The 72057-nt window shown below is 35.1% G+C and overlaps 4 protein-coding genes and 2 long non-coding RNA genes across 7 annotated transcripts; 3 read left to right on the top strand and 3 right to left on the bottom strand.

The window, feature by feature from the left end:
* Positions 1-19243: 19243 nt before the first annotated feature.
* LOC132054409 (mitochondrial import inner membrane translocase subunit TIM44-2) lies at positions 19244-28235 on the bottom strand. Its single transcript, XM_059446424.1, has 14 exons — positions 28111-28235; positions 27893-28011; positions 25941-26069; positions 25729-25804; positions 23134-23178; positions 22611-23042; positions 22446-22514; positions 22157-22221; positions 22002-22070; positions 21848-21920; positions 21351-21455; positions 20490-20561; positions 20285-20347; positions 19244-19747 (listed from the first exon to the last, which is right to left on the bottom strand). Exons 1-14 carry the CDS (start codon positions 28186-28188, stop codon positions 19616-19618), a joined length of 1527 nt encoding a protein of 508 aa, XP_059302407.1. The 5' UTR covers positions 28189-28235; the 3' UTR covers positions 19244-19615.
* Positions 28236-30547: 2312 nt separating this feature from the next.
* On the top strand, positions 30548-32343 carry LOC132029921 (LOB domain-containing protein 20). The gene is made up of 2 exons (XM_059419331.1): positions 30548-30991; positions 31811-32343. The coding sequence occupies exons 1-2, from the start codon at positions 30599-30601 to the stop codon at positions 32168-32170; spliced, it is 753 nt and encodes a 250-aa protein (XP_059275314.1). The 5' UTR covers positions 30548-30598; the 3' UTR covers positions 32171-32343.
* Positions 32344-42710: 10367 nt separating this feature from the next.
* LOC132029914 (uncharacterized) lies at positions 42711-47482 on the top strand. Its single transcript, XR_009407955.1, has 4 exons — positions 42711-44125; positions 44229-44276; positions 44531-44614; positions 46670-47482. It is a non-coding gene; the product is annotated as an uncharacterized LOC132029914 (long non-coding RNA).
* A 253-nt stretch (positions 47483-47735) lies between these two features.
* Positions 47736-50077, top strand: LOC132029902 (uncharacterized). 2 transcript variants are annotated; one of them, XM_059419308.1, is made up of 3 exons: positions 47736-48372; positions 48521-49284; positions 49399-50077. In XM_059419308.1, the coding sequence occupies exons 2-3, from the start codon at positions 49181-49183 to the stop codon at positions 49664-49666; spliced, it is 372 nt and encodes a 123-aa protein (XP_059275291.1). In that variant the 5' UTR covers positions 47736-48372; positions 48521-49180; the 3' UTR covers positions 49667-50077. The 2 variants fall into 2 exon arrangements, with proteins under 2 accessions (XP_059275291.1, XP_059275297.1); XM_059419314.1 differs by having other exon boundaries at positions 47736-49284.
* Positions 50078-55593: 5516 nt separating this feature from the next.
* Positions 55594-58963, bottom strand: LOC132064424 (uncharacterized). The gene is made up of 5 exons (XM_059457405.1): positions 58615-58963; positions 58371-58455; positions 57239-58322; positions 56456-56498; positions 55594-55658 (listed from the first exon to the last, which is right to left on the bottom strand). The coding sequence occupies exons 1-5, from the start codon at positions 58961-58963 to the stop codon at positions 55594-55596; spliced, it is 1626 nt and encodes a 541-aa protein (XP_059313388.1).
* Positions 58964-62635: 3672 nt separating this feature from the next.
* On the bottom strand, positions 62636-63775 carry LOC132029897 (uncharacterized). The gene is made up of 2 exons (XR_009407954.1): positions 63523-63775; positions 62636-62914 (listed from the first exon to the last, which is right to left on the bottom strand). It is a non-coding gene; the product is annotated as an uncharacterized LOC132029897 (long non-coding RNA).
* Positions 63776-72057: the final 8282 nt, after the last annotated feature.

The following is a 72057-nucleotide window of genomic DNA, read 5'->3' as shown; positions in this document are numbered from 1 at the left end:
TTTGTCAGGTAACTAAAAAAATTTTTTGTGTAGCTATATTAGTTAAATTCAAAAGTATTTAGTTATTCTTAGTAATTAAAAACAAAGGTAGTTAATATCACTAATTATGTACTAAAAGTAGCTATGACACGTAATTTTTCCTTTATTATATTAAGCGGATTATACGGGGCCCGTGCTAAGTCCGGCTCAAATTCGGGGTATAAATATAGTAATATTTTAATTAAAAATGTATAATCTATTACCTACTTTCTTACGGCATAATTAACAATTCGGTGGCACGTTAAATGTTTATTGTTAATATGTCACACCCCAACGCTTGGGGGTGTGGCGGCACCGACACCCGAAGGACGAAGCGAACCAAGCGTGATATCTGAACTACCTTAACGTGAATCATAGGCGGAAACCAGGGCAGCTGAATAACAATTGTAAGAAGTATATCACATAACAACTTTTATAGCGAGAAAAGGCCCACAACACATATATGCATAACTGGGGCCGTAAGGCCACAAGAAAGAACGACTGAGAAGGCGGCAAGGCCAAACACGATACACAGCACGCGGCCCGGTAGTGAGCAAGCCTCTGAACGCACTAATATGCGTCAGGCGGTCGGGACGGTGGCTGAACGTAGCTATATTTGTACTCGTAATGTGTATATATATACATGCGTGCATCCTATGTTGATGACTCGACCGGCAACTCGGAGAATGGAGTGCGAACATCCTATTTCGAACTACGGTATCCCTGCGAGAAAGGTACGCGATCATCCTGCAGGTGCACATGGGCATGATCCCAGCGCCTGAAAATGCGTCGATACGAAATATGTCTGAGTATGTAAGGCGGTAAGTGTAAACATAACATCACGCATAAGAGATGCGGATAATCATGGAAAGAGATCTAGAGACAACACAAACTCTGAATGAGGCGGGCGAGGGCGACCATAATCATGACATAAATGTAAATGCATGCCGTAAAATCATTCCTCGGCGTGGAGGCATATATCATATCATATAACAATAATAAATCCCTGCGTAGGGTGAGCTCATCATCATAACATCATCTCTGCCCAAATGGCGGTCGGCCGTAATGCACGGTACGTGCCTGCCGACCGCCTACAACACGGCTCGGTAAAGAAAAAAATACATCTAGATGCACAGCTACGTGCCTACATGGCCGCCTACAACACGGCTCGGTAAAGAAACATATCTAGGTGCACGTATAAGTGCCTACCGGCCGACTATAGCGCGGCTCGAATGAAAATAAATACAATATATATATATATATATATATATATATATATATATATATATATATATATATATATATATATATATATATATATAAGTGCGGAAGAGATGTCGTAAGAAGAGTCGGAGTGACACATCGTCGTTACCTCGATTTTCATTATCGTCGCCACGTTTATCATTATTTAATCATTAGGCCAAAGAAGTAAAAGTACAAGGAAACATCTTGTTATGAATTATTCACGAAGCCAAAGTTAGCCAAACTCTTATGAAATATGATCGGCACAACTTTTATCGGAAAGAGTGTGCCAACGAGAGGTTCGTCACCTTGGAGCAATAGACAAGAAGATAGGGTTTAACTCAATTAAAGGAAGTACAATAAACTCAACATTGATGTGAAGAGTACCATAACTAATTCATTCTTCATTCGATAAACAAGAGGGACACGAAATATGAAAGGTGCTTCAATACAAGCTATTCATGAGAAAAGGGTAAACTTAACCATTTTGGGGCATAATCGACACAAGTTGAACGGAAAGTCTTTTAATCGATAGCCAAAAGGAGATGTGGACCATAATTTGGTACAAGTCATAGATGAGTATGTGTCAGCTCAATTATCATGGAACGCGATCGATCCAAGTTAGCGGAACAACTTTTCAATGAAAGGTCATTTGAAATCTAGTCATGCCACAAAGAGAAAAGAAATACATACCTCGTCGATTGAGTTATATATGTTTCCCGAGTCCTTGAATGTCTTACGAATGATTTCCTACATCATACGACCAATATGGGATCAATTCCAAGTTCATAGCTTATGGAAATACTCAATGAGACATTTCGTCGAACAACTTGCGGGCGTCAGTTCGTAGGGTCATTTGAAGTTCAATTTCTTCATTAAAGACTACCATATTTCTTCTCCTTTACTCCTACTCTTCATTATCAATCCATCCACACCTTCGCAGCTCCAATAAAATACATTTAAACCACGTAAATCGACTCGACCGATCAATTTCATCCATACTAGTTCATATGGTTCATATACATGGGATTTCCTCCAAATTTCTAGGTCTAAATGTTTGTAAAGTTCAAGGAGATGCAAAGAAGGTTAAAACATACCTCAAGTGATTTAGAACCCTTCAAACTATAAATTACTTCAAGATGAAGTTTTCATCCGAGAAACAAAATAGTGAAGAAATCACGATTCCATAATCGCCATGTTGTTCTTCATGTTAAAGTTGATAGATTTGCTCTTGGTTTGGATTGAGATTGATGGAGGATTCATTGGAGAGAGTTTGAGGGTTTTGCAAGTCGTGGATGGTGAAAAAATGAAGAAAAAAATTCGTGCTAGGGGTCTTTTATATGACCTAAAGTGAGCAGCCACCGACCTTGCTCACTGTTCCCGCGGCAGTTTACGTCCCTGGACGGAAATGCAAATATCTCTCTACTCCGATGTCGTATGGATGAACGGTAAAATGATCTGGAAACTAGACTCATAGAACTTCGATTTGGTAGGTGGATCACCCCGTAAATCCAAGCAGATTGAGAGAAAATCTCCGAGACATCTGACCCAAATTTCAGTGAAATTTACAAACTTAACTTGCGACGCTCTTTGTCGACTTTCGTATTACAACTCGTTTGACTTCCAAACTTAACAAGAGACCATTATACAATTAAAATACTTCATATCATTACTTGCTTAGCATGTGGAGCACTCCTAATCTCACTCAAAAGTACAAGTTATCGTATTCTCAACTTACCGACTTTTGGCGAAACTCATGCTTCTTTGATTCATTCACCGCCAAATCTTCTCCCACTTAATAATATTATTTGTAGACTCTTGTAACCATTTATATTAATAAAATAAATCCTTTTATCCTCAACATAATTTCTTTTGAACTTGCGTCGACTAACTAATGATGCGACTTTAACGTGCGAAAAAAAATCCGAGGTGTAACATCCTTCCCCTGCGAACATTCGTCCTCGAATGTTGTGGGATATTCTAACTCTTGGGATTTCAAAAAAAAATTTCGTGAGTTTCCTGCGTAAATAGGACTATCCAAAACTTGTCAAACAACCCAACAAATGTCCAAAGCCACGGGGCCACACGACAAACAATATTAATTTGGCCTAAGCCCGTCTATTGTACAAAAATTATAATAGGTTAGCCATAACTTACCTCAACCGTTCTTTGCTGAAGTCTGCAACATACTAGCCATATCTGTCTCCACAATAAAATCAAACAAGATATATAAAAATTCAATATATATAATTGGAAATGAGGTATCTTATCACGCGAGTGTCGGCATAAATACGAGGTGCGAAACAAATGGGGGTATCCAGCCTTCACATCTTTCCTTGTCTCCTTATGTCGGTTTCTCCACATTATCCTATTGGCAACACATTTTTTTTTCCTTTCTTTCAACTTTGTAGCTTGTAAATGATGATTTTGAAGATCAGGGGTAGTAATAGGGTACTTATGATATTTTGATGTACGGAGAACCGGATAAGCTACTTTAAATTTCTTACGCACACATCAAACTTATCGACTACTTGTAGGTACCACTTTGCAATAAGTCTACCTTTCTCGACGAGTCTCGATAGGCCTTTCATTGGTGGTTATTCCAATGAAATTCCAAAGTCGAGATGCCGGTTACCCGAATAGACTTCCTTTGAGAAATTTGTCAATATCGCTAAGATGTCTAAAGGAGACGGGGATGTTTAGTCCTTCACTTTTTCATTACTTATTCTATTTTCTGTACCAAATCATGACTCCATCTTCTCGTTAAGATTACATACTCCGATGGTGGCGATTACTACGAATAAACTCAAACCACCTATGTTACTTGTAAGTTTAGTATAAGCACACATATCTCCTTGGAAGGGCCTCCAGAATTTTGCACCTTAGTCTGGTAAGATAAGGACTGGAATCCTACGAGATTGAGTCATTTTATCTCTATTTAATTTGGCAAAAATCTTTCAACCATGAGCATAGTTTGAACAAATCAGAACTAGTTCTACTCACAACTTGTCAGGCTTATTTCTTGGATTCCTTGTATAGTTAAGTGACATCTTTTATCTCTAGCCTCAGCATATAACAGGCCAATGGTTCAATCCTTGTCGATACTCTTCATATCTTGTTGTCATATCCATTTTCACTTCTAGTTCCTTTCATCTACTAATCCCTTTGGTCCGGTCCGTATTATCTCATTATTAGCAACGTTACTTATCTTTTCCTTCGGGACTTAACTTAATTGCACGGACATACTTAGCTTGTATAATGAATCTGTCTTACAATGGTTACATCGCATTCAGGCCTCCACTTCCCCAGTGCTCTGTATCTTAAATTCAACTATGTCTCTTTTCAATTTGCTTTTATTTGTCTTAGTTATTTGGTCTTTGCCTGAAATTTCGATTTGCTTTCTCAAACCTGAACTTGCTTGCAATTATCGTTACTTCCTCTACATTAGTCTTCTTTTTGATGACTGTCCCCTTTTTCATTCACGTATACTTTCCCTGACGTCTCCCTATTCTGAGGTACATTAAACTTCCTTTGATAGCTTCCCCCTTATTGGGGCATCGTCCTTTCAATATTTTCCAAAGACTTTACTTTATTACAACTTTCGTTCTATCGTCTTTTTCTTTTCGAAACTTTCCTTGTGTGTCAACTTACTTTCTTTCACCACATCCCTTGTATCGAAGAATTTCTTGCTTTACTCTTTCGTGTAGAGATAAAATCCATGTCTTTTAACATTTCGTCCTCAGTTGATTATCCTTTGTAGTCAACCTCTCATTGCGAGAACTCCCCATATTCATATATATATCTTAGATATATTTTCTCTCATACCCGTTGGTGACCATTATTCATTTTGCGATACTTTTCACTCCATTTTTGCTTTTATCGCTTCTTATCAAAGTACTCTCTTTTACTTTAACCTTTCATCGAAAATATTGTCTTGGATGAGTCACACTTTTCTTATTCCTTTGTTGTTATTCTCCTTGCGTCTATATAATTTACAAGCTATCAACGTCTTATTCGTTTTACGAGAATCTCTCGTGCTTTAATTTTTTCTCAAGGTACATTGTAAATGTTGATTTTTCTTCCATAAAGCTCACCTTTCTTCAGAGAGGCATTTTGTTTTCTAGCCTCGTCTCATCGGGCTTCCAAGTCATTCATGATTAGGATTATGTAGCTCGCCACCTTGCTATTTCGATTCTTACCGTTATCATCCTTTTTGTCCAGCTTCTTGTCATTATATTTATCGTAACTAGCCCGTTCCCTTTCTATCTTTCTATTAACCTTAATCCTTTATTTACTCCAGGAATCTTGTTCAAACACCCTATCGTCACCCATTTCCTCTATTTTATAATCCTTTTCATGTCATGGTCTCCTTCGTATTCCTATTAACTAATGATTTTTTTGTTATAACATCTCCTCCTGCCAGTCCTGTTACTTTTCCTCACCACTCCGACTGAAGGCATCATCTACAAATTTCACATGTGCATTAGCACAAGTCTCCAAATATAACTTAAGTGATCGTCATACAGGCCCCCAAATTAAAACACCGACCTTACTCCCTGTCAAGGTGCGCGCCACTGCCCGGCTCGGCGTTCTGCTGTACATCTCGCAGGACCATCACTTGGTGGCCACGAAGTGTGTTGGCCTGCGCTTCGATGCGGAACTTCCATCGAAACTTGCTTCCGATGTTCCTACAAACCGAAAACATTCCCGAAACAATTTAACTATTCCAACTTATAGATTCATGTTATGGTAATAGCATTACCTTATATTCATAGAGTCGTTGACTTTATTAAATCGCTATCTTTCACGCACTTTCATCGGTCGTTGGCCATTCTCTCTCATTCTTCCTTAATTTATTGTTACCATAATATCCTCGAAAATCCCTGGATAATTCCTTATAATTCAAATCCACCACGAGAGAAGCAATACTATTCTCGACGTAAAAGTCTATCAGCTAGCGACGAATGGTGAGCACCTTTAACATAGTTTTACGGAATTAACCCCTTCTAACTCCGCTTTTAAAATTTATTTTACTATTAACCCGCGCGTGAATAAATATACGCCACATTTCCAACCACTCAATATAACAAAACTCGCTCTACATATACACACGATAAAACTATCAGTTCAAGTATACCATTTATTTCTTTCTCCCATCTTAGATTTATGACATCATCGAATCACACATATAAAGAGAAAAGGAGATCTTACCTTGGAACATCTTCCACAATACCAAATCACAACCTAACAATCTTTCTTATGACTCTGAATAACAAAAATAAGTTCGACCTGTCAAGTTGTTATATAATACATTTATAACACGACATCATCATCTATTCCTTGACTTACATCTTGTATTAACTATATACATCTTAAAATATTACGTAATCTCATCAACGATTAGATATGAATTTTCAAATCTCGACAAGTCAAGGCGACCCAAATACTATACAAATAACTTCAACGGTCGAGTTTAAAATTCGATCGTTGCCTCGTAAGTTATTACGGGGACATGCTTTAGATACTCATACTAGCTCATCCAAAAATCATAGACAAAAGATCATACCTTGGCTTGCCTTCGTTCAACTCTTTACCTCTTTACTTCACTACAAAGTAACTTTGAAGCTCTTGGATTCACGTTAGAGGATGGAAAGCGACTAATACCTTTTCCGACGTCATTGTTCAGCTTCTCTTATGACTCAAGGTGAGAAATCTTATGACTCCGCGCTCTAACCGCACGATCTAGATTTCAAGAAGGTAAAAACCTAAATGCTCTGTAAGCCTCGATTATAAATGTGGCGCGCTACACATTCATAATCAAGACTCTACTGAACACGGCTTACGGACATCCCTAGGATGACTGCTCGATAACAAGTTTGTCACACCAACCTTGGGGGGGTGTGGCGGCACCAGCGAGAGAAGGCGAACCAACTATGATATCGAACTACGCAACGTGAATCATGGCCGACAAGGCCGATTTGAATAAGAATTGTAAGAAGTATATCATAACAGCTTGCAACGAGAAAAAGGCCCAACAACACATATATGCATAACTAGGGCGACAAGGCCACGAAAGACGACTAGTCGGAAAGCCGTGAGGCCAAACACGATACTTGTACAACGGCCCGATGGTTTGCAGCAAGCCTCAAACACTAATAGCCATCAAGCGGTTGGGACGTTGGCCCAAACGTGCTATAGCCATATTATAGTATATATATATATATATATATATATATGCGTACATCTGTTTAATGTTTGACGACCGACTAGGCTCCGAATGGAGTGCGAACATCCTTTTCTTCGAACTACGGTATCCCCTGCGAGAAAGGTACACCCAATCTGTCTCTCATGCATGGGCATGATCACGGCGCACAAAATGCGTCGATGCAAAATATGTAAGTATGTAAGGCGGTAAGCGTAAACATAACATAAGAGATGCGGATAATCATGGAAAGAGATCTAGAGATAACACAGAAACTGCGACACGAGGCCCGCGAGGGCGACCATAATCATGACATAAATGTAAATACATGCTAGCGTAAAATCATTCCTGTGTGTAGAGGCATATATCATATCATATAACAATAATAAATCCCTACGTGGGGTGAGCTCATCATCACAACATCTATCTCGGCCCGCAATGCACGACTACGTGCCTACACAACCGCCTACAACACGGGCCTAAAGAAAGAAATACATCTGGGTGCGCGACTACGTGCCTACCGGCTCGGTAAAGAAAGAAACATGTCTAGGTGCACGTATAAGTGCCTACCGACGACTATAAACGCGGATCGGTAATGAAAGATAAATACATATATATATAGATATATATAAGTGCAATAAAGATTGACCTCGAAGAGATATCATAAGAGAAGTCGGAGTGACACTATCGTCGTTACCCTCCGATTTTCATTATCGTCGCCACGTTTATCATTATTTAATCATTAGGCCAAAGAAGTAAAAGTACAAGGAAACATCTTGTTATGAATTATTCACGAAGCCAAAGTTAGCCAAACTCTTATGAAATATGATCGACACAACTTTTATCGGAAAGAGTGTGCCAACGAGAGGTTCGTCACCTTGGAGCAATAGACAAGAAGATAGGGTTTAACTCAATTAAAGGAAGTACAATCAACTCAACATTGATGTGAAGAGTACCATAACTAATTCATTCTTCATTCGATAAACAAGAGGGACACGAAATATGAAAGGTGCTTCAATACAAGCTATTCATGAGAAAAGGGTAAACTTAACCATTTTGGGGCATAATCGACACAAGTTGAACGGAAAGTCTTTTAATCGATAGCCAAAAGGAGATGTGGACCATAATTTGGTACAAGTCATAGATAAGTATGTGTCAGCTCAATTATCATGGAACGCGATCGATCCAAGTTAGCGGAACAACTTTTCAATGAAAGGTCATTTGAAATCTAGTCATGCCACAAAGAGAATAGAAATACATACCTCGTCGATGGAGTTATATATGTTTCCCGAGTCCTTGAACGTCTTACGAATGATTTCCTACATCATACGACCAATATGGGATCAATTCCAAGTTCATAGCTTATGGAAATACTCGATGAGACATTTTCGAACAAGCTTGCGCGTCGATTCGTAGGGTCATTTGAAGTTCAATTTCTTCATTCAAGACTACCATACTTCTTCTCCTTTAATCCTACTCTTCGTTATCAATCCATCCACACCTTCACAGCTCCAAGAAAATACATTTAAACCACATAAATCGACTTAACCAATCAATTTCATCCATCTTAGTTCATATGGTTCATATACACATAGGATTTCCTCCAAATTTCTAGGTCTAAATGTTTGTAAAGTTCAAGGAGATTCAAAGAAGGTTAAAACATACCTCAAGTGATGTAGAACCCTTCAAACTATAAATTACTTCAAGAAGAAGTTTTCATCCGAGAAACAAAATAGTGAAGAAATCACGATTCCATAATCGCCATGTTGTTCTTCATGTTAAAGTTGATAGATTTGCTCTTGGTTTGGATTGAGATTGATGGAGGATTCATTGGAGAGAGTTTGAGGGTTTTCCAAGTCGTGGATGGTGAAAAAAATGAAGAAAAAATTCTTGCTAGGGGTCTTTTATATGACCTAAAGTGAACCACCGACCTTGCTCCGTTTGTTCCATGTCAAGGATTCGTCCCCAAGGACCGGAAATGCAAATATATCTCTACTCCGATGTTGTATGGATGAACGGTAAAATGATCTGGAAACTAGACTCGTAGACCTTCGATTTGGTAGGTGGATCACCCGTAAATCCAAGCGGATTGAGAGAAAATCTCGAGACATCGACCCGAAATTCGGTGAAATTTACAAACTTAACTTGCGACGCTCTTTGTCGACTTTCGTATTACAACTCGTTTGACTTCCAAACTTAACAAGAGACCATTATACAATTAAAATACTTCACATCATTACTTGCTTAGCATGTGGAGCACTCCTAATCTCACCCAAAAGTACAAGTTATCGTATTCCCAACTTGCCGACTTTTGGCGAAACTCATGCTTCTTTGATTCATTCACCCTTCAAATCTTCTCCCACTTACTAATATTATTTGTAGACTCTTGTAACCATTTATATTAATAAAATCAATCCCTTTTATCCTCAACATAATTTCTTTTGAACTTGCGTCGACTAACTAATGATGCGACTTTAACGTGCAAAAAAAAAATCCGAGGTGTAACATAATAACTCTTTATATTATAAATGTTATCAGTCAACTTATTAGATAAGCTTAAACCAAAAATTATTTATGAGAAAGGAAGTTTGGCAGAAAAATTATCAAATACCAAAAGGAGACAAGCGACTCGACATTCTGTAAAATAACATAATTTAAATTATGTAAAATAGTTACAACTCGGTGAAAATCATGAATTAAAAAATATTGACATTTTTATGAATCTGTGAACATATAGTTTTTGTATTTATAGATAGAAGTAGATTTTTAATATATTAAGTTTTAATTTCACTCATAATATTTCCTGTAACAATAGTTTATGCTAGCTAAATTTGGTGATTTAATCTTAGTTTTAGACGAAATTAAGAAAAAAAAATTAGTTTCATTAAATGAATGCCAAGAATCAATTTACTTCTTCATATAGTTTATGCTTAAAAATATTAATTCTAAGTTAAAATTGTAATTTATAATAATTTTTGTATTTTTAATATCAAAATTTAATTTAAAACAAATAATGTAACGGATAATTTAATAATCGTTTTAGTTCATATATGGTTTTAAAATTAAGCTAGAAAGGTAGAAGCGTTTCACTAACTTACCTTAATAAAATAGTACCTACGTAATATGAGTTTTTTGTTATGTAAAAATTCACATATCAAAAAATTCAATATACACCAATTACATAGGCCCACATAAAAATTGATTAAGATAAAGAACGAGTCCAAAAAATGAGAATAGGCAAGGAAAAGACAAAACAAAGCCATGTCTACCAACACTATAGGGTTATAATTCTTGTGAGAACTGCAGATTGCATCCTGCCTTCTATATACTTACAATTTTTTGGTTATTTAAAAATTCACTTTCTAAATAATGGAAATTTGGTTTAAAAAAACTATTCGTACCTTCTCAATTATATAAAAATAATTATTCGAATTAAATCTAAAAGATAAAAATACCATATAATATGAACCGAAGGAAGTAAAGAGCAAGAAAAGATTCACAAAAAGTTACGACAATTCAATATACACCAATTACATATACCAACATAAAAATTGACTTACAAGAATGAGTTCAAAAAATGATTATAGTCAAGGGAAAGACAAAACAAAGTCATGTGTAGCAACACCAAGATTAAAATTATTGTGAGGACTACAAATTTTGGGATCTTCCCTTCAGGGGCGGATGTACCAAGAGCCCGGGGTGTTCACCCGAACACCCTGGACAAAAAATTACAGTGTATATTTAGGGTAAATTTTATGTGTTTATGTACATATATTAACTTTTAAACACCACAACATATATTACAGTGTATATTTAGGTTCAATTATTTTTCCGAATACCCTGAGTGAAAATCCTGAATCCGCCACTGCTTCCCTTATATATAGTAGTAATAAAAATATTCCTCCACTAAGGTTACTTAGTGGTCATTTAAAAAAAAAAATAGAAAATTATGAACAAACGCTAATTTTCAAAGAAAGTGAAAACATTTTCCGGAAAAATTGAACAATCCACCATTTCTTATAATATTTGTTAGTTTTGTTATTTAAATTTTACTGTGCTTGCACTGTCTCTCATGAAGTTAAGCTTGTTCACTATTGTAACGACCCATTTGGTCGTTTAGCACTTTTAGGCCTGATATCCCTAAAACACCCTTTTAGCGTCTAATTTTGGTGTCTATGAAACACGATAATGGGTGATTCAGCTATTTAATTGACGAGTAAATTTTAATATATATGTATTTAATGTGTGTGAATAGTTTATTCATAAAAAGAGTTATTTTCTTTTTCGTTGTGAAAATTAATAGTACAAAATTTATCCTCTTGATGTAAGAGAAAATTAGAATTTGATAAAATATAATTACTACATATCTCAATATTTATGAAATCATTATGAGATATTTTTCATTTACTAATATTTAATCAAGGATTTTATATGGGAAGATACTATGTAAGCACAATCCACTTGGATCCTTGGAATTTCAGCAGCAAGTGACTAATATATATATATATATATATGAATCTTGTAATGACACCTACAGCTAGTATAGAAATATTTCTTTTGGAAAGTAATTGCTAATGGGGTGGGGCCCACGGTCCCACAAAGGGGATTTCAACTCTAGATCTCACTTAATTAGTCTTGTCCCTTAATAAATTATAGACAGCCCATTCAGATCCCATTTTCCATTCTAGCTAATGTTGGTTTTTATAGAGGTTACAGTAGTAACGTGATTGGACAAAACACAAATTGTGATTGAGAATAGTTCTTACCTAATAGTTCTTACACAATTTACTTATGGCATATTTCATAATTTATGATGATAGTATATGAAGTGATCAATATTTAAGTGAATTGAAAAAAAAAAAAAATTATGTGAATAATTCGTTAAATATATGATTATTTTTAGTGGGAGACTAAATAAATAATTAGTGGATTATGGATAAATGTCATAGTGGACATCATCCACCCACGTACATCAAGTAGTGATTAATATTGAAGTGAATGGGGAACAAAAATTAAATTACCAATTTTTGTGGGAACAAATTGATGCAATTAGGAAATAAAGTGGACAAGTGTGAAATGTATTATTTCCACGTGTGAGCTTACAAAATAAGGTACATGTGAGGAATGGTATGTGGAAATCTGGTTGGACACATGATAGGGACAACATGCATTGTAATTATGAAATGGAGTATGTGATAAATAGTGGATAAGTGAAAGTAGTGACTTCCACGTGTGTCATGGAAGGAAAATCAGATAGTGACTAATTATATGAAGTTGGTGGTGACATCTTGGTGTAGGTTAGATATTTAATTTAAAGTAGAGAAAAGGTGGTGGACCCCATATCCCACTAAATAGCCTACACCTATTATTTTACTTTGGGGTATATTCATTTATTAAGGCCCAACATTGAGCTGCTATTTTCTCTTTATGTACTTCATTTTGGACGAGCAGAATCTAGGAAGTTAACCATTTCTCCATTTGCAATCATCTCTTGTAACATTTCACTACTCGGTTTGACGGAGCAAAAATGTGCAACAACTTGCACCTTATGGATTAATTTAAGTAGTGCTTAGTAAGAGATCAAGAACACTTTGTTTTTTTTTAGGAAAGTTGAGAAAACCATTTTTTTTACACTTCATTTTGACAAAGAAATGGAGGCAGCAACGTTCAAGTGTTGTAAGTCAACTAAAGCAGCTTGTTTTAATTTTTAAAGACAATCCTTCGGAAGCACGAAGGAAAAATGCTTTAGGCGTGAAAGTTCGTGACACATTCGGCATTGAGGTGAGGTTACGGTTTACTTTATGTCTAGACTCGGTTAGCGAAACGTATGTAAATAGTAGTGATTGACGGGGAAAGCATGATAGGCCTTCGGGCATGGTGTGGAGGTAAATTCCATCTAGGTTGGTATTAAATTTGTTATGTGGGCTTGTAGATTATTGTGATCTTGTTATGTGGGCTTGTCGCCATTATTGTGATCTTGTTATGTGGGCTCGTCGCCATTATTACGATATTGTTATGTGAGGAAATTTTTGTCATTGTATTGTGATTTCATGTATTTGATATAAATTTCTCTCTCTTGTTATCCCATTGTCTCATATGGAAGAGGAAGGTTATTGCGAGAATTGAATATTGAATTGCAATTCCTAGTATGAATCTATGGAACCTATGATTGCGGTGATTATTGAGGTTGATTCCATGCGAGGCATGCATCCCATATTCTATGTGCTATGTGATGTAATTATCACCTAGTTGTATCTTTATCACATACTAGCTCCCTACCTTATGAAAGGGAAGGGTAATATTGATGATTGAGCTGATGGGCAATAATATGACTTGTACTTGTTTATTGCATATTGGTGATATAGTTGAAGGCCCGATATCATGCATGACATGCTTTCATATTACTCTTATGTTTTTATAATGGTGAGGAGAGTGATTGAGAGACTCAGGGTTTTTTGCGGAGATTGAGAGTGACGAGAGAGACTCGGGGTTTTACTTGTGAGGGTTGAGAGGTTGAGAGTGATTGATAGCCTCAGGGGTTTTGCGCCGGAGAGCACGAGTGGTACATGGACTTCGCGGGTGCCCCGTGGGTCATGACTATGAGGCATTGCCATAGCATGTGTGTACGGGAGTGGAGTGTGAGAGGTGACTACTGCATTGCATAACATTTACATAGCACGACATTGCATTGCATAGCACTCCATTTGAATGGTCATTCATATCATTGCATGGCACATTCTGCGATTGATTCTTGATTTGTGAATTCTTGAGTTGTTGTTTGTGAGTATTTATTTTAAAAATTTGGATGGAATCGAGGTTTATAGAATTCTCCCTAGGCTTATAATCGAGATATTGAGATCCTTGTGACTATCGTTAATGCAAGACTTTCTCGTGTGCTAGATGTGTGAGACGTGTTTGATTACTTATCTTGCTTACTTGTTAGTTGCTTCTTGTTTATATGCGTGAACTAACCATTGTCGGCCTATGATACCTACGAGCCTTGTGTTGTGCTCATACTACTCTTGCTACACTCCTTGGAGTGTAGAGAGTTATTTTCGAGTGATGTTCGGAGTCTCGCGACCGTTTCGAGCATTCGTCAAAGACGTTTGGGTGAGCTATTGCAACCAGAGTCTCTCCTTAGATTTCGTTGTTCTCTATCCTTAAGCAGTCGTATCCGGTTGGTCGGTATCTATTCAAATTGTAAACTTCTTGAAGCTCTTGTATGAGTCTAGACCAGATTTTGGAAATTTCTTATAATAAAAGTATTTATTCCGCATGTTGTATCAAATTAAGGTAGTTATCTGAAGGGTTCGCCCACCAGGGAGGGTTAGTGTGGGTGCCCGCATGATCCATGATTTGGGTCGTGACAACTATTGAGAAAAGATTTGACATTACTAATATTATTTCTAAAATAGTGTTTAGCACGATTAACGTCCAATTTATATTTTGTAATAAATGACTATTTTTTTCCTTATTTTTTAACAATCTAAGTTTCACGTGCTCTTCATTTGGTTCGGCTCTAACTCCTAATCGTGTTTAACTAATTGATCAAATTTTTAAAATTTATTTATTTTGATAAGTGCCTTGGTTAGAAGTGCTTTCCGAAAGACTTAATCAAATTTAGAAAACAATTTTATCAATATTAAAACAGTACTTTATGCTTAGCCTATATTTAGAAAGCGCTTTTGACATCAGCAACCACAACACACTCAATGTAATTGCACATGTGAGGCATGAGAAGGGTAGAGTGTGCGTGCAGATCTTGTCCCTGCTTTGGGAGGTAGAAAGGTTTCTGATAGAAAATCGGTCAAGGCAAGCAAATGAAAGCAGTTGGGAAAAACAAACAACTGAAATAAAGAAGCCCTACCAAAATACCGTAAAAGGCACGACAAAGCATTATGAAAAGGAAACAATAACAACAACAAAGTAATACGATACTCGAAGTACAAGAAACAACAAGTATTAATAGAAATCGAAGGACATAAAACTATAAGAGTATACGACTACTTGTGTGAAATGACAAGCAAGACAACCCTTTACTACCTAGCTAACCTTCTATCTTAATCTACATCCTCCATAACCTCATATCCAAGGTCACGTCCTCGGTAAGTTGTCATGTCTGATTAATATATCTCCGCCCTGTCTCTACTTTTCCTAAAACCGTCCATAGCCAACCTCACACCTCCGCAGTGATTCCTTAGTGCCTCTCCTCTCCATATGCCCGAACCGTGAAGCCACTCCCACCTTGTCCCGAATACCATTATTTCTAAATTTATCTCTCCTACTATGCAAGCATCAATCGTAACATCCTTATTTCCGCAACTTTTATCTTCTGAACATGAGAGTTTTTGACTGATCAACACTCAAGCCATACAACATAGAATTTTTTTTTAATCTTTAAAACAACAGTTTATGCTCAAAACAATATTTTTTTCTCTAATCTTTAGTAGAGAATAAGAACTTTAAGGCCCTGTCACTTTTTTTTTGGAATTTTAGAGTTGGAGTTGTGTTTGGCCATAATTTTTGAAATTGTAGTTTTTGGTGAAATGTAGTTGTAAAAAGTGAAAAAAATTTGAAAAATAAGTTTTTTGAGTTTTTGCTATTCCGGAATACAACTTCAAGTTGTATTCGGAATTCTCATGGCCAAACGCTGATTCCGGAAAAAAGTGAAAAAAAATTCCGGAATAAAGTGAATAATTTTTATGGCCAAACGGGGCCTAAATTTCCCAAAGCTTAGCGAAGTAGGCCATCAATCAGTCAGTTTTCTCTGAGTCATTACGCAACCTTACCGTCACTGACGCGAGAATATTAAGGCCCCGTTTGGACATAGTTTGAAACCATGTTTGAACATTCAATTTGGATATTTTAAGTTGTATTTTCTCTTATAGACATAAAAACCCCACAAATTGTGAAAACTATCAAAACATTCTCAATTCTTATACAATCTTACCAAATGAGTAAGTCATAGTTCATAATAAAATTAGTACACTACTAGAAGACCTTTCTAAAAAATACAACATCATTTAATCAAACTTTAGTTCAATAAAAACGAAAATTTAACATGAATAGTAATGTAACTACTCTTTAATATAATCCTCCCACATAAATTAAAGGTTGGTAGACACAAATAAAGGCTGGTGAAAGTTAACGAGATTGGTAAATGACTGATGGGGGTAATTGTTAAAAATATCTACCAACTTATGGGTCTTTTTTAACAAAATATAAACTTATGGATTAAATTTTATATTTAAAAAAGTTAAAACTATGGTTTCAAACCTCAAATCATGTCTTTTTGGATGATTTGGGGTTTGAAACCATGAGTGAAAACACATGTCCAAACGCTGATTTGGGGTCATGGTTTCAAACCGTGGTTTCAAACCGCATGTCCAAATGCCTACTAAGACATGCGGTTTGAAACCACGGTTTGAAACAGTAAGCGTTTGGACATGCGGTTTGAAACCACAGTTTGAAATCATGAGATGAAACCAGCATTTGGACATGCATTTCATCTCATGGTTTCAAAAAAAATTAATATAAAACCTAGACCCATAAATTTATATTTTATAGAAAAAGACTCATAAGTTGGTAAATATTTTTAACAATTACTCCCACCAACCATTTACCAACCTTGTTAACTACCACCAACCTTTATTTATGTCTATAATGTGGGAGGATTATATTAATGAGTAGTTACATTAAATTTTCGTTTCTATTGAACTAAAATTTGATCAATTGATGTTGTATTTTTTAAAAAGGCCTTCTAGTAGCGTATTAATTTTGTTATGAACTATGACTTGCTCATTTGGTAAGATTGTATAAGAATTGAAATGTTTTGATAGTTTTCACAACTTGTGGGGGTTTTATGTATATAAGAGAAAATACAACTTAAGATATCCAAATTATATGTCTAAACATAGTTTCAAATCATGATTTAAAATCATAATTTGAAACCGTAATTTCAAACCATGTCCAAACGGCTCCTAAGTATTCTCCTGGTTCATTCTCTTGTGTAGCAGAAAGGACGATTCATTTAGATAATAATTTACCCAAACTCAATATTATATTAAATTAATAATACGACACTCAAATTTCACATATTCTTTTATTAATTAATTACTCCTATAATTTGTTAATAAATTCATCCTTTTTATTTGCACTTGATTACAATAAAATACATTAATTTGATAGTATAAAGATTGTAGGGAAAAGGTGCAAATATATCCTCAACTTTGTGATTTAGAGCAAATATATCCCTCATTATAAAAGTGGTGTATATATCATAATGTCATTACAAAATGGTGCAAATATACTCCTAGCCGTTATAAAATGGTACAAGTATACTATTTTCACTGACGAAATTTTTAAAAAAAATCATTTAGGTTATTTTTAATTAAAAAAAAGCCTAGCTATTTTTTTTTGTAGATATATTTTTGTAAAGCCACTTGATTAATTTTTTCTGGTGTGTCGGGTCTAGTTCATTTAAAAAAATACCTCCGTAACTTTTTAAAAAATAAGTCTACCCATTTTTTTAAACGAATCAAACCCGACCCACAAAAAAAAAATACTATGTGGCTTTAAAAAAGTATGTATACTAAAAAAAAATGGGTAGATTTTTTTAAAAAGTCACGTGTCATTTTTTTTATTAAAAATAACCTAAATGATTTTTTTTTAAAGGATACATTTACCATTTTATAATGATACATTTTTTTTTATTAAAAATAACCTAAATGATTTTTTTTTTATAATGACAGGGATATATTTGTACCATTTTATAACGACAAGGATGTATACAGGGTATTAGCAGCCGAATCCAGCTGTTGTTCCCCTCTCAAGGGCAGGTTCTTACGCATTACTCGCCCGTCTGCCACTGGAAACACTGTTTTCGGTTTTTTCCGTCCGACTTGCATGTGTTAAGCATGCCGCCAGCGTTTATCCTGAGCCAGGATCGAACTCTCCATGAGATTCATAGTTGCATTACTTATAGCTTCCTTGTTCGTAGACAAAGCGAATTCAGAATTGTCTTTCATTCCAAGGCATAACTTGTATCCATGCGCTTTATATTCGCCCGGAGTTTGCTTCCAAAAATATAGCCATCCCTGCTCCCTCACGTCATATTTACTCAAAATGTAAAGTTGAGGAGTATATTTGCATTATACGGCGGTGAAATTGCAAGATTTCCACCACATGAAGAAGCAAAATGACTGAGAGCTATCAGCTACGTATATGCATAGAAGCTAGAAAGGTAACAATAAAAGCTGAAACTGACACGGTTCTGCTTTTGAGGCAAAATTCATTTACCAAAAGGTACTTCAGAATAGTTTAATTTGCGTAAAGAACCAGAAAAACTAAGGATACCTTTAATATACTTTCTAAAGGAAATTTTAGCGCAATTTGACCCCTCAGCACTAATCTCAACTTCCTGGATATATTAACAAAGTTTAAGGTGCCGTTTGGCCATAAAAATTATTCACTTTTTTTCAAAAAAAAAATTCACTTTTGGGCGTTTAGCCATAAATATTCCGAATACAACTTGAAGTTGTATTCCGAAATACCAAAACTCAAAAAATTTATTTTTCAAAATTTTTTCACTTTTTTACAACTACATTTCACTAAAAACTATAATTTCAAAAACTATAGCCAAACCCAACTCCAACTCCAACTCCAACTCCAACTTCAAAAATTCCAAAAAAAGTAAATTTGTTTTTGGTATTTATGGCCAAACGCCTACTAAGTTCCAAGCACTGCATTTAAAAAATATTTTACACAATCAGACCAAGGTAATTACTGGTAAATCTCTATGATGCATATTAATTGTAAACCAAGTAAAGCTGGTATTGTAATAAACGTTTACAGTCTGTCCATATAACTTAAATCGTAACAAATGTGGTTCTGCATAACTAACATGAATAATCTATTTATGCAGGGTTCATGGTTGGAACTTCGTGCCATGTGCAGGGGTTGCTCAAGTACATTCACAAGAATGGTGAAAAAAACTCCTAACTACTCATTAATTTTGAATACATCAAGCCTCGGTTCCAACTGGGGAAAAGGCAAAAAAAATTATTGCAAAAATTTTCTGCACAAATAAGTGCGAGAACATGAACAAGGCACGGGCAGCAACATTATCCACCCGATGGTGAAGCAAAAAGTTGATTATATAAGGGCTGCAACACCAAGTTGCTGCATCTCTCTAAGCTTCCATATAGGGTAGATCGCTCCTTCTCCGAGTTCTTCTGCTTCTACTAGTTGCATAGCCCAAGCATAGTATACAGTGTGTATTGTATCCTAAATACAGTGACAAAATTTAACCATATCAGGGTTAAAATTCAAACTCTGCTCGTCTTAGCTTTGATGAGCTACTGCAGGCAGATTGGGATCATTCTATAGCAGATTCCATTGTATCGAAACAAGGAGCTCACAATAAATTGCTGTATATCCAAAGGTGGAATAATACAGCTTTAATTTACCATAGAAAAACAAAGATGTCTCAACAAAGAAGCTTTTCTAAGGAAGGAGTTTTCAGAGTCTCCTTCAGAAATTCTTAACATCCTTAGTTTACGTGAAGTAACTCACTTTTACGTATGAAGATTACACTAGCAACATAGAAAGATGACAATTTGACCACAGGGATTCAAGAAGGCAATTTGATATGAAGAAGTTTGTACATGATGCAATTCGAAATAAAATACCAAATTTACCAGCAGGGTAAATTAATTGAATAGCCAATGCAGGACATTAACCTGATGTATTTCCTTATAAAATAAAAAATAAAAAAAGCAGGACATTAAATAACATCGATCTAAAACAGAGGATAAAACTTACCTTTCCCCCTTCTTTAATTGAACCAAGTTTATCACGTATGCAGTAGACCTGTTGCGTCTGGAACTGTGAAAATTACCAAAGAATGATTACTATCAGAGTTTCTTCATCATTTATATACAATATGTTTTAAGTCTTTGTTAGGCAGAGAGCCCTCTCAAGAGGCGCATTGGTCGAAACATCAAAAAGAATGAGGAAAGATGCTTACCGCCAAAATGATTATGGGACTGTCTCCCATCATTTTTGTCTCCCGTACTTCAATTTCCGAAATATGTAAAATCTGCAGAACAAGAGAGAATAGTTAACCATATAGATTATTTAGACATTTATTCGTACATATAGAAGTGCACAGAAATAAAAAAGTTGGATCTCTCTGACATCATCCTTTTTCCTAGTAGCATGGGGAGAAACCACAGTAGAGGAAAAAGGAAGTTTGATGCTAGAGAAACCAATTAGTACAGAACTCAAGCTATAATCAACCCCTTTAATGTAGTATACCATGGAATGCAAAAGGAGATATCAGAGTTTCAAGCCAAATTTTCGGTTTGAACGTCTTTCCTACAGTGAAAAGTGGGAAATCTGGGATGATTTTAAATCAAGGCCACGACTATGGCAGACATACAGCATCCAATGCTTAGATCAAGGCCAATGAGAGACAGTACATAGCAGTATGCAGCGTAAACAAAATTTGTAACTAATGACGCCCTACAACCCTCAAAGGAACAAAAACAGAGCATTTGAAAGGACAAAAAATATACCACTCCACAAGGTTTTAGATTTGTTGAACAGGTTTCATGGCGGAAGTCAGACAGTTCTAGTCAGGCCAACAGTTCTAAATCTCTATCACCACAACAGCATCTAAACATAAAGTTTCAAGGATTAATGACTTGACTTGACAAGCACAAAACTCAACTTTTGACCTTGTCTGACATGCTAATAGAAATCATTGACAATAGATTGTAACACTGAAAGTTTGAACAGAGCAGCACTCTTCATTTATTGTTTTTCCCCCTTCAGTGTAAATAATAATCAAAATGGAAGCCAATACCATAACTTGCATTTTTCTTACCTTGTTATCAAAAATGATACCCTGGCTATCAAAAGCTTGATGCTCTGCTTTACACCGCTCAATTACCTCTTTGCTGCAATATTTCTTCAATACCTCCATATCTCCCTAACGACCCAAAAAGCAAGACATCATTGAAAGAAGATTAAAAAATAACATATTTAAGTATATCAATATGAGAAGATACATTAAGCAGTGAAAGAAAAAATTGAGCTTGGTTCAGGGCAGGAAGAGGTTGGGGTGGTAAGGTAAAGGTGGACCTACTGATTTACTTCTGAAGTATTTATCCATCCCTTCGGGTTATATGATAAGGACAATACATTCTCCTCTCTGTCAAACTTTGAAGGGGTTGAAAACTAAACATAGAGAGGTTGTACCACCCACTCCTAATTGTGAAACAAATGATACTCATACCCTTCCTTCTGCGTCTCCCATTTCCAACCCAAACGAGAAATAGTGTTAATAAGTCAATAAGCTTTAGTGAACTTGTGCATACTTACTTTGAAAAAAGCATTAAGAACTGGTCGAATCACCTCTTGAACCTCAGCCACAAATTCAGGTAAAGAGAATGACCTTCACAAAACATACTTCAAATTTCTTAAACAAGCCAAAAATGATAACGAAAAATCAAGAAAAGGAAGGCTGTAATCATACGGATCTCTGAGGCGAATCTCTTTAAATGACAATGCAGCTGAGGATTCTCCAAACACAGTTTCATTTATACTGTACATTAAGATGGAAATTGTAAGTTGATCTTAAATTGAACTCAATCTAGGAAAGAGCATTAAAATTGGAATGTATAGCCATACTCTTGGATTTTATGAACAATGGGATGATCACTCGTTTCCCATCTTTCACGGATATCTTCTGCAATCTGTCATGCCACATAAATATTCAGATAACTTCATATTAAATTCAATCCAAATTCACTGCTGCTGGTATCAGCTAAACGATTTTACGCTAAAAATCATCACCTATAAATGCTTTCCGGATCAAGCCATGTATATCTGATTGGGTTAAATATAACAGATGACAAATTTTGAAAATGAAAATTTATTACTCACAAAAGATAAAATTCTACTGAGAATCAGAAAGTACCTCCTGGCTTTTTGTTGCAACAGGTTCACTCATGCCAGTGAAGCGCTTAAAAACAGGGTGACCTTGCATCTGGAAATAATAAAAACTCAGGGCAAATTAGGATTATGAGAGGAAAAAGGCAAGTTCACTCGCATCTCCACAGGGACTAATAAGAAAGAAAATTACTTTATCCTTGAATGCCTCCCATTTCTTATTCCATTTCGATTGCTTTGACGGTAAGACAGCAACATCAGTCCTTGTGCTCCTCTCAAAGTTTGATGAAGTGGGAGCAGAACGTTCGAGGCGCTTTCTCTTACCTGGAGTACCTTTCAATTCCTCCAATATGATGCCATACCCCCTCTTGGCTAAGTCAACAGGCTTTGCTTCTTTTATTTTCTGGAAGGCTGGTGAAACTTTCCATGATAAAGATGAAGCAGCAGACTTAAACTTGCTAAAAACTGTTTCTGCATTATCACTGGAAGAAGATTGCTGCTGCTGCTCCTGTTGAGTTTTTGCTGATGCAGACTCACTACTCTCTTTGGTATTTGAACCAGAGGTATCTGAATGACTACTTGATCCTGGAGCTTCTTCCTTCCCCATCCGAAAACTTCCTCTGACCTAAATATGAATCAGGTTAACTGTCACCTCCTTAAAGAATTCACTATAATCCGGAAATGTGCTAAAAAGAGCTCGGTAAAAAGTTACCAACCTCCTCTTTAGTAGCAGATATTGTTTCCTCCACATTGGCATAAACCTACAAGACAATTATATGAACTCAAAAGGCAGTGACTAAACTTAACACTTTTTAAGGAACTTTCAGGATTCGGAGATGAAGGTGTTGTATTACTGGCTTCAAGGAAAAGCATTCAGTACAAGAGTAAAAATGTTAGCTCCATTACATGATGTTATGATAGAACGAGGAAGCTAACCAAAAAAACCCAAAAATATGTTTGGGGGAACACACAAACATGGGGCTAAGTCAAGGTTGGGGAACTAACAAAGTCTAGAAATGCATCAACATTAATTACATAGGACAGTGTGTTCCAACCAAAGAATTTCCACATGCTTGGCCCATGAAAAAGAATCAGACCCACGAGAGGGGATGTATTAAAGACGTCAGTAATTAAATAAAAGAATGCTATCTCTAACGGCTTAAGCTTTTAGATGTGATGGTTACACACTTCAACAACAGGACAAACCTTCACCACAAAGCAATGTTATCAGATGTTGGTGCATCAGAGAAAAAGAGGTACGGAGAACTAAAGCACCAAGAGAAGTCTCATGTTTGACAGCACTGCATGGTGCTTGACACAGGATAAATGTCTAGAAGACTTTTGGATAGCATCAGGAGAAATTTTCTGTGGCATGGGAACAAACAATCGAAGGGTTACCACTTGGTTAAGTAGAAAACATTTATTTGTGGCAAGAGATATGGAGGTTTGGGGATCAAGAATTTGAAGATTCAGAGTAAAGCTCTCAAAATGAAATGGTTGTGGAAGTTCACCAATGAGAATCAGCTCTTGTGGGGCAACGTTATCAGAGCCAAGTATGAACAGGAAGATAACTGGATGACTACGGAAGCCACAACACTATATGGGGTGAGTCTATGGAGATCTATTAGAGTACTGTGGAGTGAGTTGAGGGCCAATTCCAAAATCAAAGTGCTTGATGGAAGAAAAACTAGCTTTTGGAAGGACATTTGGCATGAGACAGGCAGTTTGGAATTGGCTTTCCCAGACATCTTCAGTATAGTGCTCTACCAACAAAGGAATGTAGCAGAAATGTGGACACCTCAAGGCGGGAGCATCATTTTTAGGAGACAAATCAATGACTGGGAAATAGAAAGAGTGGCTGACTTCTTCAGTACAATAGAGCAGCTTGGTGGACTACAGACAAACGATGATGTGTTATGGTGGCAAGGCAATAGCAGGTGAATATTCAAGGTCAATGCAGCTTACAAAAAGATGAATCACTCTAACCAGCAGATAGCCAACTGGCCTTGGAAACACATCTGGAAAACTAAAATTCCCCACAAAGTTGCATGTTTTGTGTGGTTACTTGCTAAAGAAGCGGCCCTCACACAAGACAATGTGATGAAGAGAGGACTTCCTTTATGTTCCAGATGCTTTTTGTGTGGAGAAACAGCAGAGGCAGTTAACCATCTCTTCCTTCATCGCAAGTTTACAACCCAACTGATTATTCTAAACCTCAAAGGCATCTCTTGGACCATGCCCGGAAAGGTAACAGATGCTCTCAAAAGTTGGGAGGAAACAGGCTTACAGGCAAAGGACAGGAGCAGATGGAGAATTGTCCCTGCCTACATCTGGTGGACAATTTGGAAGGAGAGAAATTCCAGATGTTATGAGAAAGTGGAGATTGGGCTGCACAACATTAAGGTAAACTTTATCTTGCTTTTGTGTTTTTGGTGCCCAATCAGATCTACTCAAATGATACTGTCTCTATAATTGATGTTTTAGATTCAATATAGAAATAGGACAGGTTGTAAATATGGTTTCAGTACTACCTAAGTGCTGTTTCGCTACATTTGAAATATAAAAGATACAGTTACCAGTTCCCAAAAAAAAAAAAAAGGACTTTATTGCAAATATTACCCATAAAAAGACTTTATTGCAAATATTTGTATTACTAAAAAAAGGGGGGAAACCGTGTACAAGAGGATCCAACATGTGTAAGAGATGTTACATGTGTAAAACAGAAGTGGAAATTGTGAACCATCTATTTATTCACTAGAAGGCTGCAAAAAGTTGTGGGACAGGTTTTCGACTTTTTGGTATCAGAGAGGCATACGAATCCCTAAAAGTTGTCTATAGCTGCTGACACGGGGGAAAAACTCAATTGCAAGATATAGGAACTGTACAAGCATGTATTATATGAACAAAAACACAATGGAGGAGAACAAAATCAAGGATTTTAGAAAGTGTTTACATTCCATAGATAGATTGAAAGCTAGATGTCTAGTTAATCTAACTTGTCGCTTCAATTCAAAGTTTGTAAATGATGTAATGCCTGGGCTTTATCTCCCTTCATTTTTGAGGGGAGGGTGCTTTTATACTCATTGCATCCTCTGGATCCCCCATAACAGATTTTTGATTATTTTATAAGAAAAGGCAACAGATTAATATGAATCAATGTGGCATACCATCTACATACCTAGAAGCAGGTTTGCACAGCTGCTAAAACAGTCTTCAAGAAAAATACATGCTTGGCAGCATTCATTTTGGAAAATCTCATTCAGTAACGAAATATTAGACACCTAAGAGACTGATCGAGGGTGCACTATTACCTTTTTTGCCGTAGCTTCAGCTTCCGTCCAAACACCATCGACATGCTTGTAAAGCTGCTCAGTTGTCTGCTTCGTTCTGCATTTGCCAGTTCACCATTTCAGGGTCCCCATTGGTAGTTCTGCCAGCCTTGACATACAACAGTATGTCTCAGCCCCTTAAAGAAAGGCTAAAACCACTTTAAGATTACATTTAAAGGAAATCCAAAAGGCACCTTGTTTTAAGATCTTCTTTCACTCCTTTCAACTCCTCTGCTTTCTCCTTCAGCACCTTGTCTTTCACCCCTTTCAACTCCTCTGCTTTCTCCTTCAGCACCTTAACTGACTGTTGGAATTCTTGATTACTGCAGCCATAAGCATAGTGGAATAAACCCAATGATACCCCAACAAAGCCTAAGAAGCAAATAGATGGAAAGGACAAAACAAACAGCTAAAAACTTGATAGTCATAAAATTAAGAAATAGTTGCATTCTCTGCCTTCTCACTTCAAAAGATACCAACATGTCCCCATACTAACCACCCCCAAGGAAAAAAGAAATGCTCAGAATCAGGTTGCTCATACTGGATTTCGACAGACCTTGTCAACTAATATGTAGGCTAGCCACTTCTATTGGAGGATTTTCAGGATAAAGATGCAGTATCCAACGATACTAAATCTTGAATGCAAGTTAAGTTGAGTGGAAGACATAATTCATCATAATAGGGAAAATAACATATTTGAAAAAACTACGTTGTCTAGTATTTCCACATACTTCGTGCGTGTCATTGTTTTGTATGACAATAGTGCAGACATTGGATGAAATGATCAGGAATCTTCTACAGGAAAGAAAAGATTGCCACAAGAAATATCAATTCGTGGAGCAAAGAAAAATAATATCTGTTTAGAGAGGGAGGTTTAAGGGTCAGAAGACTAATGCATTTCACATGCCCATGTACGGAAAGGGTGGTGGAGATACCCACATAAAGAGATGAATTATGAAGAAGGTGATAGTTGCTAAATATGCGACATGAATGGATGATTTTCAGATGAAGTGACTAGCCATTTACTGAGAGCACGCCTGCGAAAAGGGATTATGAAGAAAAAAAGACGACTTCACAAGATTCATTTGCTTCGTCGTTGGGATGGCAAAGTTTAGTTGGCTATGTGGCATGAAGATGCAATCTATATTCATTAGTGTTAGCTCTTGCTAACAATAGGAAGCAATTAAGGGCTTGTGGCACACATGACCTTAGAAATCACTCAAGGGAATTATGCTCTTGAGGAGCTATTCAGATGAGTGTTCGAGAAGTGGAAGTGCCCAGAAAAAGTGTTATCGTTACATTGAGGCGGAACGTGGGAAGGATAGGATGGTATAAAAAGGGTCAGTATGTGTATATTTTCATTAAAAACTTATTCCTTCGGTCTAATTAATTGAGGAGAAAAGAAGACATCATGAAAGGAGATTCTAATACTACGGCACCAAAGAGAGTTGCTCCTTTTACATGGGTGTGTCGCGTGGAATGAAATCCTTACGAAGAAATCCAATAAAGCATAAACGCAGTTCTTTAAGAGGGAGATGTATGTGCAGAGGGCGCGAGCATATGTTGATCACTTGCTGTTACACTATCGACTAGCTTCCTAGTTTTGGGCAGCGGAATTCTCTCAATGTAACATTGATTGAGCATCCCAAAGATAGTGTTAGAGGCTATGGAAAGACGGAAGTTAAAGAAGCTTGCATCTACGTGTCCACTATGTTCTTTTCTACAATATTTGGAACCAAAGGAACTGGATAATTTTTCAAAGCAATGAGAAAAAAATTTAAGCTAATGTAAATATCTCACTTTTATTTCATATATACATTGGCATAAAGAATTCCTTCGCATAGATATTTGTTTAGCCTAGGTAGCTCAAAAGTAGCCTACATACCCATATTGTACATATATCGTTGGCGTATCTTCGCAAAATAATGCAAAAGGTATCTTTTTACAGCAAGCTCGACGTTTATCACAAAAAAAAAAAAAAAATGTACAAAGGGAACTTCTAATTCTAAGATAAAAATTGCCCAGCTTGCACAAAATCCCTTTTTTTCTCCTTTACTTCCATTATCCAAGGAAAATAATTGGTAAAGCTACAGTCTTGACTAAAAAAAAAAAAAAACTATGGCATTGAAATGAAAAAGCAATATACCTGTCTACTTCGCCTTTAATCTTCTTGGAGAATTCATTGAATACACCAAAATGACGAATACCCAGATGCCTATCTGCTCCAATCAACCTCAAATTTGTTGCAACTCTACCAGAAACCACCTAACGCAAACATTTAAAAAAAAAAATCAAATTATAAATAAGAAGCAGCAAAAACCTATTAATAGAGAAGGCAAATATCAAACACAGAGACAAAAGAACCTGTTGTGGTGCTAATATACGGCGGAAAATAGGTTGTTTGGAGATAAACAAGTCCCGTGCTATCTTTCTGCTGGTCATTTGGAGTCCTTTTTACCTGCTTTTATGAAGAAAAGCTACAAATTTTCTAGTTTGTTGTTGTTGGGTCTTAACCTTCTGGTGAAGAAGGAAAAACGAAGGTCTGTAGTTAAGCTTTTTTCCCCAGTTCCTGCCCTAATACTACAACTTGTTTGGCCGCACGATAATGCCCCAATTGTTACTACTCGCCTTAATCCTTTCTAATTTAATAAAAAATGTAAAATTATTACATAAATTAGCCAACCAACTTAGCTATTAGATTTTTACTACTACCTTGCTTTCAATTTGTTTGTCTAGTTTTTTTACTTGGCACAGAATTTAAGAAAATAAAATTAAAATTGTGTAGTCTTAAACTAAAAATATGTGAAATGTAGTAAAACATTGTTTTTAATTTTGTGCTATTAAACATGTCAAGTGAAAAGTAGTAATTAGAGAGTTGCCAAAAAGGAAATGCACAAAAAGGTTAGAAAGACAAATAAATTGAAACAAAAGAAGGTTATATATATGAATTTTATTCGGAAATTTTAACAAATCTAATTTCGTGTGATGAATTATTACTCCTATTTTGAACATTGTCATTCTTCGAGAGGAATTGTTCTTTTGTAATTTTGAGAACTTTAAAAAATTAGTTGTACCTTTTTGTAGCATCGAAGTGAGCTAAAACTCCATTATAATTAGAGTAAATGGCATTCTCACATATAAAATTTTCATTATATAAAGGATTAAATATTTGATTTCAAAATATGGGACTTGTATTTGTGTGTACATGTATGATTTTATTTTAAGGGGCTAAGCGTTTGATACTGAAAATTGAAATAGAAGAGTTATCCACGATTAATGATAGTATATAGATCATAGAAAAGAAAATGGTTAATACCTTGTGTTAGTATATACGGGCTTAAGGGGCTTTCCCTGACCCGACGGAAGGATTCGGAAAGGCACAGTATCAAGGATCAAGCATCGACAACATTTTTATTCAAATATGCATAAATGATTACATTCGTATTCAGGATTTAAAGTTTATGAGTTCTGATAATTCCTTACTCGATAATATTTTGATTCAAATTAATATGCATATATGATCATATTGGGTTCACAATTTATGATATAGACATATTTGTTACATTTCTCGACACATGTGCAAAATTATTTAGACCAAAAGTATTGGTTCTATCGAACCCGCAACATACCATATGCTTTGTAGTTTGTACCCGCCCCTATAGATGACCCCCTAAAATCGTCATCATATGTTTAAGTTGATGCTTTAACAGTGAACATTTAGATGCCTCTAATTAATTAATAAATAAATGTGTGTTTAATAAGAAAATGTATCTAGTTTTCTATAAAGATAATATGTACCGTGACAATTGATGACAACCCATATGTTATTTACTTAGTTAATCATAAGAATATGAAACAAAAATGGCTGCCAATTGAAACAGCAGTCCTTTTCAAGGATTTTTTTTCTTTCTTTCTTTGAAACCTCCGAAAACAGTCGAAATTTATAGAACAAAATCTTTCAGCAAAATAGAGTTTAGCATACAGGTTGATTATGCAAGCTTTGTGACAACAGCAAAGAAAGCGTGTAATCCTAGTGTAAGTATTGATTCCATGATATGATAACTAAATACGTATGATTTCCACCTTCCCACACGCCACGGGCAGCATAAATCTTGTGTCTTCCCATCACAGACAGTTCCTCCAATCATAACAACACTCCCCCAACCTCCCACAAACCATCCCTATGTTATTTTTTTTCAATAACAACTATAACTAGGGGCGAAGCTAGGGTGTCGTAAGGGGTTCATCTTCGTCAAAAAAGTTACAATACATGTATAAGGTCAAAATATTTTTATCTACATATAGAGTAGATGTCGAATTTGCTCTTCTTATATTTTACTTCTTTATATGTCGAATTATCTTAGTAAAAATTATATTGGTTCAGCCATTGATCATAATAATCACTAATATCTCGATCTCAAGTAAGTCAGGTTGATCTTATACATATTGCAACACATGATTTTATTTGAATCCATCCCAATTCAATACTATATAAAAGAAAATATTACTATAAGCTTTCTAAATTTTTTACTGACATAAATTTTTGGCATGATTGATAAACTCTTTAAAACATTATACCCAAAGTAATCATCTAGAGACTCCGATTAAAAATCAGTGAACATGCACAACACTCTCTTTGCACGTGCCCCTCACACTCAAGAAGTACATTCCTGTTTCCCCCTCCCCCATTGCTCAACTCTCACCAACCTTAACGTCTCTACCTTTGCCAAACCCTTCACGAGAGTTACGTGCCTTTGTTCATTCTTTGCTTATAAACAACTCTTTTAAACACCCTTTCTCTTTTAATTATCAGTACTAACTAAACTCTCATTCTCTCCCCCTAGCAAAAGCCATGCATGATCACATGGATGAGCCACCAAGTGATCATGGCACACCGGATCAAAACCGGCGTAAGGGCCCCGGAAAGAATGTTGCAGGGGCCGTGGAGCCGTCAGTCTCGACGACTCTTGTGGCATCCACGGCCCCTTGTGGTGCATGCAAGTTCTTGAGAAGAAAATGCATCAATGGGTGCGTTTTCGCTCCCTATTTTGGCTCTGACCAAGGCGCGGCTCGGTTTGTGGCCGTGCACAAGGTGTTCGGAGCCAGCAATGTGTCTAAGCTATTGTTGCACATTCCTGCTAACCGGCGGCACGATGCAGTGGTTACTATAACTTATGAGGCTCAGGCTAGGCTCTCCGATCCTGTTTATGGTTGTGTGTCAGCCATTCTTGCTTTGCAACAACAGGTTTACATTTAGTTTTAGATACCACGAGTACTATAATTTATAACTTTGTCATTATGATGGTAGAATTATTAGTAGTGCATAGCTATATGTGCCGAAAATGGTCAGTCGAATATCCTTTGTCGAAAAATTATAGTATTGCAGATATAGATGGAATATAACTTCATATATATTTTCTTCTTCTTGAATACTCTTAGCTAATTTCTGGCTTTGCCATGATGAATAGTTGTAGTGTTTTTTGTAAACTACTACGTACTAAGACATATTTGAAGGTTGATGATTGGAGTTAAATTGATTGTCATTTTCAAAACTAAGCTGAAGAAGCGGTGGGGTGAGGTTTTGTGTTGATCAAGTACAAAGTTTTATTTCTAAGTCTTTGTCCTAGAATAGTACCAGACTTACAGTGAGTATATTTTAACAAGAAGAGGAAACAAAAAGCAGTGTGGTTCATTTGACTAAATGTCCATTTTTCGCTGCTTATTCTAATTCCACATCTATTGCAGTTCTTTGAATTTTTCACTGCACACATTACACACGATCTTGCTGTATCCTTTATATTGATCAGGTTGGATATATATTGCTTATTTAATCATATCAGGTACAAAAAACCATACCTTATGTGTTTCTATATAATGCACCTTGATGAAAAAGATCACTTAGCAATTTTTTAACTCTACTGAAATTTAAACCTGGGACTTCATATGTTCTCGTTTTACTTTATTAACCACTAGATCATCCCTTGATGCCCAATTACAGTATACATAAAATATGTGAAATATATAGAGGACTGACATGAGCAAGTACAAATGCTAAATTTTGTAGGTGGCATCCTTACAATCAGAGCTAGCATTAGTGCAGACACAGCTAATGAACAGCAGATATGCAGTGGCAACTGTCTTTCAAACTTCACAACAACAACCACAAGAACAACACATTGCAATTCTACAGCCAAGTTACTCAAACAATTCCTCTGTTTCAAACAACAACCTCATCAACAATATCAATAGTGTCAGCAATTTCAATAACTCTACTGCTTTTGATCATCAGCTGCATGGATCAGATACCTGTACTGCTAATAACTCTCCAAGTTTTGACCCAATTCATCAACTCCATGATGAAGATGATGAGGTGGAGGAAGAGAGCCATAATCCACTTGCTTTTACTAATCACGTGTTTCATTGAGTATAGTGTGTTACAAGAACAAAAAGATAATCACACTACACACCACACTACACACCTTTAATTTAAAAGTCTTGTTTTACAAATAATTGAGATGTTTTAATTACCATGTCCATAGAAAGTTAACTATATATATATAGTAGACAAGAATATTTTCATTGCATGCTTTACTTTCCGACTAGCTAGTACTTGAGAATACAATGTTTAAGGTAGAATTTCATTTTAAGGTTTCTGTTGTTTTTCTACCACGAAAATAATGAGGGGTGTGAAGCACATTTCATGCTCATCTTGAGATCCGGGTCTTCTCTATCTCATTTTTTTTCTAGTGCATATATGGATGAGTGACATATATTATTTAATTTTTAAAGGTTTAAGTAGTTTAATAAGCATTTTAACTATAATAGTATAAAGTATGTTTGGGAAAAAGCAATCTCTAAGTTTGGCAATTCTGCTGCAAATATTACTGATGTTAGTTTCTTTTTCAACAATTTCATGCTCCTCTTGAAAGAAAAGCTGCTTCTTTTGCCCTGTTGGCTGGAGAGTTTTTCTTTTTCTTCATTTTTCTCATAACTGAATATTTCCTTAAACATTTTAAAAACAGAATTCTGCTAGCAAAATGGTTAACTAGACTTTTTTTCACGAGTGAATGAAAATAATCGTTTGGCTAACATTTTGTTGAGATTCAATGGCTGGCAACCCCTTTTAATCCCCATTGATTTTTTATAACATTGTTTTCCGCAAAGTAAATCGACTCTTGAGCACTGTTGTTATTCCAAAATTACTGATTTAGACGCTATATATGTAATTAAACTTTTTAGCGTAAGCTCCATTGCTTTTTTATTTTTTATAATAACATGCTGAAAATTATCTCGTCCTTAATTAAGGATATTCAAGTGTAGTGCAGAGAATGTGTATCAATTGTAAAAGAATCAGAAAACTGAAGAACAAAAATATATTTGTGAATTACAATTTTCATCACCAAAGATATGAACGTCTGTTACAACGATATATTGTTTACATCGTTATTATGTAAAAGAATAACCATATTAACTTAACTAAACTATTTACATTCAGACTTAGAAATTGATGCTCAACTTTGGTTGTTACATAAATACGAATAGAAAAGAAATATTAAATTTGTACATGTTAAAGTATTGTCAAACCATTAACAAATGACATATTTGCTTAATTTCACATACTTTAAAGATGCATTATTTGGTCTCTTCTCGTTTATTAATTAGCTAATTAAGTTAGTTTGGAGGCTCCAACTGAATTAAGGATGTATTCGGATCAATTATTGAATGACAACCGCATATATGAGTTAAATTATTAGGCTTTAATGCATGTAGCCCTCCTAAACATGTCTTGTTTTAAGTTGCACCTCAACTAAGTATTGTTTCTATTGAACCCCTGAATTCATCCTCAGGTATATCTATCAAACCCTCTAAATCTGATTTTTATTAGAAGCAAAAATTAAATTGTGGTAATGAAGGTGAAGTAATATTTTAAACGTGTGCAGAAGTCATTCTTTAGGTCATGGATGTGTCGATTACACGATTCTTCTTCCACTCGCTCGCTTAGTTAAGAGCTTACTTCCTTTTTCCCCCTCTCAATCGTCGCTAATCTTAGCTAAAAGATAAGCTAATTAAATTAGATATATATTAGCATGTTGCTACATTGAAGATAGAATATATAGAGTCGAGATTGTGTTTGATAGACACATAAGGAAGCGAGTTCGGAAGGTTAAATAGGAAGCAACTGTTTAGTTAAGATGTCAAAATGGAAAAAAGGACAGGATCGAAACACGTATGCATTAAGATAAAGCATTTGTGCTTAAAATAAGCCGAAAAAAAGAAGGGGTTAGCACATTTTAGGCAAAAAGCAGCCAAAAGCTTTTTTATCGAGGTTGCCTTCGAACACGATGGTCTTTAACACTGCCCGCCAGACGCGTGGTCTTTAATATTTACCCCTCCGCCTCTTTTAATGAATTTTTCGGACGAAATTACCCCTTAACCTCTTGAACCCTTACTATTTTGTTTTTGCAGTTTTTTCGATTAACGTACTTTTTCTTTGTCTCTCCGGTTAAATTGTTAAATTGTTCTTTGAGTTTTCTCTTTAATTCTACGAATATTTAGGTACGAATCTATAAGTGTATTATTGTTGTTGTTGTAGTGATTTTGTTTATTGTAGGTATATTCTTCACTTTGTTGTTTTTTTTCCATAATTTTATTTTGTAATTGATCGTTTTTACGATTGTAAACTATGGTTTTAGTGTTTATTCAAAGGATTTTTTTGTATTTTTTTTCCTTGGTTATGTCGTGTTTTTCACTTGTTTTTCAGGGGCAATTTGAGTGCAGGTACCCCTGTTGTCCCGCGTTTGAAGGGTAATCGCAAAAAAAGTGTTTTTGTTAGTTTTGATATGTCTTTTGGATTTCTTTGTGTTGAATGTTTCTGTATTTGATTCGACCCTGCGCGCCCGAGCAGCATACCGCCTTGGATTTAACTTTTTTGCCGAATTCGAATATGTGCTTTTGGATTTCTTTGTGTTGAATGTTCTTAGTTTTGATTCAACCTCGGCCTTCATGCAACTTCTGCCTGTGATTGAATTTTTGCCTTTAGGCCAAATATGTGCTTTTGGATTTCTTTGTGTTGAATGTTCTAAATTTTGATTCAACTTCGACATTCATTCAACTTTCTGCACCGTGATTAATTTTGCCTTCAGGCCTAATATGTGCTTTTGGATTTCTTTGTGGTGAATGTTCACTGAATTTGATTCATCTGTGCCGGAGCCAGCTTCTTTAATGATTCGACACGCATTTCGAGGCTTGATATGTGCTTTTTGGATTTCTTTCTGGTGAATGTTCTTAATTTCCTTCAATATCTTGCCTCGGCCCGACCCACGCAGTTAACACTGCCGTTCGGGCCCTAATTTGCCCTTCGAGGCCTAATAAGTGCTTTAGGATTTCTTTGTGTTGAATGTTACTTCTGCCTGTGATTCAACTTTTGCCTTCAGGCCTAAGTTGCTTCTGGTTAACTTGCTCAAAAGTAATGCATTGAGAGCGGTACCTTCGTTCAATACTCTGCCTTGATCCTAAGTTGTTCAAACTACTTGGTTATGTTTAATTTTTTGTTTTTGTAACTAAACTTATATTTATTCTAGCATGAAATTATTTTTATGGAAGTGTTTCTATTCTTGTGTTGTGTGTGTGTGTGGTTTTTGTGTGTGTTTTTTTGTTTGTATAGCGGCCTTTGTCTATTCTTTCTTACCAGTGCAATTATTATGGCAGGTCCGATGTCATTTATTGTTATGGTACTGCTGGTGTGTCCTTTTTTTTTAATAATTTGTTTATATTTGGATTTGTAAAGTTCTGCCTGATGGCCTAACTTGACTAACTTTTGGATTGTAAGATGTCTTATAGTCTAACTTGACTTCCTTTTTGGACTCTAAAGTGCTGCCTGAAGGCAGAACTTGACTAACTTTAGTTTGTGAGATTACACGATGGCCTAAGTTGACTACTTTTTACTGGGGTGCTCTGAAGGTGAACTTGACCCTTTTGGATTTGTAAAGTTTTGTGGAAGTATTACAAGCTTGACTACTTTTTAGTTTGTAAGGATACACTTTGATGGACTAACTTGACTCTAATTTGACTTCTTTACATATTAATTTTTTTCTTTTATCGTGTTATCTTTTGGTTAAGTTTGAACATTGGTTTGGAAAACGTAGTGCATGGAATGGTGATTTTAAGTTAAGGATTTGATTATGTCATTTTTGAGTGTCTCTAATTTGGAGTTGTTAAAAAGGGGTGTGTTGGATCTTATGGAGTTGAGTGATCTACGCCAATATGATAATATTGTTCCATTGCTTGGTTTTATCCCAAGTTGACTACGATGCTGATAGTGTGTTAAAGTTTAAGATATTTTAGTTTGGATGGTATCAATGTTGATTTTAAATATTATTTATACCGGACCCGAATAGATTGTTGAGCGATATTTTTCCAAATGAGGATAAAAATAAAATTGTCGATCTCAAGAGGTTCTTACAGTTTTTGTTGATTATTATTTTCTTGCTAGTTTTTGGGCAAAACACTTGATGTTGTTAGGCTTGCGGGAGTCTGCTGGTGGAGAGGTGTTGTTGGGACGTCGTGAGCATTGTTTCGTTAAAGATCATATAATGAAGATAATTTGATGATGATATTCGGGTTTCTTATCCTTGGGGTACTATTGGTTTTGAATGGTTGGTACAGTCACTTCCTTGTTGTTTGAGGACTTTCAAGACTATGCCATTAATTAGAAATATGACTTATATGATTACTGGGTTTCCTTATGCTTTACATGTGTGGGCAATTGAGCTTTGCCTTATTTTCCAAGGATTTCAAAGTACAATGATGCAGAAGTTTACTCATATGTTTTGCGTTGGGTCCATCAAAGCAAGCTCCTTACAATGTTGTTGCGAGAATTTCTTCCATCACCGAAAATGTATGTGTTTTTGCGATTGCTTTTTTTCTTTTTATTTTTCTTTTTTGTCATTTTTTTTAAATGTGTCATGTTTTTTTGTATTATGGTATAGAAATTTAATAGGTTACATATCAACTCTGTTGTTGCTATGGGACAAGAGAGGCACAATTATCCAGTTGCACTTCAATTTGCTTTTGATTCAAGCTCTTGTTCTTCGAGTGTCGTTTTGCCACCACCACTGATTGATCACATACTTGATGAAAGTAGTAATTATGTTTTTTGTCTTTTTTTTTTTTTTTGTATTTTATTGATTTTTGTTTTTATTTGTATTTTTTCATTTATGGCCTTGTTCAAAACTCCCCTATTATATTTGTTTTAACAGGCAGAGATTGTTGTATGTTTGTTTCAAACTATGCCTTCAGGCCGGACTTGTGTTTCAACTTCTGCCTTCAGGCATAACTTGCTTAAAAGTTATTCCCTAGAGGCAGAACTGTGATTCAACTTCTGTCTTTAGGCCTAACTTTGTTCAAAAGTTATGCCTTAGAATTTTTGCCAGTACAGGCAGACTTTCAAAAAATTCACAACTAAACAAAAGTTATGCCTGTACAGGTAGAGTTTCATCAAATTCACAAGTTAAGAAAAAGTTATGCCTGTATAGGCAGAGTTTCAAAAAAACACACAAGTTAACAAAAGTTATGCCTATTGAGGCAGAGTTTCAAAAATATCACATAGTTAAAGAAAAGTTATGCCTGTTGATCTGCCGTGAAATTATGGCACATCTAATGCTTTTTAACTCTAAGTTTTACTTATTTTCGAGCAAGTTTGTGTTAGTTTGATGTGTTTTGTGTGTTGTGCAGGTATTTCGAAGTTAGAATGCTCGGAAAGTGAAAAACGAGGAATATAAGTGATCTGTTCTGATAAGCATTAAGGACGGACCATCAACATGCTCGACGGTCCGTGAAGTTGCCTCGTCGTTCAAGTTCCTGCAAAGTGACAAAGTCATCAGATCGTTGACTTGTACCGTCGACATGATCGACGGTCCGTCGACATGATCGACGGTCCATCGACATGATCGACGGTCCGTCGAAGTGCTTCGACGATGGAATTCCTGCAGAGTAAAAATCTATCATCAGATCGTCATTATGGTCATCGAACATGTCGACGACCATCGAAGTGCAACGACGACCCGTCGAAGTGCAAGCCAAGCTGGAACAGGACTGGGATTGATTATTCCTAGTTTGACTTGTATAAATACCTGTTTAGGGTTTATTTTTCGGACATTTGGAGTTTTAGACTTGTAGCAATTCCAAACAAATTACATTCATTACTTTCAAGTTTTATTCGTAAGTTCAATAGAAAATTCAATTATGCAATTTTCAATCTTTTAGGGCCTGTTTGGAAAGCCACCCATGTAATTGGAATTGGGTGTAATTACACTGATTTGCGTTTGTTTGACAAGTAATTGCACACAAGGTGGGAGTGGGTGTAATTGACGGTGTAATTACACTCTCCAATTCTCAATTGGCGGTTAAGGTTGAGAATTGGGTGCAATTATATCCTAGTAATTACGGGTTACTTTTAGTTTGTTTATTTTTTACTTTAATTTCTTTTTATTTTTAATTTATTTTTATTTCTATTATTTTAATTTTTTGATTTTTAATATTTTTTTATTTCTATTATTTTAATTTCTTTTTTATTTTTACTTTTTAATTATTTTTATTTTTTAAAATGTATTTTTCTTTTTATATTATTTATTTTTCATTTTCTTTCTTCTCATTCCCAACCTTTGCTTCTTGTGGTTCCATGTAATTGCTCGTATTTTTTTATTTTTCTTATTTTATTCATTTAGCATAACCGCGTTATTATTCTAATATTTGAAACTACACCTCTTAATATTGGAAAGAATGAGTCATTAACAAACTTGACATATAACGTACACGTTATTAAAGTAGAATTTCATTGTGAATGAGGTTATAGACTTATATTTTTCGTTTCTTTTTGAATTATTTACTTAAGTTACGTTGGAACTTACTTATGTAATGTTGGAATTTGACATAAGAATATTATGTTGAACTTTTTCTTTTGAATTTTGAATTTAGGTTATATTTCCAATTTTAAGTTATTTGCTTTCACATTGTATGTTGTTTATTTTTAACTTACATTTGATGGATTTTTTGTGTCAAACATTTGAATAATGTTATGGCATTATATTTATTAATATTATTTTTTTGTCAAACATCCAATCCATGAAGTTCTCACAAAAAAAGTCTTCTTTTAAGTTTTATAATTAATTAAAATTAAATATTAATTTGAAAAATATATATCAATTATTTTTGTTACAATATTAGTTACAAATATATGATTATTAATTAATATATTTTCAAGAAACAATGTGTTATTAAATAACTAATTTAATATCATTTATAAAGGCAATATTTTTTAAATATTAATTTTTAAATTTTTTATAATTAAATTTTATTTTTAAATTAAATGACCGTGTAATTACACTTGTGTAGCAAACGAAAGACGCTTTGTAATTACACCGTAATTACATTATGACAAACAAATGGTGTCGTTTGATTACACCTTTGTAATTACTAGGTTATGTAATTACTACCCTAGTAATTACACCAATTCCAATTACCGAGGTGGCTTTCCAAACGTGCCCTTATTGTTTTCTTGTTGCCATGAGTAACTAAACACCTTTACTAAAGTTGTGAACCAAGGATGGGTGTGTTGTGATTGGGGATCGTGAAAGATATACGCATAATGGATTGTTAGGGTTTATTTGTTCTTACGTTTTCATCATATAGTTAGTGGTTGCAAACATTAGCTAACGCCATAAACTTTAGTTTATTTGGGAAAATAGCTAGGTTAGGTAAGAACAAATAACAAGTACTCAAGGCTTTAAACCTTGTTTAATAAATTCATTTGAGGAAAAGAGGAATTTACTTGGCATAATTAACTTCGTTCTTAATGCATACTTTCTTATCTTTGGAAAAAGCATAGAAAGATATAATCTTTTCTTATTGGGAAATAGTTCGATTCACATAGAGGTTAAGTGCATCCATACAAAACGTCCATTAGAAGTACATCAAGATCGATACCCACGATCATACACTTTATCCGACGGGACATAACCTTAGTTCTTTTACCATATATTTACAACTTTAAATTTTCAGTCACTTTAAATTAGTTCACAAACCAAAACAACTATAAAACCCTTTTTCTGGAATACACCAGGACCACGAGATTAGTATAATACTTGTTTAGTAAACTTTTCACACCATATTCTCTATGGATTTGACCCCAACCTCGTCAAGTTACTATATTTGACATCGTCCGCTTTACGCTATTAAAAGTGTAAATTTGAGCGTATCACCTGTACAGGCAGAATTTCATCAAATATCACAAGTTAAGAAAAAGTTATGCCTGTATAGGCAGAGTTTCATCAAATATCACAAGTTAAGAAAAAGTTATGCCTCTTGAGGCAGAGTTTCAAAAATATCACATAGTTAAAGAAAAATTATGTCCGTATACGGAGTTTCATCAAATTCACAAGTTAAAAAAAAATTATGCCTGTACAGACAGAATTTCATCAAATTCACAAGCTATGCTTGTCAAAGTCTGCCTTAAGGTATACCACCCTGCTTGTCAAAGTCTGCCTCTAAACCAGATTGTGTTATAAAAGTAAGTTTTAGGACATAGTTTTTGCTTACTTTGCAAGTAGGAGTTGACAAAAAAATGCAAAACTTTACCTGATTTTCTTAACTTTTTTATGTCAACTGAAGTTATTAACACGCCTAACTTGTTCAAGACTCCTTAAGGTTATGTTTGGGTTCTGGCGTAATAATACATGTTTTTTTTATTTGATTTATCTATATAGGGTGTTATGTCCAGTGTGAATAAGAAACTAGAAGATGAATGCTCTAGTATTGCCAAGCAAGTCACGGTATTGTTTAATTTTTATCATATCTTTGTTTTTATACATGCGTTGTACTTTTTTGATTATTTTTACTTAGTTTCTTATTTTTGATTATTCTTACTTTTTGGATGATTGTTTGAATAGCCATATAGAAGAATTGGATAAAAGATTTGTTGACTTGACTAAAGCTGCTGCTGAATGTGTTGAAAAGACTACTTTAGACAGTAGAATTGACACACGATTTGTTTCTTTGATTGGCACTATTGAAAGTTTAGTTCAACTCCATCGTGAAAACAAATCATGTTTAGGTTGTGTGTATACTAAAAGAGATTCTGATTTAGCTGATCCGGTAAACGAAGAGGGCAAGTTAGATCCACATTTGCAAAAACATTTGCAGCAATATCCGGAGAATATGCTTTGTAAATCTACTTCTACGACAAATGATCCCCTGGATATTCTTTGTCATGCTGCTGTTTCTACATCAAGTCAATTGTCTGGTAAAACTCAAACACTTTCTGAGGTTGAAATGAAAATTGCAAAAGAAAAGGAAGAGCGCGAAAAACTTCAGGCACTTAAAGCATCAATTGTTGTTGATTTTAATGATGCTTGTGCACGCGGAGATTATGTGTTGTCTTCTAATGAAGCATGACAAAATCTAAATGAAGTAGCAAAGTACAGAGATGTTAGAGTTTCTAGAAAACGTCAGAGATCCGAAGATGGAGACAAAGATGATGATGATTTACCTTGTTGGACCTTGATTTCATCGGAAGATACTCCTATTGAGACTTGATTTCTGGGGACTGATATAGAAAAGTGAATTTCATATTTGTTTTTTTTTTTGTGTGTGTGTATATGTTATGAAAGCACAATAGATGAATGCAAGTGTTATGTTATTGTGTTTTTCATTTTTTTGCAATGATGTATACTGGTTTATTTTTTCTGCAGTAAAACTCTGCCTGAAGGTGGAGTTTGCAGTTTGCTCAAACTTTGTCGGGATCAGGTAGAGTGTTTGCAGTCAAACTCTGCCTGATCCGGTAGTGTTTACAGTCAAACTCTGCCTGAAGGTAGACTTTTGCAACTTGCATATATTTTTCCAAATTCTAATCAACTTATACAATATATTTTTGTGTGTGATATATGTTATGAAAGGACAATATTTTTGTATGCTGATTTGTGGTTTTTGATGAATGCAAGTGTAATGTTATTGTGTTTTTTTTTTTTTTGCAATGATGTATACTGGTTTATTTTTTCTGCAGTCAAACTCTGCCTTCAGGGAGAGTTTTGCTAAAAAAACAATAGTCAAACAGGTGCAAGGCATAATTGTTCAAAATAGTCAAGGTTTGATTAGGGGGAGAGTTGTATGCTAAACTATGCCTTAAGGCAGAAATTTTGGGAGGTGGCAAAACTTTGTTCAAAATTAAGCCTTAAGGCAGAACTTTGCAATTTAAAAGTTACCTTCAGGGAGAGTTTTACTAAACTATGCTATTTTTTTTTTTTTTTGACTATGCATTTAAGGTAGAGATTTTCACTGAACTCTCCTCGAGGCGAGTTTACCTTAAAAGGGAGAGTATGGTGATAAGTGAGAGTTTTGGTATCTTCAGACAGAGTTGATTTTCATTGAAACTCTCCCTTGAGGAAGAGTTTACCTTATAAGGCAGAGTATGACTGATATTTTTCCAAATTCTAATGAACTTATACAATATTAAATGTGTCCATTCTACACATGTCCACATTTAAAAATGTATACACATGTTCTTTTACCATTTATTTTAAAACTGTTAAAGCATCTTATAGTTAAATTAAAAAATACATCTTTCTTTGGATTTAATGTATACCTTTTCTTATTTTTGTGATTTTATAATGAATAAGCAACTTTTTAAAAAAAAAACTTTTTGGTGGGTAGAGGCATAGTTTAATTAAGTAGAATTTTGCTTCTAGCTCTTCCTAATCAGGCAGAGTTTGACTTTGAAACTTTGCCTTGTGCCTCTTCAGGCAGAACTTTACTTTTACTCACATCCAAACTTCTAACTGAAGGCCTAATTTTGTGCACGTGCCATTTTTTTAAATCCATGTGCACTAGGGTAATTTTTTAACTTTTTTTATGACATATATAAATTGCCCGCCCTTTCGTTTTTCGTTCAGTTTATTATTCTTTTTCTCCAATTTGAAAACTGTCAATCAATTCGGTGTTTGTGACATTTTCAAGTTCGATTCTCTCTTTCAAACTTGAATTCTCTTACTGGAAGTTGCATTTCAAGGGTGAGTTCCTCTTAATAGTTATTTATTTTTTGTGATTAGTTTTTTAATTTAAATATTTTGTATATGTGTTTTAGGTTTTACAAGGGGTTTGTGTGTAGTTTTTTTTTTTCATTTTTCCCCAAATGTATGTGTTTTATTCTTATTTTTGATGGGTATGTGTTTTGGGTGTTTTTGGTGGGTTTTTATTTTCTATATTTGTATTTTTGTTTGAAATTTATTTGTTTTTTTTTTCTAATTTCAGTGTTCGAAAATGAGTAGTGACAGTGGCAATGTTGATGATCGATTTGCTGATTATTATATTCACCCAAATAGGTGGCCACGTATTACTGCTACGTGTCGAGGGGATGAGAGTTATCTTAAGACCGTTGAGGATTTTTTATCAGTACGACAATTGACCATGTTGGAAAAACATCCTTTTGGGAATGTAATGAAGTTGAATAATCTGAAGTTGTCTGGAGTCCTCTTGACAGGTGTTTTGTTGTCCAAAGTTCGGAGAACGGGGGACAACACGTATTTTAACTTCAATGGAAAAGTTGCAAAATTTACAGAAAAACAGTTTAAGAAAATCACTGGTCTTTGAATTAAACCTCCTCGTAGTTCTTTTACTGAAAAATATAGAACAACGAATGGAAGTTCTTTATTGAGAAAGTATTTTGAAATCCCGGATGGTAAAAAGAGTTTGAAAATGACCGAGTTAAAGGCTTTCATGAAAGACTCTAAAAGTTTAATTGAAACTGACATTGATGCTATCATGTTAGCTGAGGTGTATATACTAGGACGTGTATTATTAGGTGGTAGACACGATAAGACTGTAAAGTGGGACCATATTGTATATATAGAGCATATTGAGTTATTTGAGCAGTTTAATTGGGGCCATGAGTGTTATAATGATCTTATCAATTCACTCAGAAGTATTTTCAAAAAAGGTGAAGAAATAAAGACCATAAATTATCATTTTGTTGGCTTTATCCATGCTTTTATGGTTTGGATTTGCTCTAAATGGACCGTTTATCACAAAAAATATTGTGATGTTGTTGGCATAGTTGAAGAGCCTACTATGCTGTCATACACGCGCAAAAAGAATCAAAAAGAGCGTGCTCCACAATTTAATGGAGTAAAGGAGTTGCTTATCGGTGAAAAGTACTATGCAAAGGTAATGGTTCTTTTAATTTTCTTTTATGTCATATTTGGTTCTTATTTTATTGTTCTCTCTCTCTCTCTTTTTTTTTTTTTTTTAATAGAGTCATGAAAGAGTTATTGGTGAAGAGCATAATAATGATCATGAAAATGACAATCAAAGCTTTTCGCTGGAGAATCAGGTACGTATTTTGTGTGTTGTCTTTTTGTTTATTTTGGTAATTTTCTTTGGAATCCCATTATTGTGTAGAATCTGATGCTATGTCTTTTTTTTCATTTGAATAGAGTGATGAAAGAGATATTGATGAAGGGAATGATGATTTTGATTAAAATGTCAGTCAAAGTTCTTCTCCACAGCATCATGTTGAGGTACGTATTTTGTGTTTGTTTTTTTCTTTGGCTATTTTTGATTATTTTCTTTTCAAACTCTGCTTGAAGAGGCATAATTTTTGTTAAGTTGTGACATTTTGAAAGTCTGTCCATACAGGCATATTTTTCTTAACTTTTACTCAGTTTTTGTTTGTCAATTGGTTTTTATATGTTGCTGTGGTTCTTATTTCATTGTTATCTGTTTTTCATTCGAATAGAGTGATGAAAGAGATATTGATGAAGGGAATAATACTATTGATGAAAATGACAATCGAAGCTCTTCTCTAGAGCATCGTGCTGAGGTATGTATTTTGTGTTTGTTATTTTGGCTATTTTCTTTTGAATTTCATTTTTGTGTAGATTTTTGAAACTATGCCTGTACAGTCATAACTTTTATTAACATTGTGATTTTTCAAACTCTGCTTGAAGAGGCATAAATTTCATTAACTTGTATGTTTTTTGAAACTCTGCCTGTATGGGCATAAAGTTTCTTAACTTTTACTGAGTTTTTTCTTGTCAATTGGTTTTATGTTTTTTTGTGGTTCTTATTTGATTGTTGTCTATTTTTCATTCGAATAGAGTGATGAAAGAGAAATTAATGAAGGGAATAATACTGTTGATGAAAATGACAATCGGAGCTCTTCTCTAGAGAATCATGTTGAGGTATGTATTTTTTATTCTTTTTTTTCACCATTTTGGTTATTTTCTTTTGAATTCCATTTTTGTGTAGAATTTTGAAACTATGCCTGTACAGTCATAACTTTTATTAACATTGTGATTTTTCAAACTCTGCCTGAAGAGGCATAAATTTCATTAACTTGTGTGTTTTTTGATGCTCTGCCTGTACAGGCATAAAGTTTCTTAACTTTGATGATTTTTGAAACTCTTCCTGTATATGTACAATTTTCTTTAACTTTGTGATTTTTGAACTTTTTAATTTTTCTTTAACTTGTGATTTTTTCAAACTACGCCTTTACGGGCATAACTTTGTTAACTTATGGTTTAACTTTTATTATCTTGTGATTTTTTTGAAACTCTGCCTGTACAGGCATAACTTTTCTTTAACTTTGTGATTTTTGAGTTGTGGTTTTTTTAACTTTGTGATATTTTTGAAACTCTGGATGAAGAGGCATAACTTTTTATTAACTTTGATTGTTTTGAAACTCTGCCTGTACAGGCATAACTTTTATTGTCTTGTGATTTTTTTTAAACTCTTCCTGTACAGGCATAACTTTTCTTTAACTTTGTTATATTTTTTGAAACTCTGCTTGTACATGTATAATTGTGTTTACCTTTGTGATTTTTGAAACTCTGCCTGAAGAGGCATAACTTTTGTTAACTTGTGATTTTTTTGAAACTCTGCCCGTACAGGTATAATTTTTCTAAACTTTTGCTGAGTTTTTCCTTGTTAATTGGTTTTAATATTTTCTGTGGTTGTTATTTGATTGTTGTCTGTTTTTCATTCTAATAGAGTGATGAAAGAGATATTGATGAAGGGAATAATACTGTTGATGAAAATAATAAACGAAGCTCTTCTCTAGAGCATTGTGTTGAGGTATGTATTTTGTGTTTGTTTTTTTGGTTTGGTTATTTTCTAATTTGGTGATTTTCTTTTGAATTTTTCCACTTGTTGTTTTACGAAACTACGTTTTTTAACTTGTGATTTTTGAAACTCTTCCTGTACATGTTTTTAATCTTGTGATTTTTGAAACTCTGCCTGTAAAGGCATAATTTTCTTTAACTTGTGATTTTTTTGAAACTCTGGCTGTATAGGCATAACTTTTGTTAACTTGTGATTTCTTTGAAACTCTGCATGTACAGGCATAACTTTTCTTTAACTATGTGATATTTTTGAAAGTCTGCCTGAAGAGGCATAACATTTGTTAAATTGTGATTTTTTTTTGAAATCCTCTTAACTTGTGTAGTTTTTTAAACTCTGCCTGTACAGGCATAACTTTTCTTTAACTTTGTGATTGTGTTTGAAACTCTGCCTGAAGAGGCATAACTTTTATTTAACTTATGATTATTTTGAAAATCTGCCTGTACAGGCATAACTTTTATTATCTTGTGATTTTTGTGAAGCTCTGCCTGTACAGGCATAACTTTTCTTTAACTTTGTGATATTTTTGAAACTCCGCCTGTACATGCATAATTGTATTTAACTTTGTGATTTTTGAAACCCTGCCTGAAGAGGCATAACTTTTGTTAACTTGTGATTTTTTTGAAACTCTGCCTGTACAGGCATAACTTTTTGTGTCCTGTACAAGCATAACTTTTTGTGTCCTGTACAAGCATAAGTTGTTCTCTTCTTGAGTTCCAAATTTTTTTGAAATTTCTTCTTTTTGTTTTGTGTACAGTTTTTAGAGAAGACTTTGGATGGAAAATTGGATGAGCTTTTGTCTAATCAGGAGAAGGAGAAGAAACGTATGGATAAACTGGTTGCTGCTCTTCTAAAATCAGGTTTAAAATTTGAATCGGGAAGTACTGCCAGTCCTGATGATGTTTCTCAGCATTCCGATTATTTAATAGTGTTGTCATATGTTGAAAAGCATAGAGAGAGCACAAAAAGACCTGTCACTCGACATCTCGATGTCCAAAAGAAAAATAAACGAGGCGTTTCTCATAAAAATGTGGAGGGATTGTCTGTTAGGCTACAACGAAGATCATCGCACTCAGATATGGGTCAACAGACTGTTGAGTTTGAATAGTCATCTGATCCACGTTTTGGCGTTATGAGTCTTGTGGATTGGACGGGATATGTTGCTAAGGGTACGCAACAAATTGAACAAAGTAATGTCGGTTCTGAAAGAGTAGCTACTTCTATTATAGCATATAAGAGAACACGTTTGAAAAGGCACACCATTCTCCCTCTCATAGTTTTGCCCTAAAGGAACAAAATGAAGAAGATTGTTTTTCTAAAACAGGGGTTGATTCTTCTATCCTAGTTATTGGAGACGAAACAAGAGAACATATTGATCAGTTGTTGTTGGATCCTGATCAAACACCTTCTATTCCAAATGATACAATATTATCATCTCAACAAGTTGATTAATTGATGCCAGATCCAACTCTACAAAAAGGATCACAACATATTGAATCTTTTGTTGGAGAAAAAAAGAGCAGAAGTGAGCGATTCAGTGGTGTCAGAATCTATTCAAACAACTACCAAGGCACCTAATATGCGAACGAGTATCATCTCAAGTTCAATCTACTCGGCGATAGGTGTAAGAATATCAATGACATCCGAACATATTGAAACTCATCAATCGACTAATGTTCGGCATATGATATTGAAGTAGCATCTTTATTACTAATTGCATCTCCTATTAGAGCTACAATTGATAATGTGCAAAGATTTCGATATATGCAATGAAACCGTTGAATATGAAACTCACAGGTGATGTCGAGATGCTACAGGAGAAGGTAGTTCGGCAGATGATATTGAAGTAGCATCTTTATTAAATGAATCTCCTGTTAGAGATAAAACAACAGAAGAAGGTGCAAAGATTTTAGATGATGCACCTGAAACCGTTGAAGATGAAATCACAGGTGATGTTCTTGAAAATAATGAGTCTTTAGTGCTTGAAAACAAATCAGAAAATTTGCCTGCTGAACAGACTAATGAGGGTGGTAAAAAGTCAACGATTCATTTCATTGGTGTGGTACTTGAGGGCCCTATCTAAAATGTTATTCCGTTAAGGAGTGAACTTTGTGTTGAAGACACAGGGGGTAGCTCAAAAGAAGATGCTCATTGTGATAAAGTTATACAAACCCCTGCTGTTATCCAACAAGAAAATGTAAAAGGGAAAGCACTCTCTTCATTAAAGACAAGGGGTCAGAGAAAAAAGAGGAAGGTAGTCGATACCCCTGCACCTGAGTGGGTCCTTTAGTCTGCTTACAATGAACTACCTCGAGGTAAATGGAAGGAAATAAGCGACTGGAAGGATGACTACAGACTGATTTGCCCATTCCATTATGCTGCACAAAAAAAATCAGTGGCCAGGTTTAATAAGTTCATAAATCCAAGAAAGGTTCCAGCCTCAAAATTTGATCATCCGAAGTAAGTTTTTAATTCTTTGTCTATTAAATTGAGGTGCAAAGTTTTTCAAATTTAGGCTTAACGCGTAATTAAGGTATAAATTTTTGTCTATTTTCTTTCACTAAACAGGTTTCTTATGTGTGTTATTAATAATTTCTTTTTTAATCAGGACAAAGGATGCAGTAATCTATGGTGCTGTAGCGAATAAACTTGATGAAAACATTAAATTTAAAGATTTTACACCAAAATATAGGATGTTTTTTTATGAAATATACCATGGAGTGTATGCGCTTGATGATGAGGTTCGTGATGGCATATTCTTTTTTGTTATATGTTCATTTATTTTTTCTTCTTTACGCCTGATTAACTTTGTATCTTATGTTTTTTTTTACTTGATGCAACATATTAATACGATGATGTATTATTTGGGGAAGAAGATGATATATCATCCCACTTCTAATAATGCCATCAAGTACGCATGCTCGAATATAACATTTGATAATATATTCAAATTCGAAATGGATGAATACCTTAAACTGGCAGATAAATCTTCTTACTACCCTCTTCATTCTGAAAGTTGATTCGCCTTTTTCTTTAATTATCATATTTATGGGGTATTACAAAGGGAGATATCGTGGGAGAATGTTGACAGAGTCTTAATACCAATGCGCCCAGGCAAAGAAGAGGTTGGTGGTATCTTACATTATGTTCTTGCATACATTATGTTCTTGCAGTATTCTTTATTGATGAGCACAGAATCGAAATTTACAACTCACTTGATGACAACGATCAACAGTTGATTGACCATATAGAGTGCTTCTGTACTATCATGCCCAACGTGCTGGAGAATTTTGCTTTTGACCAATACAGGCGATCATATAAAAATACCAGCAAACTGACATATACTTTCGTTGAATGTCCAAAGCAAGGATTGTATGTATCTTCATTACTTTTTTGACATTTTTTTAGGTTTCTTTAGATGATTTTTATTGTTTATGTTTTACTTTTCTCTTTTGTCCTAAAGCTATTTTGTGTTATGACTTTCAGAGATAACAATTGTGGGTGCTTTGTCATCAAGTTTGCTGATATGCTCATCAGTGGTGAAGATCCAAAGAGTTGGGATCCTTCTGATGTGATGGATTATATGAAGAATTGGTCAATAAACCTGGTTTGTCATGCGCTAAACAAGATAGAGGATGGTTATGAGACACCTCCTGAAAAAGCAGGACATGATTACCATGAGTACAATGACATGAAGTGTACTTATGGGAATAAGAAGAAGAAAAACATTAACAAGAAACAAAAGATTTTTTAATTTTATGTAGCAAGCTGTATTCACTTTTTGAAACTCTAATCACATTTTTTATACTAATTTTTGTGTTTTTTTATGAAGGCAAGTGTTCTGTTATTGTGTTTTCCTTTTTACCAGGGGATGTGTATTTTTTTGAGTTATTGCAAACCTCTACATTTAAGGTAGAGATTTTCATTGAAACTCTCCCTTGAGGCAGAGTTTACCTTATAAGGCAGAGTATGACTGATAAGGTAGAGTTTGCAGTTAAACTCTGCCTTCAGGGAGAGTTTTGCTATCTTCAGGCAGAGTTGATTTTCATTGAAACTCTCCCTTGAGGCAGAGTTTACCTTATAAGGCAGAGTATGACTGATAAGGTAGAGTTTGCAGTCAAACTCTGCCTTCAGGGAGAGTTTTGCTATCTTCAGGCAGAGTTGATTTTCATTGAAACTCTCCTTTCGAGGCGATTATAAGGCGGAGTATGGATAAGGTAGAGTTTGTAGTCAAGTTTTTCTATCTTCGAGCGAGTTGAGTTTCATTGAAACTCTCTTCGTATGGCATAATGACCACTTGCTATCATAAGATAAAACTCGCCTTATCGATGATGCTTATTTAAAAAATAAACTAAAATACTGAAAACTGTATATTTTCTTATCCAAATTGAAATCCAAACCGTTTAAGATTTTTGATTTACTTTTGAATAGTTACTCCAATTCAAAATGGAGTAACTGTCTATATTCTTTAAAAACTGTCTATATTCAAAAATATTGAAAAACTGTCTATATTCTTATGCAAATTGAAAACCAAGTGGTTCAATAGTTACTATTGTGGTTTGGTTTTCAATGCTTATGCTGGCCAACTACCTGTTTGACTGTAGACTTAAATTTTTCTATCTTTCATTTAATGAACTTGTAATTACTCAACTACCCTCTTTTAGGGTTCGTTGTGGTTCTATAAATACCCTCTTTTAGGGTTATATACATATCCACATTAACATAAAAAATAGAGGTTTCAATATAATTTCTTTTTGCAGATTCAAAATGAATAACGCAAGTTCAAGCGGAAGCAATGAATCTATGCGAATTCTCATGCACAAGTGGGAATTGATAAAATCTGATTGGGAAACCATTAGACCAAATTTTTTGTCTAGTGGTTATTTAAATACAGAACGTATGAAACATGGGATTGATTCTGCATTTGACAACATAACAAGGCAGTTTGATTCGTCCAGTCCTATGGTTGATAAGGCCAAGCTGAAAATAGTGTTGCAAAATATTCTTAATTTAATGGATAAAATTAAAATAAAACAGAAGGAGTTGGAAGATGAATTCAATGTACTAAAGGATGCAGTCATCGGACTTAGGGGTGTTTTCCTTGAGAATCCTATTATCTTATCTAATGATTCCTCTTCTGATGAATCCTCATCACTATCATCTTATCTCAGGCAAATCGATGAGTTTCATGAGAGTGATTAGTTAGTTTTTTTTTTTGTGTGGTAATAGTTTTTTGTTGTTTTGTAGGTACTTTTGGCTTAATAGCCATCTATTGTATTTATTTTAGTTCCTTTAAAATTAGTTTATCTTTGTTAAGATCAATGCACAAGCTTCTATTTTTTAGTCCATTATAAATAATCTTAATTATGTGACTCATTATAAACTCTGCCTTAAGGTAGAGTTTTAGAGTGAAACTCTACCGGATAAGGCAGAATTTCACTGCAAACTCTACCTTATCAGGCGGAGTTTTGATTTTTAGTCCATTATGAATAATCTTAATTATGTGACCTTAAGGTAGAGTTTTAGAGTGAACTCTACCGGATAAGGCAGAATTTCACTGCAAACTCTACCTTATCAGGCAGAGTTTTGATTTTTAGTCCATTATTAGTAATCTTAATTATGTGACTCATTACAAACTCTGCCTTAAGGTAGAGTTTTAGAGTCAAACTCTACCGGATTAGGCAGACTTTGACTGCAAACTCTTCCTTATCAAACTCTGCCCTAAGTAACAGAAGAACATTTTGTGGAATCATTCTCTTATTTAAATTGTAAGTGGTCATGAGGGATTTGGAAATGAATTAAATTTGATTTTTAGTCCATTTATAAGTAATATTAATTATGTGACCATTATAGGTAGAGTTTGATCAATCGACAAGCTTCTATAATATCATTAGTATATTTCTAAGTTTGCGGGGGAAAACTACGCCTAAGGTAGAGTTTCAGTGAAAGTCTACCAGATAAGGCTCTACCTTATCGAGCGAGTTTTGATTTTTAGTCCATTATTAGTAATCTTAATTATGTGACTCATTACAAACTCGCCTTATCAAACTCTGCCCTAAGTAACAAGTTTTTTGTGGAATCATTCTCTTAGTTAAATTGTAAGTAGTCATGAGGATTTGGAAATGAATTAAATGTCACGCCCCAAACCATGGCCCTAGGCGTAACACGACACTCGTCAAACTGACCAAGCGAACCACGTAAGAATAATTATGAGGTATACATGAGGGAGTATAACGTGAATGCATGATGAGCCTTTATAAAACTTAACAAGTCATATTACTTAATAGAAAAATACTTGTTTAATCATGAGTGTCAACATGCATGAGCCAAAAAACGGCTAACCGACTACGAAATGAATTAACACTTGTCTATTTTTAGTATGAGTTTGAACATTTATACAAAGCCCCCGAATACCTTATGCATAAGGAAAGACAATGTCTAAACCCCGTGATGGGGCTCATTATAATCCCCACTTTCCCTAATGCCTCATCAAATGTAGACCCCAAGGCAATAAAGGGGACGTCGTCAGGTAATGTCTTGGTAAGTAAACACATGAGAGAAATAAGCGACACATAATATATAGACATAAAGCGGCCGAACATGAATCTATATGAACATTAAGCATGAAATAATCTGAAAACATGATAATTGATATGAACCACCACGGGGAGAAACGTGGAGTCGATCTCGGCCGATCGGCTAAGCCATCTTGTGTACCTTGCCGGTTTGAACATGACATGAATGGATCCAAAATCCCTCACCATGAAGAAATCATCCTAGGTCAAGTGGAGCGATCCTTATCCTACATTGGCATACGTAGTTTCGGGCTACTCTTCTCGTATTAATACAACTCCCGAACATGAAAGACAAGCGAAGACATGATTTTTAGTTCTTAACATGAATATGGATACATGAAGACATGACAATAAAAACATATATAGATATATATATATACAAGCTTTTCATGGAAATAAGCACAATATCTCATATCTTGTGTTATAGAACCCATGGCATACAAATCACGGGTTTTCATAGATTACGGACCGAGTCTCAATCACCAAAACATTAAATTAAGACTAATTAAACAGGATTGCAACTGACAATATAATATTTAAATCATGGTTCAAGTGTCTAGGGTTTATCATGAATATACCTAGAATCCCAAAACCTTTTGGTGTAATCATGGAATACTCAAACATGGGGAAGAACAAGGATGTTTCCACATGTGGATAGGATACCTTAATCGCTCCAAAACTTGAAGAAAAAGTTTGAATCTTTGAAGAAGAATTCCAAAAGCTTTGAATTTGGAAACCTTGAGAGGAATTTCACTGATTTTCGTAGCTACTGTTCGTGGCTCAAAGGGTACTGCTCCGGACCTCCAAATCCAATCTTCACCGTTCATATTTTAGACTTATGGGTAATGAACACTCAATTAAAATTTGGGCTCGATCCAACGGTTATATTATCGGGAAACACCAAATTAATATGGCTAGTCGGAATGAAACTCAACAAAAAAATACTAGAGTTTTCTCCAACTTTTTACAACTCTTGATTTTTATAGGGTAACGGGATGGATGGATTTATTCTAGTATTTGTAAATGGTAAATCTTGTAGAGTACAAAGGTTCTTGATTAAAATATTTACCTTGGAGGAAACCTTAGGAAACTAGATTGCCAAACCAAATTCTTGAAGGTTTCTTGATTTTTCTTGATTGCAAAAATGAGTTTCTTGAAAGATTGAAGTGTCTAGGTTCTTTAGGGATGGAGGTAGAGAGAAAAAGAATAGTCTCTTAGGGTTTATAATAGTGTTATGGACGTTTTTGCTTCATAAAATAATAAAATAAGGAGTCCCAATTCGAGTAGGAAAAGGCTAAAAAACGTAACCCAAAATCATTCTGCTCTACATAACCCTCTACCTCCACAAGATATCAAAAGCTATTTCAAAGCAACTTTCATATTTTAAGTTTTCTCAAATTATCAACTAATCAAGGAGTTACGTTGTGGTCAATCATTTCTAATAGTTAAAACTTTCAAATTTTTCGTAAGTGGTCTAACATGAGGTCTGGAAATTACATTAAATTTGATTTTTAGTCCATTTATAAGTAATATTAATTATGTGAGTCATTATAAACTTTGCCTCATCAAACTCTGCCCTATGACCAATCGACAAGCTTCTATAATATCATTAGTATATTTCTAAGTTTGCAGGGGAAAACTCTGCCTTAAGGTAGAGTTTAGAGTGAAAGTCTACCGGATAAAGTAATTTCACTGCAGTCTTAGAGATTTTTAGTCCATTATTAGTAATCTTAATTATGTGACTCATTACAAACTCTGCCTTATCAAACTCTGCGCTAAGTAACAGAAGAACATTTTGTGGAATCATTCTCTTATTTAAATTGTAAGTGGTCATGAGGGATTTGGAAATGAATTAAATTTGATTTTTAGTCCATTATAAGTAATCTTAATTATGTGAGTCATTATAAACTTTGCCTCATCAAACTCTGCCCTATGATCATTCCACAAGCTTCTATAATATCATTAGTGTATTTCTAAGTTTGCATGGGGAAACTCTGCCTTAAGGACTCACATGCAGACTTTGACTGCAAACTCTTCCTTAAGTAACTTAAGAAAATTTTGTGGAATCTTAATAAATCTGATAAGTATGAGGTCATGTGGGATTTGGAAATGAAATAAATTTGATTTTTAGTCCATTATAAGTAAACTTAATTATGTGAGTCATTATAAACTCTGCCTCATCAAACTCTTCCCTAAGTAGCAGTGAAACTTTGCCGGATCAGTATATTATAGAGTCTGCTTTAATGGAGAACTTTGACTAACTTTATTACAGTGGTCTTTAAACGTATTTAATGTGTTTGACTGGCACAACTAATCAAAAACTGTATTTATTTCAGTCATACTAGATATTAATTCATAGTATTAAATTTATTTGACTGAAAAAATCAATTTACACTATAAATAAGGACTTCACTTTGCAATATCAGTACATTCTTATCTAAATCTTTCAAGAGAAAAACAAAAATGATTCATGTTTTGAGAAAACTTTGACAAAATCATATGTCCGAAATGATGACTTTGTATGTGTAAATTTTAGAAATTATTTTTTTTTCATCTGATTTTTATATTTAGTCCAGTATTCTTTAATTTTAGTAATTTTTTATTTTATTTTATGCAGATTCTTCCAAACAGTATATCGGAGGAACTTCTAGATAATGAATGTGAAGCCATCGTTATTTTTCATCCCCGTGCATTCAGGATGACATACAAAATTGGTGCTTACAGGCGCCTTTGTAAAGGCTGAAAACATTTTATTGATACCATGGATCTCAAGGAAGGAGACACCCTGTGTTTCCAAATTTGCGAAAGCGACACTAGTGTTGGCTTTATTGTTGAAAAGAAACCAGAGATCGTTGATGTAGATTAGTCTTTTTTTTTTTTGAAGAAATTAATGATCCTCATAGTATAGGATCATTGTATCTTTTTTTATAATATTAATGAATGAAGTTTATTTCTTTTTTATTTTATATTTGTTGTTTTATTTCCATTTTTTATGAGTGAAGCCATTTTTAGTATATAAATCAAATTAACAACAGAGTAAAGAATTCAGTTATGCCTCAAGGCCTAAATTTTATTAAAATTATGCCTTAAAGTCTGACTTGCCTTACTACGTTGTAGTCTTTGAGATAACAATTTTGTTTTGTCCTTTTTCTCCGGCAAAAAGCTGTATACCTGCCACAAGAGGCACAAATTATAAAACTGAATAAGTAAGATTGCTGTTTTTTTCCCAATGTTTTTATGGAACACAAGTGTTGGAAGATAGAAATTTAATAAGAAAGAAGAAAAAGAAGTAATAGAGAAAGTATAATTAAGCAAAAAACATAAGTTCTTTTGAGATTATACTGCTGTGAATCTTACTTATAGCAAAGTTTTGTCTTTTTTGGAGAACCAAATGTTAATATCATCTACATTATATTCATAAAATATTCTATATAGCATCTTATAGCAATTTTCTTTTCCTGTATCTTCTTGCATATGGATGGAGTAGAAAAGAACGTTTAAACAATTAGTTTTCTAATAATACTGGTTATATATTTGCCTAGATATATGTGTCCGAATAACTTGCATATACTATATCTGTATGTGTACTTTGTTGTTTCTCCTCTTGGACGGTATCTTTTTGTTTGATTTCTTCCGGGCCTGATTTTGATATCAGGTGGGGTTATTTTGATATCCTTGATATTTTGTGGAACAATCCACGAGTCTTCATTTATTCATAAAATTTCATTTATCGTCTCTTTTTCTTTTCTTGTTCTTTTTGCAATGGATGAGAGCCGGATTGTGAGTTACATGTTGCCCTATGTAGATTTGTTAAAACTTCTTTGTCTATAATCTTTTTGTTTGCTTTCTTTCGAGGGCCCGATTTTGATGGCATGTGTGCATGGTAACTCAATCTCTTATCTATAAACGCCATGGGAATTCCAAGCAGTCACAACTCATGTCTTTCAGGTTTACGTTATATTGATAACCTTCATCTTTCACGACAAATTTGACAGCAGTGATATTTTCTACCTGTGGAAAGTAGTAATATAAATGAGTGAAGTTAGGCCTGAAGTGCTAATCTTTGTCTTCAGAGTAACTTTGAAATGGCATAAATTTGTTTTTTTTTTCATGAACCAAGTGCTAGTAAAATAAACTGACTTTCATTTGTGAAGCCTCTACTTATCCTGATCAGGCAGAGTTTGACTGCAAAATCTACCTTGAGGTAGAGTTTTTGCAGCGAAACTCTACCTTAAGGAAGAACTTCAGTAACTTTGTTTTGTTTTTGCATGAATCAAGTATGGGTAAAATAAACATACTTTCATTTGTGAAGCCTCTAATTATCCTTATGAGGCAGAGTTTTAGTGCAAACTCTACCTTCACATGGGCAAACTCTTCCAAAGGGTAGAGTTTTTGCAGGGAAACTCTACCTTAAGGTAGAAGTTCAGTAACTTTGAAATGGCATAACTTTGTTTTATTTTTGCATGAATCAAGTATTGGTAAAATAAAATTACTTTCATATGTGAAGCCTCTACTTATCCTTATGAGGCAGAGATTGTTTTAGGATGAGTTAAGTTTTGGTAAAATAAACTTAATTTCATAGTGAAGTCTTTACTTATCCTTATCGGGTAGAGTTTGATTGTAAACTCTACCTCATCATGCAGGGTTTGATAAAACTATGCCTTTAAGGCAGAGTTTAACTCCAATAACTTTGAAATGACATAACTTTGTTTTGTTTTAGGATGAGTCAAGTGTTGGTAAAATAAACTTACTTTCATTGTGAAGCCTCTACTTATCCTTTCAAGCAACATCATTTCAGCCCAACATGTCAGGTCACGGGATGGGCCTGCTGCATCTAATCTTCTGTTGTAAAACCAATTTTGTAGCTTGTTTTGTATGTAATCTATACATGCCAATACCGGAAGCTCCCTTGCTTTCCTCAACACAGAATTAATTGTCTCAACATTGTTTGTTGTAAGCATGTTGTAACGCCTGTTGGTGTGAAACGAACGAGCCCATCTTTTTGGTGGTTCTTCTTCTATGTATTCTGTAGCTTTTGGGTCAATTTCTCGTATTTGTGTCATGTAGCTCTCAAAATCTTCCCGTTTATATGTAGTTGTTGCATTGTAGAATAGGGCTAGAATCGCTTCAGATGGGAAATATTTCTGCAAGTTTTTCTCCATGTGGTAGATGCATATTCCATGCTGGCAATCTGGATACACTTGGTTGATTGCATTTGCAATTGCTGGGTGGCGATCAGAAAGAATTGATAGGTTTTCTCGCATGCCAAAAGAAAACTTTAAATGTTTGAAGAACCACCTGTAGGATTCATTGTTCTCAGAGTCTGCAATTCCAAATGCAAGAGGGAATATGCTGTTGTTGCCATCCTTTGCTACTGCTATCATGAGGACACCACGATATTTCAATTTCAAAAACGTTTCATCCACCATCATTACTGGTTTGTAGTGTTTCCAACCTTCAATGCATGCACCATAAGCAAAAAAAGCATACTTGATATTAATAACTATGCCAGGATTTCTATGTTTCATCATCTGAAGATATTGTGGTAGCAGTTGGTAGTTCTTTTTTGGGATACCTCTTATCACATCGTAAGCATGTTGGAGGAAACACCATGCTTTGTGGTAACCAATGTGCAACCCATATCTGCTCCACATTTCTTCAATCACAAATTTGGGTGTTATCTCTTGTAATGTATGGCGCACTAGGTCTGTAATGTACTCTGCTATGACTTTGGATGTTGCATTCCTCATGTCAGAGGTGATGAAATCTATGGAACAACTGTGTTTCTTTTCATACTTAATCACTTTGAAAAGTCCTGATTCTTTCAATCTTGAACTGTGGAAACACCAAATGCAGTTTGAGTCAACACATTTGATGTAATACCTTTGTGTGCAAGATTTTTCAACCTTGTACTGTTGATGACGTGTAATGGCAATGTTATTCATGCATTTCTTGACAACATCTTTGTCTTTGAAGAAAGTACCAACTTGTATTTGATCAATTGATGCACTAGGAGTTAAAATTATTGTTTTAGTTTGTATTCTCTTCCTTTTTAGTATCTTTCTTTGGTTGTATGGCTATATTTCTATTTGTTGAACTATTGGGTTTGGAGTAAAAAATAAAATACCCATTGAAGCTGGATGTTGGGAAACATTTAGGTCATTATTTTCAATTTGTGCAATGTTGGGTGACTGTCTTTCTTGTGGTTGAGGTGTTTGGTTTGGAGTTAGCATTTTAGTCTGGTAATGTTGAATCCCAAAGTTCTGTTCAATAGAGTTGGGTTGTTCCCCATCAAATTCATTCACAAATATGTGTTCTTCATTAGCAATGCAGAGTTGTCTGTCAATTTCTTCTATGGTCTGACCTTCAGCATCAGTTTGATTGAAATCTACTATGAAACGGGAATTTCTGAATTTCTCATTGTTGTTGAGCAAGTACAAGCAAGTGGTAAGATCCTTGTCATTTGTTACCCGCATCCCCTTGGATGTTTTCTCATTAGTGTCAAACCATATGTTGTCCTTTTTCTGCTAACTATATTCTGTATGTGTCTCAAATAACTATTGACTGAATTCTTCAAAAGTTACACCATCATTTACAAGCATTATGTTCGTCTCATGATTCACATAGTTGTTGGCGTCCCATTTTTCATTGAAAGCTACATAAATGCAGGTTGGCACCATTTTTATTAAACTTCCTGCATAAATAGAAGATGCACTTGTTAAAAAAACAATAGTCACACAGGTGCAAGGCATAATTGTTCAAAATAGTCAAGGTTTGATTAAGGGGGAGAGTTGTATGCTAAACAATGTCTTAAGGCAGAACTATTGGGAGGTGGTAAAACTTTGTTCAAAATTAAGCCTTAAGGCAGAACTTTGCAATTTAATATCTACGTTCAGGGAGAATTTTGCTAAACTATGTAAACTATGCAAACCATGCTAAACTTTTTTTTTTGAGTTATTGCAAATCTCTACCTTTTGCTATCTTCAGGCAGAGTTGATTTTCATTGAAACTCTCCCTTGAGGCAGAGTTTACCTTATAAGGCAGAGTATGACTGATAAGGTAGAGTTTGCAGTCAAACTCTGCCTTCAGGGAGAGTTTTGCTATCTTCAGGCAGAGTTGATGTTGATTGAAACTCTCCCTTGAGGCAGAGTTACCTTATAAGGCAGAGTATGACTGATAAGGTAGAGTTTGCAGTCAAACTCTGCCTTCAAGGAGAGTTTTGCTATCTTCAGGCAGAGTTTCAAACTCTGAAAGTCATAGAGTTCGATGCTTATTTAAAAAATAAACTAAAATACTGAAAAACTGTATATTTTCTTATACAAATTGAAATCCAAACCGTTTAAGATTTTTGATTTACTTTTGAACAGTTACTCCAATTTAAAATGGAGTAACTGTCTATATTCTTGAAAAACTATCTATATTCAAAAATATTGAAAACTGTCTATATTCTTATCCAAATTGAAATCCAACCGGTTCAATAGTTACTCCAACTGCTCATATTCATAATTCCTACCTCTATATAAAGCAATACAATTTTTGGAAACAAACAAAAAACAATTTACATTCTCAAAAACAAATATATTCATCTGCAAAATGGCATCTAGTGGGAATAATATACGTCCTAATGGTGATGTTCAACCATACCAACGTCCTCATCGCAGGAAACCATATGATCATCCTCGTTTTAATTACCCTTACAACCATAATAATGTGAATCACCATCTTACTCGAGAAATCACTAATCGCAGGCGTGATGTAGATTTTCTAAGAGCTCTTTACGATGCTCTAAGCAGAGACAATGATGATCTACGCAGAGAACTTCGATATGTCAGGCAAAGGCTCTTTCAACACACTGGTCAAGTTGATGATGGGGCCATTTATAATGGTTATGAGTGATTTTATAGGGGGTGGTTTGTTGTTTTTTCTAACTATATTGTTTTATCTTTTTTTTTAGGACATGGATGTTTTTATTATGTTGTTATCGAAATATTTAAATATTACTATGCTAATGTTTTTAATGGAATATTACTATGCTTAGTTTTTACTATGTTATTTATATTAATTTTTGTAATCTATTTTTTTCATCTTATTTGTGTTCTGCAAATTTCATTTTTTACTCTGTTTGTCAAAGTCTGCCTTAGACCAGATTATGTTATTTTTCTAAGTTAAGGCAGAGTTTTTATACCAGATTATGTTATTTGTAAGTTCTGCCTTAAGGTATAACACTCTGCTGGTCAAAGTCTTCATTTATAGAAGATTTTGTTATTTGTAAGATAATGCAAAGACTTCACAAACTCGCATGATAAGTAAATAGAGGCTAAGTTTACTTACCAACACTTGACTCATCCTAAAACAAAGTTACTGAAGTTCTGAATTTCTGTCAATACAGGCAGACTTTCAAAAAATTCACAACTAAAAAAAAGTTATGCCTGTACAGGCAGAGTTTCATCAAATTCACAAGTTAAGAAAAGTTATGCCTATACAGGCAGAGTTTCAAAAAATACACAAGTTAACAAAAGTTATGCCTCTTCAGGCAGAGTTTCAAAAATATCACATAGTTAAAGAAAATTTATGTCTGTACAGGTAGAGTTTCATCAAATTCCCAAGTTAAGAAAAAGTTATAACTGTACAGGCAGAATTTCAAAAAATTCACAACTAAACAAAAGCTATGCCTGTACAGGTAGAGTTTCATCAAATATCACAAGTTCTTTATGCCTGCACAGGCAGAGTTTCATCAAATTCACAAGTTAAGAAAAAGTTATTCCTGTACATGCAGAGTTTCAAGAAAATCACAAGTTAAGAAAAGTTATGCCTCTTCAGGCAGAGTTTCAAAAAAATCACAATTTAACAAAAGTTTTGCCTCTTCAAGTAGAGTTTCAAAAATATGACATAGTTAAAGAAAAGTTATGTCTGTACAGGCAGAGTTTCATTAGATTCACAAGTTAAGAAAAAGTTATGCCTGTACAGGCAGAGTTTCATCAGATTCACAAGTTAAGAAAAAGTTAAGCCTGTACAGGCAGAGTTTCAAAAAAATCACAAGTTAACAAAATTTATGCCTGTAAGTTCTGTCTTAAGGTATAACACTCTACCGGTCAAAACTGTGTTTATAACCAGATTATGTTATTTGTAAGTTCTTCCTTAAGGCAGAGTTTACCTGCAAGAACTCTACCTTAAGGCAGAGTTTGCTTTATCAAACTCTGCCTAGTAAGGATAAGGATAAGTTTACAAACTTAAGTTCTGCCTTAAGGAAGAGTTCCCCAGCAAAAACTCTGCCGATGAGAAGATAGAGTTTGCACTGAAACTCTGCCTTATAAGGATAAGTAGAGGCTTCACAATTATGTCAACTGAAGTTATCCCAACTCTACCTGATTAACTGAAGTTATCACAATTTCAGTACAATAACTCAATAAGCATTGTATAATAATCAGAAATAACATATAAATTAATCAAAATCAGAATATGAACATCAAAATCAAAATCAGATAAGCATTGTATAATAATCAATATATATTCTATGAATTCGATGTTGTTTAGTAAATTTTATCAACCGCAATGTTTATTTTCAGTTGAATATTAGATGTTTCTGAACAATTATATTATAATAACTCAACGAAGATAATAAATTTGAATCTATATGTTTTGAATTTACCTTTTTTGCGATGTTGTATTTAAGATAATGGATATTTCTGCGTTTCCAATCAATGGAGATTTATGGTCATTATGTTTGGATTTCATTTGGGTTTCGTTATTTATATGTTTATGGTGTAGGAGTATGACAAAATTTAAAGACCTAACACGTCTGAGGGGCATTCGCGCCAATTGCCCTACTAATGCTACCAGTGTGTAGCTCAAATATTATTTTGTAAACCTATCTAGCCCTTTAAGATGATGCAATCTTTTTTCAATCAGCGGTTTTAAAACTAATGTGAACTTAAATTCCAAATCCACCTCTGAGAGGATTAATAGAACTTTCAAGGACGATTCTGTCACCTGACTAGGGCACCTCAAATTGAAGTATGTAAAGAAAACTTATTGATCCTAGCCTCCCTATTCTCCAGGTTGAAACCTGTTACTGATCAATTTGAAATTGCAGCTGCTAGTTAATCTTCCACCCGAGGCCAAACGGAAAAATTATAATCGAACGGGTAGACATCGTGAATTATGTGTTGCAACATGAATTGCATTAATTATTATTACTTAGAAAAGGAAGAACATTTTATGTACAGTACTATCACATTTAGCTAATTCATAAAGTTCTAGCACAATATAAACTTTGCTGTGTCCAAATCAACTAGTAGACTCATCCACGTCGAGTCCTTGCTCCACCTCAGGGTCTGTTCCGCCTTGTAGGCCACCCTCTCCTCCTATCTCCTTATGTCCTTTACTACCCACCTGATCCTTCCTTGCCTCACCTCCTTGCTTCCTTCCTATAACACGCGAATTATTACTATATATTAATCACCAAACAAATCATATGCAAGAAGCTACTTAATACAAATTAGAAATTTTGCAAAAATTACTTTGAATTGTGCCGAACACGTAACAAGAATTCTAGCTTCACTCCGAGCTATTCCACTATATTTAAGTAGTAATGTGGTTCAAAAAATTTATATATACACAAGATCAATATTTTCCATATTTGCATAATACTCTCTCCATCTCTCCAGAGTTCAAAATAAGTGTCCACATATTTTTTGACTAAATTGTTCTTAATTAAATACTTACGTAAAAACTCACTTTATCCAAATAATCTAAAGACTCACTTATCTAAATAATCTAAATAGAAGTAAATTTAAAGAAAACAATTGATTAATCTATACAATTAATTTTTAATTATACAAGAGAGCACTTACTTTAAAGCAAAATAAAAAAACAAAAAAAACTAAGTATACACTTATTATAAAGTGAAGGGAGTATAATTTTTCGTCAAATGAGAACTTAATTAGCTCCGCTACTGTCTATAAGATGATATACACCGACCATAGATCTAGGTACTATTTGCATTTTCCAATAAAAGTAGCTATAGTTGGTTTACCTTGGGCAAGATGTTGCTGGGACTCGACGTTTTTACCTCTAGTTTCTCCAGGAACCACAGTCTCTCCTTGCTTAGCCCTCTCGTTCAAATCCTTTTTTTTGTTGTTCCATAGCCATATCTTAAAAGTTTTTTTCTCTCTCTGTTCTATTTTAGCTGTGACCACTTGTATATAAACAAGTAACTAAACTACGTATCTGTAACATGAAGAAGACATTATAGTATGTGTTATGCTGATAAGTAGTAGCCTATTAGGAGTAGGTGTTAGAGCCTTACGTATGTTACGTTTAAGCAGAAGCGAGGGACACGTATTTTGCAACATGGCTTAAGGAGGATCTGTATTGGTGGCATGCTACGTCAAAAGAAAGAGAAATGTATCTATTCATTTTATTTTAATTTGTCCCAAAAAGAATGTCATATTTTATAATTAGAAACAAATTGGATCCAAAAAAAAAATCACTACAAGAAAGTATAGAAATAGCAACAAAAAATTTAATATTTGGCAACAACTTAGTTTTCTTCTTGGCAAATGAACTTTTTTGTTGCCAAAGAATTTAATTTTGTTGTCATAGTAGTGATTATTGTTGCAAAAAGTACTTTTGGCAATAACAAAAAAAGTTGCTGCGCGTTGTTGTAATAATAGCCGTTGCGAAAAGTCTATGTAACAAAAAAAAATTGTTGTCAAAAGTACTTTTTGCAACAATAATCAATCTACGGCAACCAAAAAAAAAAAAAATTGTTGCCAAATTTTTTTTTTCTTGTAGTGAATTAGAAACAAATTGGAACTTTAAAACCCCTTATGCCTTTAAGGGTCATTTGGTTCATGGGATAAAGTGGGATATACCACAATTAAATTTGTGTTTTGTTCGTGAGAGGTATAAATATCACAGGATAAATTTATTCCTCAAACTTTTGTTTTATGTTATCTCACCTCTTATCCCATCTTAGAGATGGGATAGATTAGTCCCAGAACTATAATCACGAGATAATTTTGTCTGTCAACCAATCGACACCTTAATAAAAGCTTGACACAAGTATTTAAGATTTATAACCCAGATTTCAAAAGTCCTTTTCATCATCCTTTTTCTCTAAATCTTTAAGCCTAGTTAAACAATGTCACACGAATTAACACCGAAGGAATAGCATCTACGATGGATCTAATAAAGGCAAAAAGATTTAGGTCTTAATTAGGTAGGGCAGATAGGCATTTTTGATTGAATTTGACTGCGTTGAAATGTACTTAATCAATAAATGGATCGTTGCTCAATAGTTAGTCAAGATTGGCCAACTAATGTCCAACTCGTTCAACTTAATCCATCATTTTTACAGATTTCACACTTACATTCCATGATTCTAAGATTTATCCCTTGATTTATTTTTATAAAATAACCTTCTTTAGAGTTTGAGATGATATTACACTGCACCTTCATTTTGATACTTTTGTAACAGAAGTGGTTCATGTAATAAAGTTTACACAGTATTCCAAAATTGCCCGCATGGCTCACTTTTTGGTTTCTTAAAACCAACCCTTATCGCTAACATGCAAAATACTACTACTTATGTATGTTTTTGAACAAAAAGCCTCTTTCAGGTACAACTTTATAGTTGATATATTCAACTGACGTGTTTTGAAATGACGTTGTCGATAACGCGATATAAAGACTCTTTACATTCAGCTAAATAGGTGTCACGACCCGACTAGAGGCCATGACGGGTACCCGGGGCTAACCACCGAGCACCGCTCATTCTATTACTCATTCTCAAGGGTCATTCATTAGTCTCATGCTTATAATCATAAAAGAACCATTTCCACCAGAAACATATTTACATTATATACATAAGCCCTCCGACTATCAAAATTATATATATATATATATATATATATATATATATATATATATATATATACATACGAAAAGAAATCGTGAGACCATACTACCCGCACATGCGTATCTACGAGCCTCCACTGGAGTACTAGACATATGGACAGGACAGGACTCCGTCATGCCCAAAACATATATATATACACAAAAGAATGAATCAATGGCACCTCCGGAACAATGGAGTGCTCTCAAGTCAGCTAATAGCTCCTATGAGTCTGGATCACCTCCCTGTCTACCTGTGGGCATGAACAAAGCGTCACAAGAAAACGGACGTCAGTACGAACATTGTACTGAGTATGTAAGGCAAGAATGAAGTGAACATAATAGAGAAATCATAAGACATAAGATGAAGATATAACCTGCGTAACTTTTAGGGGTGGATACATTTCACACATATATCTTATATAATCATAGTACATGTATCATCATAGAGCATACATCATCATATCATATCTATATATATCATCATCGTTAACCCGCGTTCGGGTAACCATCATATGCCGCCCACTAGTGGTATCAGGCCTGGCCCTCTAGGCTCGGTGTAAACATAGCAGCCCGCTTTAGCGGTGACATGCCCAGCCATTTAGGCACGGTGGAATCGTATGCAACCTGCCTTCGCGGTGACATGTGCGGCCAACTAGGCACGGTGGAATCATATCGTAATTTAGTCAATATAAACTTATCATTATCACATATCTCATAGGCATATCATAGCCTTATCATAACTTAGCATCATCATACATTCATCATTAATCGCACATTAAAGCCTGTAGGTAACCATGACTATGTCGGGGTGACATGAGGTCGTGAACCCCCGACTACGTTATGGAGTAATCATAATCGTTATATCTTACCTTGGAGGGACTAACATGTTAAGGTGAGTGCACACAAAGAAGAGCATCAATGGAACTATACTTAGGGTCATTAGATTGTAGAAACATCACATCGTGTCCATAGCAATTACTTTATGGAATTAGCATATCATGAACTTTAGAACTTTTAGGCTCAACTCATAGTCATCATCATCATACTCACATCATATCTCTTTTCTTTATCTTATGAAAAGCTTTTATAACCGTGGACTCATAATTTCCGATGTGTAGGAAAGTCATGGAAATATAGGAGAATTCATGTCATAAGAGTCATGCCTTAGAAAGAAGGGACTAGCCTTACATACCTTTTCCTTTAGCTATTCTACCGCTTGATCGTTCTCCTTCAATGCTCACGTCTTTACCTTCAAAGGAGTTCGTATAACATTAGCTAAGCGATTATAAGAACATGCTTACTAAGGCTAGAGAAAATTGGGCAGCATTTCCTTTGTTTACAAAACTTTCCCCATATTCCATATCAACTTCCAAACATCCATAACAACATTCACAATATTATAAGCAACAATCATCATTCATCTACATTATCCACATTTCTCAATTTCACTCCAATTTCTCCATAATCATGGTCATAGTTCACTATTGCATTTTTTCACATATAATACTTATCCTATGTTTTAAATGTCATTCATAATGTACTTACAATCACAATATATCAATATTCATGATTCACTCCAAACAACTACTCAAAATCTCATTTTTCTCTATCTTTGTGACCCATTTTCTATCTCCTTCCATCATCTAAGTCTTTCAACCTCTCATTACCTTAAACAACATGAAAAGATCATAGAACTTACCTTAGATAGTGTAGGAATAATCCTTGAGTGGAAATACTTCTTTTGCACCAAAACCCTAGTCCACTTCCATTGGAATTCCTTGGCTTGGATGAACTTTAATGTGTTTCATACACTTGATTTTGTTGGTTTGATGAAGTTGATCGCAAATCCCTCTTGAGTTCTTATGGATGAAGAGTGGAGAGGATTCTTGAAGTGTGGAGAGGAGAAATGAAATGAATTAAATGAGAGAGGGTCCTTATATTAATTCTTGAAACTGTCCCGACCAGATTCTACGGACCAGCATACGGTCCGTATAAATTATACTGACCGTATGTCTGGCCATAGGTTTGGTCCAATGAGGTGTGCTAATCTGGGCTGATTATATGGTTGAACATACGGCCCGTATGTTTTATACGGCCAGTATGTTTGGCCGTATAATGCCCAGGTTTCCGAAGTTCATTCTCGTCGATTCGTTTGACCTCCAATCCTTATGGAACCTTCTTAACACTTGTTTAACACCTTATTAACAATCTAAGGGACATTATAACTCTTTTCCAAAACATCATTAAGCCGTCATTAACTTGTCACTCGTAAATCTCTTCTGATACATAGCGTATACCTTGCCTTTCTTGGAAAACTTTCTTCTCTTACTTTGAATGTCTTTGAAATCTTAATTAGGACCATCAAATGCTATTTCTTACTTATCAAAACATCGTATACGTCGTGCCCTTCGTTAGTCTATTCGCTGTACGTTACCGGAAAATTTTTCGAGGTGTAACATTCTTCCCCCCTTTTAATGTTAAGCACTCGGGAATTCTATGAAAATTTCGCCAGAGTTTTCCCTGTAATACGACACTACCATCCTTTCACAATATCCCACAATAACATTGCCTCACAGGGCCATAATACAATAGCAATATAAATTGGCCACACACGACCGGTAAGCATAAAATGAAAACATACATACCTCATAATCTCGACGTTTCATCATGGATCTCTTCTGGGGGCTGAAATAAGTGCGGGTATTTGGATTTCATGCTCTCTTCTGCTTCCCAGGTCATTTCTTCTTGGTTGTTATTTCACCATAAGACTTTAACTGAAGTTGTTTCCTTATTTCGAAGTCTCCGTACTTGCCTGTCTAAGATGGCAATGGGCACTTCTTCATATACTAGCTTTTCTGTCACTTGAACATCATCTATTGGAACAATCCTCGTAGGATCTCCAACACACTTACGAGCATTGAGACACGGAAAACCGATGGATCGATTCAAGTTCTGGAGGCAAGTCCAATTCATAAGTTACTTGACCCACATTGCGGATAATCTTATAGGGTCCAATATATCGAGGATTCAATTTCCCTCTCTTACCAAATCTCATCATACCTTTCATTGGCGACACCTTCAAAAATACCCAGTCATTAACTTGGAATTCTACGTCTCATCGGCGGTTGTCCGCATAAGATTTTTGGCGACTTTGGGCTGTCAATAATCGATCTCGGATCACCTTGACTTTTTCTACTGCTTGTTGAATCAACTCAGGACCTATTAGCTGTACTTCTCCTATTTCAAACCATCCAATTAGAGACCTGCACTTCCTTCCATATAAAGCTTCATACGGAGCCATTTGAATACTAAAATGGTAGCTATTATTATATGCAAACTCAATAAGGGGTAAGTGGTCATCCCAACTACCACCGAAATCTAGAACGCATGCTCGTAGCATATCTTCCAAGGTCTGAATGGTACGTTCGGCTTGTCCATCAGTCTGCGGATGAAATGCCGTGCTAAGCTTTACTTGAGTACCTAGGCCTTCTTGGAAAGATTTTCAGAACTTGGCTATAAATTGCGCTCCCCTATCTGTGATAATGGATATCGGAATACCATGGAGTCGCACAATCTCCTTGAGATACAACCTTGTATAATCTTTTACTGAGTATGTGGTTCTGACAGGAATAAAATGAGCTGCTTTCGTGAGTCTGTCCACGATCACCCATATGGAATCATACTTGCCTCGAGAACGGGGTAATCCCACAATAAAATTCATATTGATCACTTCCCATTTCCAAGTAGGGATTTCCATTGCTTGCAATAATCCTCCTGGCTTTTGATGTTCGATTTTCACTTGCTGACAATTTAGACATTGGGCTACAAATTCTGCTATGTCTTTCTTCATTCCATCCCACCAATATATCAACTTGAGATCATGATACATCTTTGTCGCTCCTGGATGAATAGAATACCGAGAATAATGAGCTTCTTCTAGAATTCGGTGACGTAACTCTGCAACATTCGGAACACATAGCCTGCCTTGGTATCTAAGAATTCCATCCATAGAAGTTTCAAATGGGGACTTCTCTTTTTCATGAAATATGTCTCTATAATGGCTCAACTGAGGATCTTCATATTGACGCTCTTTCACTTCTATATTCAAGGACGAAACTGTGGGATTATTAATACCAACTCCTGCACTACCTGAATCAATTAAATGTACTCCAAGATTAGCTAGTTGGTGGAGCTCATGAATCAATTCTTTCTTTTCCGAAGGAACTTCACATAGGCTGCCCATTGATCGGCGGCTAAGCGCATTAGCTACTACATTTACCTTTATAAAATACTCACATCATAATCTTTCAGTAATTCTAACCACTGCCTCTGCCGCAGATTCAACTCCTTCTGTTTGAAAATGTATTGAAGACTCTTGTGATGCCGTATAGATATCAACACGCACCCATACAAGTAATGTCTCCACATCTTTAATGCATGAATAACTGCAGCCAATTCGAGATCATGAGTTGGGTGGTTCTTTTCATGTTTTCGCAGCTGTCTCGAAGCATAAGCGATGACTTTACCATGCTGCATTAACACACATCCTAACCTAAGACCGGAAGCATCATAATAAATAACATAACCATCGGGCCCTTCTGGGAGTGTCAAGACTGGAGAGTCGAAGTTAATCTGTCCTTCAACTCTTAGAAGCTACGTTCACAAGCTGTCACGACCCAACCCCGTGGGCCGTGACTGGTGCCCTACCTAGGCACCCAAACAGACTTACGAACCAATTTACCATGATACCACAAGTTCAGATTTAACAGACATTGCTCATACTGATAGTCGAAAGCGGATATCATACAAATGCGGTCCTGAGCGGCACCCGTGTCAAACATCACATCAGAATCAAAGTTGGCGGAATGTACATCGCCCAGACACACTCATGCAAACAGATGGGCCATATCGGCCATAGTAACATACGGGGCCGCTTAAGGACGTAGATCAGAATCATATACAGACAAACCGGAATCACATACAAACAGACTGGACCCATGACCCACAAACATGACTACAGGCCTCTACAAACAAAACAAGACATACGAACATACGAACATATGACGGGACAGGGCCCCGCCGTACCCAAACAGTTACAATTGTACAGAATATACGTAGCAAACAGATATATACCAAGTGTGGGCTCCGGATCAAGGGGAGCACTCCAAATAGCAGGATGGGTAGCCTAAACCGGGGGATCACCCAATCGAGCGCCTGTACCTGCGCGGCATGAAACGCAGCCCCGAAGAAAAGGGGGGCCGCACGGAAAAAGTACCGAGTATGTAAAGCAGAAGGTACGAATCCGCATCTTAGTCAAGTCGAAGATACAAGTAACAAATGTAGAAATAACGATCGGACCGTGGGAATGCAAATGTACGAATACAAGTAAAAAACCATGCATAAGGCTCGGAACGTGGTCACCCCCCGACGCCGGTGCCACAACACATCATACTCCGAAGTTTTCAAATCTCCGTATATCTCCGAACACATCGCAAAGTCACACATATCAAATCATCGTAACGTATCGTATGCCATATCACATCATAACACCATAAACGGTAACCGGCCCTATGGCGAGGTCTCGGAAACCGTAACACATCATACCGCCGAACGTGTCACAAAGCGCACGATCACGAACCGGCCCGGCACCGCGAACGAAACCATAATAGTCGGCACGAGTAGAGTAGTGCAGAAATCACATGCATATATTAAAAGTAAACTCCAGGAGTCAACACATAATTTCATATGCAAATACATTAGTATCAGAAAGCTCAAAGCGAGTATCGAATAAATCGGAAATTAGTGTACAAAGGTTGCGGACTTTTAGTTATCAATTTTTAAAAAAAACATATCGTAAATTGTTCTCGGAAAATATAGTAGCGCTCATAGTGGTGAGCGTTCAAATACATAATAAGACATTCGAACGGACCCTAGAATCATAAGCAAACGCTTCCTTTTCAGATCGTACGGACATGAGTCAGACAAACCAAATAAAGGAAGTCTCGGGACTTGCGGGCCCACCTCGGGTCAAGCTGGGGCGGCGAACATAATTTACAAACATTAGGCTCCATAGAATTTTCCGGGAAAGTTTCGGAGCCATTTGGATTCATTTACGAGAGATACAAAGATTTATGCATTCTTATATCCAAGGTAAGCATTTTAATTCAATTGCGCTGAATGAATAGTAACCAAAATCAAACTCGAATTTCTAGGAGCAGAATTAGTCCCGCGGTTCCATTTTCGGCCTAGTAGGTCTAGGACATGCCATATGAAGGATAGGTAAGCGTTACATACCTTATGGACGTCTTATGCTCGCTATATCTCCAATCCCGTTTCGCCTAGAATCTGCAAATGGTCACATTTACCAATTACTATTCATGCAAGTTAACATTTCAAGCTTTGGGTTATACTTGGCTACCGAAATTTCGGCAGCACTTCCCCTATTAATATGACACCCCCGAGGTTCAACTCGGCTCAAAACAACCAACGACAACCCAACAACAACATCAACAATATCAATAACACAATAAGACACATTAATCTACTTTCCGACATAATGCATTAGTTTCCATTCCGACTTCACACTTCCAACTTCATGTCTACGTTCTCATACTTACTTACTAATCCAAAACCATTCAAATACAAATTGGACATATTTCTCATATTCCAT

The sequence above is a fragment of the Lycium ferocissimum genome, chromosome 1 (assembly GCF_029784015.1).
Source record: "Lycium ferocissimum isolate CSIRO_LF1 chromosome 1, AGI_CSIRO_Lferr_CH_V1, whole genome shotgun sequence".
Lineage (NCBI taxonomy): Eukaryota > Viridiplantae > Streptophyta > Magnoliopsida > Solanales > Solanaceae > Lycium > Lycium ferocissimum.
Note: the sequence above shows the minus strand (reverse complement) of the source record. Positions and strands in the feature narration are given on the sequence as shown.

Excerpts from the sequence above, each read along its gene's own strand:
- LOC132054409 (XM_059446424.1), bottom strand. The coding sequence starts at position 28,188 with ATGACCAGCAGAAAGATAGCACGGGACTTGTTTATCTCCAAACAACCT. Across the intron at positions 28,012-28,110 it reads GTATATTAGCACCACAACAG|GTGGTTTCTGGTAGAGTTGC; the intron begins GTTCTTTTGTCT and ends TGTTTGCGTTAG. Across the intron at positions 22,515-22,610 it reads GGGAGGCATTCAAGGATAAA|ATGCAAGGTCACCCTGTTTT; the intron begins GTAATTTTCTTT and ends TATTATTTCCAG.
- LOC132029921 (XM_059419331.1), top strand. The coding sequence starts at position 30,599 with ATGCATGATCACATGGATGAGCCACCAAGTGATCATGGCACACCGGAT. Across the intron at positions 30,992-31,810 it reads TTCTTGCTTTGCAACAACAG|GTGGCATCCTTACAATCAGA; the intron begins GTTTACATTTAG and ends TAAATTTTGTAG.
- LOC132029902 (XM_059419308.1), top strand. The coding sequence starts at position 49,181 with ATGCCCAACGTGCTGGAGAATTTTGCTTTTGACCAATACAGGCGATCA. Across the intron at positions 49,285-49,398 it reads GAATGTCCAAAGCAAGGATT|AGATAACAATTGTGGGTGCT; the intron begins GTATGTATCTTC and ends TATGACTTTCAG.
- LOC132064424 (XM_059457405.1), bottom strand. The coding sequence starts at position 58,963 with ATGCGGGTAACAAATGACAAGGATCTTACCACTTGCTTGTACTTGCTC. Across the intron at positions 58,456-58,614 it reads CCAACATCCAGCTTCAATGG|ACAAAGATGTTGTCAAGAAA; the intron begins GTATTTTATTTT and ends CTTTCTTCAAAG. Across the intron at positions 56,499-57,238 it reads GTAGAGGCTTCACAATGAAA|GTAGAAAATATCACTGCTGT; the intron begins GTAAGTTTATTT and ends TACTTTCCACAG.